Source organism: Melozone crissalis, unplaced genomic scaffold, assembly GCF_028551555.1.
Source record: "Melozone crissalis strain CALT ecotype California unplaced genomic scaffold, PUWL_Pcris_2 ptg000095l_1, whole genome shotgun sequence".
In the NCBI taxonomy this organism is placed as follows: domain Eukaryota; kingdom Metazoa; phylum Chordata; class Aves; order Passeriformes; family Passerellidae; genus Melozone; species Melozone crissalis.
The window spans coordinates 659,274-731,362 of record NW_026535872.1 but is presented as its reverse complement, the minus strand read 5'-3'; positions in this window follow the sequence as shown (position 1 = coordinate 731,362).

Sequence of the window (72,089 nt, the reverse complement as noted above, 5' to 3'; positions counted from 1 at the left end):
TGAAAGCGCAAACAAATCCCAAATGCGAATAAACAGAAAATAGAAGCAATTCTGTGGCAATTCTAAGTTTCATCAGTTCCTGCACAGCTGCAGCTCAGCATCTGGCAGGTACTAATAAAAGAAAATTGGAAATTTGGCCCAATAGAGATTACTAAAAGGAAGGGAAAGCTCTCTGTAGCTGTCTCAAAGGTGACAGGGAAAAAGAGAAAAATGATTCTCACATTTGGCAAAGAACCCAAGCCTGGGAATTCAGAAGTTATTTGGGAATTTAGCTACTTGAGCTGGGCTTCTTGTGGGACTTTTAGCCACCTTGCATTCCTCACCGTAGGGTGAATGAACCTTGTCAGTCTCACTGGTATCATTTGCTCCCTTTCCTCCAGTGATTTTAACCAACTTTTCAAGGAAGGATAAAAAAATATTTTCTTTCTACTGGCCACCCACAACAGCCATTTTCCTCATCAGTTCTCCCATAAGTCACTCAGAGGAAGCTGTGTTCAAGTTTCCAAGAGTTCCTCCAGCGAGAGCCACAACCTCCTCAGAGGAGGGAACCATGTTGTTGTCAAAGGCACTTGGGGTAAGAGGACAGTGCCCTGAACTCACTATGCCAAAATAATGTTGCAATCTGGTTAAGAAAATTGTTAGAGAGATGCCTCTGCACAAATTAAGGTGCTAACGAGACCAAATCCAAAGTGGATTTTATTGAACAGCAAATGTGAGGTAGAGAGAAAGATGGAAAGAAAGAGAAAAGGAGGGACAGCAAGGGAATGACAGGAACAGAGACCTCCCCTGCAGCAGGGCAAGTGTGACATTGTCCCCTGTGTGTGTGGCCTTCCCAGGGTGGAGGTTTTACACCTGAGCCTGTTTGGGTAAGGGGGGTGGTGTTCACCCCCTGAGCAGGGATTACCCCACTGTTTCAGGTTGCCATGCAAGATGTAACCAAATGCATGTTTTCAATCCCCATCTCCATCAACTGTTATAAACAGGTGGGGCAGTGTTCTTTATCTCTTGCATGACTCACCCCTGATAACGCCCTCCAGGGGAGATATCTTCTGTGAATGGGCCATTTTGTGTCACTGCAGGACTAATAAAATTCCATCATCCCATTGTGGGATGCTCCGCCCAGGGCGAGGATCCAAGCATTCCTGCCTGGATATAGGCTGAGGCTGGCAACACCAGGAGCAGCTTGCCTACTGGATTGCCAGAGGACAAGAGCTGCAGAACCACTACTGGACCTTCAGAGGAAGACCAGACCCTTCTACAAGATCACTGCTTCGACAGAATCACGTGCATCTCTCCAACAGGACTGCAGCCACCATTTAATGGGACTGCTGCCACCACCCTGACTAGCAGAGTGTCAGATTATATCCTGACACTGTTAGTTTAAGGCAATGTTTCTGTATCCTTGCCTTGATCTTCATTTTCTAATCAAATTGTAATTCCGGCTTAGACTCTCCTCCAGCTTTGCCTTCAACCCAGTACAAAATTTAGTGTGCTCATTCCTTGTTTTCTTCCCAAAACAGAATTTCCCATCCTAAAACCTTCGCAAGATGAAGGATGAAGCTGCGAGGAAGAGGAAGATGCCCCAGGATACCCCAGGCAGGTGAGGAGGAAGTCAGTGCCCCTTTCCCCCTCTCTCCTGCTCCATCTCCCAGCCCAGTACGGCCCCTGGCTGCAGGACAACCCTGCTGCCAACACTGTCCTGCTGGGGATGCACTGGGGGAATCTCCTTCCCCTTCCCTCTGGCACGGAGGCAAATCCCATCCTCTCCTTGTCCTTCCTCCCCCAGACAAGAAGCTGAGGATGGAGACCAGCGAGGACAAATCCCCACAGCAGAACCTCATGGAAGAGTTGCTTTTGAGTGGCTCCACGGTGCAGAATTCCAACAGGGAGGACAAGTCCCAGAGATCCTGCAGCAGGAGGGGCTCCAAGCCCAGCCCAGGGTGCTCTAAGGAGAAAAGAGTCATCCTGTGCCAGGAAGGTGGAGAGAGCTCCTTCCAGAGCTGAGAGCTGGTGGCCCAGGAGTAGCTTCACGATGGGGAGAAACCCTACAAGTGCTCAGAGTGTGAGAAGAGCTTCAGGAAGAGCCACTGCCTGATCAGCCACCAGAGGATCCACACTGGGGAATGGCCCTACAAGTGTGGGGAGAGTGGGAAGGGCTTCAGCTGCAGCTCTGCTCTCATCAACCACCAACGCATCCACACTGGGGAGAGGCCCTACGAGTGTCCCGAGTGTGGGAAGAGGTTTCAGATCAGCTCCCATCTCCTCCAGCACCAGCAGATTCACACAGAGGAGAAGCCCTTTTGCTGCCCTGAGTGTGGGAAGGGCTTCAAGAACAACTCCAACCTCATCAGGCACCAGTGCATCCACACTGGGGAGAGGCCCTACAAGTGCCCCACCTGTGGGAAGAGGTTTCAGAGCAGCTCCAATCTCCTCCTGCATGAGCGGATTCACACAGATGAGAGGCCCTTCCGCTGCCCTGAGTGCGGGAAGGGCTTCAAGAAAAACTCCCACCTTGTCACTCACCTACGCATCCACACGGAGGAGAGGCCCTAACAGTTCACCACATGTGGGAAGAGCTTCACCAACAGCTCTGACTTGACCAGACACCAATGGAGGCACCGGTAAGGGAAGCTGCAAATACCCCAGAGTCAGGAGGAGCTTCGTGCACTGCTCCAGCTTCATTCCCCATGAGAAAACCATGTTGGGAAGAGCCCGGGTGATCCATGTTCCCTGTGATCCATGCTGGGAAGACACCTGTCCCTATTCCTTCCCCTGTCAATGACACCCTCAAGGCCATGGATATGTCATTACATTCACTCCCACCTCAGGTCATTGCCAGGGGCAGGAAATGGACTCTCCCCCTGAGGAGAAGGGTGTCCTTTCCTGGTGGGCAATATATGTTGTTGGGAAGAGCCAGGAAGTTGTGTTGTAGTTTTCCCTGTCCAAGTTTTATTTTTCCCTTCTGTTATCAATATTGTTTCTGTTCCGTTTGTTCCTTATCTCGTTGCTGTTCCCAAGAAACTGTTCTTATCACAGGCCAGGATCTTTGCCTTTTGTGCTTTCCATGGGAGGTGGGAGGGCAGCGCGGTTTTAGAGGGAGCAGGAAATTGGGGAATCCCATTCCTGAACCCCGGCCCGTGGAAATCGAGCATCCCAGCGGGTCCCAGCGCTGGTGGCCATGGCAACAGCCCTGGGAGCGGGTCCCTGGCTGGGACTGTGGGAACCTCTTCCCTCTGGTTCCCAGGGACAGGAGTGGAGGGAACGGCTGCAGCTGAGTCGGGGCAGGCTCAGGTTGGATGTCAGGAAAAGGGTTTTGCCCAGAGGCTGCCCAGGCCCTGCCCAGGCTCCCCAGGGAAGGGTCCCAGCTCCAGGGCTCTCTGAGCTGCAGCAGCATTTGGACAGCACTGCCAGGCCCAGGCTGGCATTGTTGGGGTGTCCTGTGCAGGGCCAGCAGTTGGACTGGAGGATCCTGATGGGTGCCTCCCAGCTCAGCCAATTCTGTGGTTCTGGGATCCCATCAGCCTGGGGATGGGGCTGCAAATGGTTGCCATGGCAACAGGCTCTGGCTGCAGGCCTGAGCTGGTGTCTGTGGCAACCACCCCTGGCATGGGGTCTCCATGGAGCTGCCATGGAAACTGCCCATAGCAACAGGGGGCTGGTGATGGTGGTCTGATGAGGATCAGATTTGTCACAGGCCCTCAGATGGGTTCCATGAGGACTTTCCAAGAGTCTCCAGACTGTTCAAGAGCTGGAATGTCACAGGCAGAGACAGGGGCTCCTTGGACACCTCCCAGGGCTTTCTGGGGATGGTAAAGAGCCGTGTGGTCAGAGGCAGTCACAGCCATTCCATGGTGACATCCCAGGGCACCTTGGGCTGCAAAGGCACCGATCTGTCACAGGCACTCATAGGGGCTCCACGGTGACATCCCAGGAGTCCCCAGGCTGCCAAAGAGCTGGGATGTCCCAGACACTCACAGGGGTTCCTGTCATGGGCACAGTGGGAGCTTCAGGCAAAGTTTATTAGAGAAGCTCCTCTTGGGTCACAAGATGCAGAAAGGATCCCCAACAGCCCCCAGAGATCCCCAAATGTCACCGATGTGTCAGAGATGACACAGACTCAGATCAGAAGGCTAAGGGCTAAAAGCCACCCATTTATTCAATCCTCTTCTTTTATATCTTGGTTTGCTACGGGTGGACCTCACTGCTCATTTAATCAAACCATTTCGCATGATTGGCAATTAAGACAACACCCTTTAGTAAACAACTTCATGGGAAAAAAAACAACTTACTACAAACATCGTCAGGTTACCAATTATTATTGTTTGTTTTATTTTGGGCCGTTCCGGGGTTTCCCTGGATGGGGGAAACCCTCCTGTAGCAGTTCTGTGCCAGGTAAAAGGAGATACACAGGACTTTTTTGGTCTTCATCTTCTTGTTTATTATTATCGTATCTGAAGTTTTGCATGCTGTCCACACCAGGCTCCTCTTGCTGGAAAAGCACCGCAAAATGGCTCTAAAATGCACTGCTTTAAGGTCTTTTAAAGTTGTCTCACCCAATTAACTCTTAAAACGTACATTATTTCTTCTTATCGACCAATAATTCATCCTTTGACTGTCCACGTAACCTCTGCACTGTGCTTTCCTTGACCAATCACCCTGAGCCACCAACACTGCAGAAAATGGACTAGATGAAGAAGAAGACAGGGACTACATCCAAATTCCTCCATCTTGCTTCCTATCTACATCATATTAAAAATCCCAAAACCTAAATTTCTCACCCAAGGGACATGCTATACTACCCTCTAATCTATTTCAGACTTTGGTAAATTGTAATCTGTCTCAAAGTCCTGGAAGTCCTCTCCATGGGGGAAGGTTAAAGGCAGTGCTTCTCTGCGGGTAAGGACCCCTCAGAGCAGACAGAGAAATATTCCCTGTGCCCTGGATTCCCACACATTTAACCTAAATTCCTTTAATCCTTAACAAGTAAAGTTACCCAAAAATGTTCCAGGTAAGTAGGATTAGAAGGAGAAGAAATAAAAAACAACAGAAAGACAGAAGATCCATAAAAAGACACACACATGGGTAACAACAGCTCGGGTTTTAGCACCGCTAACAGAGGAACCCCAGTAGAAGGCAGGACCCAGACCCTGGGCTGGCCTCGTGCTCCGGCTTTTAACCCCCTGGGCCTTCATGGGCCCACCCCTGCGGTGGGACTGCCAGTTGCTTGTCCAATAAGAGCCAGAGTAGCACCAGCTGCTAGTGTGTGATTGATTGACAGATCAGCCAATCAGAGCTCGGTTATCACTGCCTTTTCTGTGTGATTTACAGCTCTGCCAGGCCAGGGCTCGGGGTGGGACTCTGTTCCACCACAAACCAAGGCCTGACCCAGCCCTGGCCCCACACGGGCATTCGGAGCATCCCAAGGTGTCTCTGGACATCGATCTCATCCAGCCTCTGACAACGACCATGGTGACACTACAGAACCCATGGAAGCATGGGTCATTTGTGACAATGGAGATCCAAGAAAACTATGGTGAGACTGTGGAATCCAGAAATCATGGAATCAAGGAGACCATTGTGCAAATCATGGGCCTTATGGAAGCAAGGATCAGTGATCAAACTGTGGTTTGATTGTGATTGATTTAAAATAGAAACAAGGAGCCATTGTTTCATAGTGGGGCTGTGTGGGGCAGATGGACCCTTGTGACTCTGTTGGGGCTCATGAAACCAAGAAGCCATTGTGACATTGCCAGACCTCATGGAATCAAGGAGACCACTGTGACAGTGTTAGGACCCATGAAGTCAATGGAACACAGAACAGGTCTGTCTGGTTTGGACTCCTGGGGGCTGTCTGACAGGTCCCACTGAATTTGACATACCAAGTGTCCCTCCCATCTGACTGTGAAGCACTGGGGCTCTGTGCTTTTATTCCTATGGGAAAGAACTGTTGTTCTTGTCTAGGCACCCATGGCCAAAATTAGGATTCCACCTCTAAAATTCCACATATTCAAGCGTTACTCTCCAAAAAAAAATCTGCCAATACAGTCAAGTCTGGCTAGACTTGGCCTCTGGTGACTGCCTCTCATCTGCCCCTCCACCACTGGGGCTTGGTTGTTTCCTTCCTATGGGGACCATTGTGAGACTGTGGGGGGTTGTGTAGCCAAAGGGCATTGTTACACTGTAGGAACTTGTAGAACCAAGGGGATCCTTGTGACACTGTGAGTACCATGGATCCAAGGGGCCATTGTGACACTGTGGAGTCTTGAGGAACCATGGAGACCATTCTTGAGGAACCATGGAGACCATTTGGACACTTTGGGCCTTGTGAAATGTAGGGCATCGAAGTGACACTGCAGGGTACCATAGATCCAAGAGACCATTGTGACACTATGGGGCCTCATGGAACCAAGAACATCATTGTGGCTCTGTTGGGCCGCATGGTCCCAAGGGGCCAGTGTGAAGCAGCAGGGCTTTGTGGAGCCCAGAGGCCATTGCTGCATTTCAGGGCCTCGTGGAGCCAAAGGGCTGTTGTGATCCTTCAGGGTACTGTGGATCCATGGAGAGCATTGTGGCATTGCAAGGCGCCATGGAATCATGGAGAACACTGTGACCCTGCAGGGCCTTGTGGAAGGAAGGGATCATTGTGACGCTGTGGCAAGTTGTGGAACCAAGGGGATCATTGTTGCACTACTGAGCCCCAATAGAACCAAGGGGCCATGGTAATAAAGAGGGGCTTCATGTAACCCAGAAACCATTAGGACACTCTGTGGCCTTACGGAAACATGGAGACCTTCAAGATCCTTAAGGACTCGTGTAACCAAGGGGCCATTATGACACCTGAGGGCATAATGGAAGCAAGGAGCCATTGTGACACTGCAGGGCCCTGTAGAATCAAGGGAACACCAAATAGGTATGGCTGCCTTGGTCTCCCAGGGGTCACCTGACAGGTCTGGCTGACCTTGGAATGTGGAAGGCCACTCCCATCTGAAACACTGAGGCTCTGGGCTTTCCTTTGTATGGAAAAGAACTGTCCATCTTTTCCAGGTATCCATGGCAAAAATTTGGATTTCCATCTCCAAATTTCTTTGTATCCAAGGATTTCTCCCAGACAAAAGCTGCTAGGACAGACAGGTCTGGCTGGTCTTTAACTCCTGAGTGCCAGAATTTACCTGTTTTCCAAACACTGGAAAGGGCTCTGTGCTTTTCTTTGTATGGAAAAAATCAGCCTTCTCCAGGCACAAATGTCTCAAATTAGGATTCCACATTCATAATTTCAAATAGCCAAGGGTTGCTCCAAGCAAACCTCCCAGGACAGACAGGTCAGGCTTGCCTTGGCCTCTGGTGGCTGCTGTTCATCAGCTCCTGAAACATGGGGGCTCCATGGTTTCCTTCCTTTGGAGACCAATGTGACATTGGGAGCCTTGTGAAATGAAGGGGCCATTGTGACACTGCAGAGCACCATGGATCCAAGGCACCATTGTGACACTGTGGAGCCTCGTGGAACCAAGGATATCATTGTGGCTTTGTTGGGCTGCATGCTCCCAAGGGGCCAGTGCAAAGCAGCGGTTTGAGAGTTATCCCAGCTGTAAGTCAGAGTCAGCCAGATTTTACCCCAAAAGAATTTGGCATGAGTTTCAAGCCCTGGGAATCATTTGTTTAACTTAGGGTGAGCTTGAGAGTTCTCCAATAAGCATTTAGTGTTGCTGTGCTAATTTTTCCCTTATTGGTTATTGGTTTCCCCTATATCGTTATTGTTCAGGAGTGTTTTACCCCCAAGTGTACATGTGGTTGCTTCCTCTTTGTCTCAGGTCTTTAGATCCTGCCCGTTGTACTGTGCTCGACTTCTCCATGTTTATCGTTTCTCACCCTGTTATTAAAGTTCCTTTTAAACAACTCCATTGATCCTGCTCCTTTTTATTTTCACCACCCTGGCGCTGAAGTCAGGGAACCAGAGAGGTTTCTCACAGCCACCCTCACTGTGACATTTGGCACGCGAACAGGGACCATGACATTCAGGGCTCCCTGTGTCAGTCACGTCAGCTGGGGTTAGCTGATGGCTCCCTGGGATTTTGGATTGTGCCGGGCCCGGCAGATTCATCGTTCCTTTGAGAGACCTTGCCCAGTATCTGCAGGGACAACAACGGTTTCACCTGCATAGGATTGCAGGTGGATTTGGGGAAATGCAAGACATTTATTGCCCATTTTGCCACTTTGTTTTTACAATATGCACCCACGTCCCATTATTGATTTGGGGTGTTCCGGTGGCTCTTACCCATAGGGCAAAGAAAGAGAAAAATGGGCAGCCAGATGTCCAAAGTAGAAAGGAGCATATATGTATGCTTTAATTCCAACTGATCATGACATAATATTTTCAAAAAACCAAATAAAATCAATAATGAGGTGGATCATTAAATATTTTCCCGACGCCTCTGCTGGTGAAATTCATGCCACTGAATTTTGGGAGTCAGTGGGAGTTAAGTTGTACAACCTTTCGATCAAAAGGGACCCCATTGCACCCTGCATGCTTTTCATCTTCCACACCACCCTTGACCAGCATGCAGTGTGTTGAAAACTCAATCTGTTGCTCACTCCTAACTTGGGACCTCCCCTCAAACCTGCCTTTCTCAGACCTTCCACAATGGTCCAAGATGGCAATGACCATGCTGTCTTGGAGCAACATGCCCAAAAGAGTTAAGATGGAAGTAGGCCGAATGTGGTTTGGGAGCCTGACCATCCTCCCTCCATCTTGGTTCCTCCACTTCCTGCTACCACAACCTTCTCTTCTGCCCTGAACAAACGTCCAGACTACACCCCCACAACTGCGGGTCATGCCCCACTGTCAATCATTCCACCTTCACCCTGGGGCATGCCTACAGAACTCCACCCTGGAAGTCCACCATCCTAAATCAAGGCCCTTCCTCCCAAATACGTGAAAAAATGGCAGTGCCCTTTGCCTCACCCTCCGGCAACAATAAAACCCCATGATCACAGATACTAAGCCCAACGGTCACGGTATTTCTAACCCAAATGTTCTGCTCAAAGTTATTCTTCCTCCCCAGAAGACAGTTTGGATTCCACAGAGTCACCTTGCTCCTCAACCCCAGAAGATCCTTAGGAAAGGATGCGGAAAAAGGCAGTTAAGGAAGGAGACTGGCAAATAACCTCGAAACTCCTCGTTGCCCCCGTATGTTATGAAAGAAGGGGGCAGAATCCCAGGTATCGGCCATTGGTTTACGGGGAAATCAAAGGATCTGTGTAGGGCAGCTAAAGACATAGGAAGGACTTACCTTGTTTTAATGGCATAATTAGGGCCAGGTTTACAGCATATGTCTTAACTCCCTATGATTTAAAATGTATTATGACCATGTTTCTGTCACCTACAGAACACACCCTGTGGGAAGGGGGATGGAAGTGTTCAGTAAATCAATTAATAGCAGACTATGCTACTGATGAGGCAAGGGCAGAATTGACAATCAATCATCTAGCTGCAGAAGGACAACACAGCCTACCAGATGATCAAGCAGCAGGTATCACCAGAGAAGTATTGGATGATATCAAAGAGATGGCTTTGCAAGCTTTAATCCAGGTACCAGATGGTAGCACCCCCAATTTGGACTACATTGGGTGGCTGCAGCTAAAGCTTTAAGACAATTAGAGCATCTTGGGTGCCTGTTAAATAAGCAAACCAATGCTACCTCTCTCACATTGAGGGAGGGCCTGCTCTGAGACATAAAGACCATCAGACATGCCACCTTGCAGAAATGCGATAGAGTTTTTACTCTGGGCACATGGGCATGGCTGTGTAGACTCTGAGGGCATGTGTTGCATGAACCTCTCCAGCCGCAGCGAGTAAATCCACAAGAGCACTCAGGCTCTGAGGGAAGAAAGCTTCAAGAAGCTTCACATGGAAAAAAAAGACTGGTTCAATAAACACTTCCAATCCTAGAGATTAAAGGGTTGGATAATGTCTAGCTAAAACAGGACTATTAATTCTCTTAGTGATTGTTGTTGTATTGTTAATTGTCCCATGATGGTTTCAATGATCTTAGAAAGTCTTACAAAATTCTTTCAGTTCTATCTTTGTTGTAAAATAGAAAGGGGGAAGATACCCAACACAGGATGCTCATGGACTCCTTGGAGGAGAGAACTGGAGGCCAGGATGGCACAAAAACCTCTCAGAGATGCAGTGTGGGAAGGAAAATCTTTAAAAGTACCTAAAAGTATTCTTAAATCTATAAAGTACCTTAAAAAGATTGATTATCTAAAGGCATTAATGAGCCCCACTGAGTGTCAGTACAAAGCTCTCCAGGAGCTCATTAAAGCAGATAATTGGGGCCATGATTGCACAAACCTCTCACAGAGTATGTATCAAAAGGGAAACACCAAGTACCTTAAAATAACTGAAGTACCTTGAAGTAGCAATGAGCCCCACTGAGTGTTGTTACTGACAAAGCCTCTCCAGGGACTGATTACAGCAGATAATTGGAGGCCATGATTGCACAAATCTCTCAGTGACTCCAAGGCAAAAGCCAAACCCAAAGTCCTTTGAAAAACCTGCAGTTCCTGGGAGCATTCAGGAGCCCCCAGGGCCATTCCTGAGCAAGGCTCCCCAGGGACTCCTTCCAGCAGATCCTTGAGGCCACTGGGATGTGGGCTAGCGGGGGATGCTGAGGGCAGGACAAGGGGCTGACAGTGCCCAGCCTGGCTGGGGCTGTGCCAGGAGGCCTCAGGGCCTCAGGACAAGGTGTCTCCTCCCAGCCCTTAGTGGCACAGACCCTGCTGCTGTGCCCCAGGGCACCAAGACTTGGCTTCTCTTTGTCCCCACCTGCCATCACTGCCTGCAGTTCTCTGCTCTGCCTGGGGCCTGGGGACACTCTCTCAGTGGTGTCCCTCAGTGGGACCCATTAAAAATCCAAGAAACTTTGGAGTTGGATTCTGCCTTAGAGTTCTGGAGAGGTTTCTTCAGCTCCCTCTCAGGGACTGATGTTCAGGGCCTGAGCACAAAGCCCCAGAGGCTCATTAAAGTCCTTTTGCTGTGTCTGTGCTGCTGAGCTGGGCTGAGCTCCTGGCCCAGAGGCAGCTCCTGGTAACCAAGAAGAGCTTCAAAAGCACATTTCTCTTGATGAGCAGCTTTTCTCTCAGCCCAGCAGGGCTGGGGCACTGCCTGCAGCCACTCCGGGCACAGAACAGAGGCACAGAGAGCTTCAATCAGTCAGGGCTGGGAAGGTGCTAAGAAGTGCCTGGGGCAGAATCACTGCCAGCCCTTGGCACAGGAACCTCTGGCTGCAGGACAATTCAACTGCAGCTCCTGGAGCCATCTCCTAAAGCTGGAACATCCCAATACCGACAGACCCTGTGAGTACATTCTCTGATTGTCTCTTGTGCAGAGTGGCCAGGGATGCCCAGAGCTGTCCTGCAGAGCAGGGTCCTTCAGCCCAGGGTGCTGTGCTGGGGCAGGGATTCTGCTGCCTGCCAGGGACAGCTCTCAGCCAGCCCCGGCAGCTGCTCTCAGCACTGGGGGACAAGATCTGGGTGGGAGAAGACAGCTGATAAGGCTTGGAAGTGTTCTCCATGTGTGGTGACGATGCTGCATTGTTCAGGACTGCTCCCAGCATGGCATTTAACTGCAGAACATTTCCAAGTAGATTATACAAGGTGCTTAGAGAGGTAGGGGCTGCATAATAGGGAAAATCCTGCTTTTTAATCTACTGCTCTGGGTTGCCTGGATGGAAAATTGCATGTAGATTTTCATCTCTCAGTTCAGGTCAAGAAAAATTAAAAATTTTTTTCTCTGATCTGAACAAACAGGGCAGTGATAGAAATCAGCACAGGGCCCCTTAAAGGCAGCATCAGTGTCATTTTTCCAGCCTCCTCAGGGTTTCTCTGGTTTTTCCATCAGAGCCTACAGAAGCAGAGCTGAAAGGTGTCTGCAGGGCAGAGATAAGCCCCTTGGGCTGGGCTGGGCTCTGGCAGCACTGGCAGGGCCCAGCCCTGGGCATAGGGAAGCAGCTGCTGGCAGGGAAAGCTCCAGGCAGCAGAGCCCTGGGAAGGCAGTGGGGGGAAAGTGCCCCCAGGCTGTGCTGGGATATTTAAAGTCCTCTTCAAACTCAACTATTCCATGATTACTTTCTTACAGTTCTCCATGTGCAGCCCCAGCAAATGTCCAACAGCACATCCATCAGGCACTTCCTCCTGCTAGCATTGGCAGACACGCGGCAGCTGCAGCTCCTGCACTTCTGCCTTTTGCTGGACATCTCCCTGGCTGCCCTCCTGCGCAACAGCCTCACCATCAGCGCTGTAGCCTGCAGCCACCACCTGCACACGCCCATGATCTTCTTCCTGCTCAACCTGGCCCTCACTGACCTGGGCTCCATCTACACCACTGTCCCCAAAGCCATGCACAATTCCCTCTGGGACACCAGGAGCATCTCCTACACTGGATGTGCTGCACAGTTATTTATTCTCATATTCTTCCTTGCATCAGAGTTTTATCTGCTGACCATCATGTGCTACGACCGCTACGTGTCCATCTGCAAACCCCTGCACTACGGGACCCTCCTGGGCAGCAGAGCTTGTGCCCACATGGCAGCAGCTGCCTGGGCCAGTGCCTTTCTCACTGCTGTCATGCACACAGCCAATACATTTTCTCTGCCCCTCTGCCATGGCAATGCCCTGGGCCACTTCTGTGAAATCCCCCAGATCCTCAAGCTCTCCTGCTCCAAATTCCAACCTCAGGGAATTTGGGCTTCTTGTAGTTACTGGTAGTTTAACTCTTGGTTGTTTTGTGTTCATGGTTTTCTCCTATGTGCAGATCATCAGGGCTGTGCTGAGGATGCCCTCTGAGCAGGGACAGCACAAAGCCTTTTCCACCTGCCTCCCTCACCTGGCCGTGCTCTCCCTGTTCATCAGCACTGCAGTATGTGCTTACCTGAAGCCCCCCTCCATGTCCTCCCCATCCCTGGATCTGGCCCTTTCAGTTCTGTACTCGGTGGTTCCTCCAGCCCTGAACCCCCTCATCTACAGCCTGAGGAACCAGGAGCTCAAGGCTGCCGTGTCGGCACTGATGACTGGATGCTTTCACAAACATTAAACTGCTGGCCAATTTGTGCAACTCACTTGTAATAAAAGCCATCTTTGATACTCCTTGTTGGATTCATTTTGGAGGTTTTTTACTGTTGTTTTATTTTTTTCATATTGTCCACAGAGAAATGTCACTTTTTGTGCTATTTCTCATTTTGTTTTTCTCCACCTTCCCTGTGGCCACAGACTGTGTCAATGAGGAGCTATTCCCTTGGTGGGTTTAAAGGGACTAAAGGTACTCCCAGCAAAGTTTTCTGCAAAAATAGCCTTTTGTTGCCTTCTCTGGAGCTGCAGCAGCAATGGCGGTATGCAGAGCTGGGGGCAGATCAGTGCTGGCCCAGCAGCTGTGCCCAGCAGCAGCAGCACTTGGTGTTGCCAGTGTTGCTGCCGTGGCCCTGCCCCACTGCCCTGCTGGCCCTGGTGTTGCTGTAGGGCCTGAGTGCTCTCGGGGCCGGGCACAGCCCTGGGGGTGGCAGTACCAGGGCTGCAGCAGGGACAGGCCATGGGCACTGCTGGGGCAGCTCTAACGCCTCAGGCCAGGGCCTGGGGGCTCCAGGCTCCTTGCCCAGGCTCTCTCAAGAACACGCCCAGGCCAATGCTCAGCACAGAAAAGCCCTGTGAGCAGACACCAGGCTGGCCGTGGGCAGGCTGGAGGCAAACAGCATTGCTGGGGCTCTGCAAGGGCCCTGGGGGAGACAGGAAGGAGCAGCAGAGCAGGGGCTGATCCATCCCCAGTGCGCTGCAAAGCCCAGGGCAGTGTCCCAGAGCGTCCTCATGCAACTGCCAACAACATCCCCCCTCTACAGCCCTGGCCTCTCCCCCAGCTCACACAGGTGCCCCATCCTTGCAGGCACAGACACAGCAGCACTGGCTCGGCAGCCCCTGTTTGCACTGCACACAGCAGGCAGGAGTACCCCCATGCTGTTGCTGTGGGGACATGAACCTGAGGGAGCAGAAATGCCATCAGCCCCTGGGGCCAGAAAGGGCTGGGGGACACCAGGGAAACCACTCAGCTTTCTCCTGGCCTCTGCAGTCAGCCAGAAGGTTTGTTCCCATCAGCTGGGAGTTAACTGTCCCACTGCAGATGCTGTTGCTCAGAGCCAGGGCTGCCTGGCAGCCACCCCCAAACTGCCCTGAGCAGATCCTTGGCTTAACCTTTGCTTTCATTACACTTCCTGCTGCAAATTTCTTCCCATTGTCCACCCCTGTTCCCTCCCCTGCAAACAGCCCATCTCTGTTTGCTCTTTCCTTTCTGGCCCCACTCCCCATTGCAGTTCCTGACTTGGCCCCATGGGAATGTCCCTTGGGGAGCAGGATCATCCTCCAAGTGCTGCCGGAATTGTCTGCAGGCTCCTGCAGTGCCTGGTGCTGCTCCCTTGCCAGAGGCACCCCAGGCCAGGGGGGTACATCTGGGCTGCTGTGTCTGGCTCTGGGGCTCCCTGTTCTGGGCAATGAGGAGGAGCTGCAGAGGCTCTGCAGGACTGACAGGATGGGCTTTGGGGCTGGCAGGAGAACCTGAGGGACCTGGGCTGCTGGAGCTCCTGAAGAGGAGGCCCAGGGCTCATCCTGCAACTGCTCCAAGGGTGGTTCCAGAGAATCACAGAATCAGCAAGGTTAGAAAAGCCACTGGAGATCATCAAGCCCAACCTGTGCCCTTACACTGCCTTGTCTCTCTGGGCCTCCTCTTCTCCAGGATAAACAACCTCAGCTCCCTCAGCCACTCCTCAAATCTCTTGTGTTCCAGACCCCTCCCCAGCCTTGTTGCCCTTCTCTGGACACACTCTAGCCCCTCCATGTCCTTCCTAAATTGGGGGGCCTTGAACTGGACACAGCACTTGAGGTGTGGCCCTACCAGTGCCGAGTGCAGGGGAAGAATCACTGCCCTGGTCCTGCTAGCCACACCATTCCTGATCCAGGCCAGGAGCCATTTGCCTTCTTGCCCACCTGGGCACACTGCTGGTTCATGTCCAGCCTGTTGTCCATCAGTGCCCCCAGGTCCCTTTCTGCCTGGCCGCTGTCCAGCCACTCTGTCCCCAGCCTGTAGCACTGCAGGGGTTATTGTGGGCAAAGTGCAGGACCCGGCACTTGGTGTTTTTCAACCTCACCTTGTTGGGTTTGGGCCCTGGATCCACCTGTCCCGGTCCCTCTGCAGATCCCTCCTCTCCTCCAGCAGATCCACACTCACACCCAGTTTGGTGTCACTGCAAATTTGCTGATGCTGGACTCAGTCCCCTCATGCAGACCATCAGTGCAGATATTGAAATCCACGCTGGCTGGCTCTGATCCCTCGGCCATCCTGTGGGTGCCCTGGGATGACACTCAAGGTGATCTGTTCCATAACCTTGCCAGGCATCCAGGTCAGGCTGACCGACCTGGAGTTCCCCAGCTCCTCCTTCCAGCCCTCCTCGGGATGGGCTCACATTGGCACCTCCAGTGCTCTGGGACCTCCCTGCTGAGCCAGTACTGATGGTAAATGATGGAGAGCGGCTTGGGGAGCTCATCCACAGCTCCCTCATCCCCCTAGGATGGATCCCATCTGCTCCCAGAGACACCTGTGAGCATCGGAGTGGCTCAGCAGGTCTCCAACTGCTTCTTCCTTGATTACAGGGGGGCTGTTCTGCTCCCTGTGCCCATCCACCAGCTCAGGAGAACAATTGTCCTGAGGAAAACTTCACTTATTGTTGAAAACTGAGATACACAAGGTGTTAAGCAGCTCAGCCTTTTCCTTCTCTTTAGTTACTGTATTCCCCTCTGCATCCAGTATTGAGTAGGGGTTCTCCTTATTCCTCCTTTTGCTATTAGTTTATTTATAAAAGCTTTCCTTTACTACTTTTTGCAGAAGTGTCCAGGTGAAGCTCTAATTGAGCTTTCATCTTTCTACTTTTCTTTCTGCATGACCCAACAACCTCCTTAAACACTTCCTGAGTTGCCTGACCTGTTTTTTCTGAGTTCCCACAAAATGCTCATGATCAGCCAGGACATTCATTTTCCTCTCTGGTTCAACTTTGGCACAGAGGGACAGGTTGCTCCTTCCCCCTTAAGATTACTTTCTTGAGGTGTGTCCACCCTTCCAGGACACGTTTGTTTTTAAGGACTCTTTCCCTTAAAAAATCAGTACCTGATTCAGTACTCTCCAAATCTGCATCCCAAACAGGCCAAGGTCTGCCCTGAATAATTCCAGTGATGAAGTTTTGTTGCTGCCCCTCCTTCTTTCACAGAATATTGGAAACTCCAGTATTTTATGGTCACTGTGCCCCAGGCAGCCTCCGACCACCACATCTGCCCCATGCCCTTCTCTGTTTGTGAATAGCAGCAGACAGAGCTTTCCTTGGCAGTGGGATTGTTACCAAAAATTTGGCAAAATAATAAAACTCCATAAACTAAATGTAGCATTAAGAAGCAGCATTCTTTTTTTGGCTGGATGCACGGGGGACAGCTCCTCCCAAACCTGTGCATGCTGAGTGCTGGAAGGTTTCTGTTTATATTCTGTATTTTGCATACAAATTCATTGATTATCCTTTACTAAATACATATATGATAATCATCTCTGCAGAATCATTAACATATTTCCTCTCCCCTTTACCCATGCATTCTCCTGTCCTTGAGGTCTCTCTGGTGGTCCCTGGTGCTCGTGGACCCCGGTGCTCATGGACCCCAATGTTCCAGTCAGCCTGGCTGAGCTGGCAGGATACTGAGGCTGGTGAATTTCAGTTCCCCTTCTCACACAATGGGCATTTTGTGGTTTCCATAGGCCTGGGGTTTTGGAGAACAAGCTCCAGGTGTCAGCTCACCTGGTGGAGACAATTGATCATCTGGTAACATGAGGTCACAGAGTGGGCTATGACATCACAGAGTGGGTGATGTGAGGTCACTGAGAAACTCTGGCATCATAGACTGTCTCTGTGACATCACAGAACCAGCTGTGATATCACAGGGAAGAGGTCTGACATCACAGAGCAGACTATGACATCAGAGAGTTCACTGTGACATCAGAGACCAGCTGTGTGACAGTAGAGAACAGGCTGTGACATCACAGAGAAGGCTGTGATGTCAGAGGGGGGCTGTCTGACATCACAGGGGGGCTGTATGAGGTCACTGGGTTGGTCACTCTGCCCCAGTTCCCCCTCACAGTTTCTCCCAACAAGACCAATGCTGTTCATGCCCAGCAGGGTCCCTGTCCCCGTGTATCCCCCCGGCCCACCTGGAGCCACAGCCTCCCCAAAGGATGTTACACAAGATCAACCCCAAAACCTGACACAGGGACAAGGGGCCAGGGCTGTGTGACCAGGACATCAAGGACATGGATTATCCAGGTCACTGGGGCCTGGTTTGGGTCCCCAGGGCAGGAAAGATGTCTGGCAGCTGAAGCACAATCTGGGAAGGGCCTCCAAGGTGGGGCTGGAGCCCTTGGGCTGTGAGCAGAGGCTGAGGGAGCTGGGCTTGTCCAGCCAGGAGCAGGGAAGGCTGAGGGGCTCCTCATCCCAGCCTGGCAGTGCCAGCAAGGAGCGGATGGAGAACAAAGAGCCAGGCTCTTCACTGGGGGGCTGATGGGAGAGAAAAGCCAATGGGTGGAAGGGGAAAGAGGGGAGATCAGCCAGGAGATGAAATGAGTTGGGCTGCTTTCAGAATTTCCTCAACACCAAAACCAGCCTGACCCCATTCTCCATCCACCACTGAAAGCTTTGCAAATCAGGAATTGTTCAGGCTGTTTGGCCCTCAATCCAGGATGGGCGTCCTGAGACAAGAACTTCACTGTGTTTATATCTATCACAGATCCATATTTTTCTAAAATTAATTTTATTATGGAAATCATTGTGGATGGTGGACATGTCAGACACTGCTGGGACATTGCACATAGCTCAGGGAAGAGCATGATTGTTATTGAATTGTATCCTGTTCAACCATGGACCGTTGGCCATGAAGAGAAACTTCCTGTGCCTCTGAGTCCCACCAGTTCCGGACCCCCAAAGGACACAAACCTGACGAGTTCTGGTTCCCACTCCAGTGGTGGCACATGCGCCTCCCTCCATAGCCAGAGCAGAGCTCCCTTGTCTCACAAAGTCCCTGGCAATACAGGGATGAAGGAACCAGGACAGGCTGTGGGGATCAGGGGCAGGGCACAGCCAGGAATTTGGGGTGGTTGTGAGCCCAGGGCAGGACGTGGCCCTTGGCCTTGGTGAACCTCATCCAATTGTCCTGGGCCCATGGCTCCAGCCTGGCCAGATCCCTCTGCAGAGCTGAGGCTTTTCATCTCCTAAATGTATCTCATGGCTGTCCTTTTTAGTGTCCGCTGTCTTCATGGGCTCCTCTCTCAGCTTTCTACCATTGTGAGCTTCCCTTTGCCCCTCATCTTCACATCACAGAAGGCACAGTGTCCCTAACACTTGTGCCTAATTCCAAGTCCTTGGCAGAAGTGCCAGGGCTGAAGTTCCAGGTGCTGCTCCTGCCTGGTGTGTGTGGCAGTGCCAGGCAGATGGGGCTCACCAAGCACACCCTCCATGCCCTGGTTCTGGTCTGGGTAAGAGGGACAGTGGTGTTTCCCTCCAGCTGTTGGTGAAAGGACAGGATTGGGGCTCAGGAGATGCTGGGACAGTGAGCAGACAGGGGTTCCCAGCCCCCTGCTCCAGCAGGAGGATGTGTTTGAAGGATGACAGCTCTGGTCAGGGAGACAGGACGAGTGTGTCCTGTCCTGCAGCTTGGTTTCAGCATTTCTGTACAGAATTGGGACCCCCAATTCCATTAATTGGGAGCCATCTTTTGCTCCTCAAATGCAGGTAAAACTTCTCTTCTGTCATTTCCAGAAGTGGCAGTGTCCTGGCAGCACTGATGTGGTGAGAAAGAGCCCTACAATGCTTGCTCAGGTTTAGGAGCAGAGTGGGCTTGGGGTGGGTTTTTGGTGTGTCAGGTCAGTCCTGTCCCTTACTGGCCATGATGTTACTGGTTTCAAACTTGTTACAAAAGACTTTTGCAGTGATGCTCCTTCTGCCAAAAACTAACTGTGCTTCTGAGCAGCCAGAATAAAATCTGAGCTTCTCTAACACACAGCCATGGACTAGGCTGTGGGCACTGCCAAAACAAGGGTGCAGTGCTGTGTTGTCATGAGCCAAGCCATGACTCCTCCTAGTGGTTTGTGGAGTTCTGAGCCCTGCAGGGTATTCCAGGTGGTCAGGAGTGGCCATAAACCAGGGGATGAGGTGCTGAGAGTCAAGCAGTGGTTTTAGTGCAACAGGAGGAGGTTAAGCTGCAGCTTTCAGAATAATTTTAAACTTCACTTTAATGATGCTCAGGCTGCTGGTGGTGTAATAGCAGCAGACATCAGCAGTGGGAGCCATTCCCATGGTTTAATGTACATTGTTTGGTGGGAGAAAAGTGAAAAGTGCTTTGAAAGAAGAGAGACTGTTTCCCAGGGAAGACATCTCTCATTCCTTGCTTTTATCTCCTCCCTGCCAAGCTGGGGATGCTGTGAGCCTGTGAGCTGCTGAGAGGTGCTTAAATGTGTGCTGGGTGATGAGGAATATCTTGCTCTGGTTTTTATGTGCAAGTAGGCTGGATTTTCTGCAATAGCTCCAATAACCTTCGAGTGGCTGTTTAGAAGGATGAACCTCATTAATTAAGAAGAGGTATTTAATAACAGGCCTATTTTTGTCTCTGTCTTTATCTAACAGTCTGCACATTTATTTCAAGTTTGTAACAGTGCTTTGGAAGAAAAATGTTTTCCCTCCTCTGAAATGTGTTGGCAGTGCCTCCAGCCTTGGTTATCTTGAATTTCCAGTTTGACTAGCATCCCTCCTCCTTCCAAAGCCAGCAAGCCACAGCAGGCCCACAGCTCCAACATTTTCCTTGGGAAATTTCTGGGGGAATATGCTTTCAAAACATGGGACTTGGGTCCCAGGGTCACTGAAACAGTTCTGAAGGTTTGATCAAACATAATCACAGCAACTGCCTCAGGCTTCAAATGTGTGATCTTGTGTGGGACAGGCACTGCAGGCACTGCAGTGTTTGCTGCAGGATGTGACTGACCACACACTCTGGGAGAGGCTGGCAGCTCTGGGGGCCAGGCATTTCTGAAGAGATTTTTTTTTTTCCTAAATTTGTCAATTTTATTCTGTAATTTCATAAATTAAACCCTGACCTATAGATATCTTGCAGACATTGTGTTTTCAGCCCATTCTCCTGTGTTTGCTGTCATTTGCTGGTGGTGAAGGAGGCAGCCCCAGCCCTGAGGGGATGCACCATCTTTCCAACTTCTTCCACATCTGTCCCTTTAGCATTGCCGTCTCTGTACCCAGACCCTGCCCTGACTGAAGGTTTGCTGAAGCACAAGTGCCTGAGCCTGTGGCCAGGATGACCATTTCTGAGCCCTTTTCCCAGTGTTATGTTTCCCCAATTATCCCATCATAAAAAAAAAGCCAAACAATATTAAAAGTAGTAACAACTTTAATTGAATAGTTAAAATGAAAAATATAAAATTGGACACAATATAATTCGATTAAAATAAGGGATAATTTGGTTCCAATAATAGCGCATAAGCAAGAGATACTGTGGGGTACGGAGTGCGGGGTTCAATGACCCTTGCCACTTCACATACAAGCTTGCCAAGTGTAAATCACCCCTTATATGCCATGTGTCAATGCCATCTCCTCCTGTTTTCGGTTCGTCACTTTTCTGTCTCCGCCTTTATTTCTACCTTTACCTTTACCGAGCATGCGCCACCACTCGGTTTGGTGGTTGCACAAGTTTTTGGGGGTTGTCACTGATGAAGGCCCTGTAGTCTTCTTCATTGTCCTTCAATTCACCTTTGGGTTACACATGTGAACCAAGTCAGTACAATATAAGCCAAGACTAACGTATCACTGCATCTACATATCAAGGCAATAAATCCCTTATAATTAGCATTTTCTGGGACCGAACCAGGTTCTTTGGTCATTTTTAGCAACTGTATCTTCACCTTCTTTCCTGTGGTCCTTGAAAACATATGCTGAGAAGGGGGGGTGGGTGGAGCCACTCCTTTCCCTCTCTTCTTTGGCATTACAACTTTTAAGAATTAACTATTTTATTTTTCTCAAATATTAATTACTGTATCAAAATTGATTACTGTTTCAATTATTATCAGCACGAATCATACCTATTTATCACACCAGGATACTTGTGGCCATATGCTCCAGGAGATGCTGGATTTGGGGCCCTGGGAGGTGTGTGGCAGTTATTACAAAAGAACTTGGCTCTAGGGGCTAATCCCTGGTTTGTCCTTGTCGTTCAGTCTGGATCATGTATATCCCTTAACTTTAGTTTTGCAGCATTATCTTTTTCCATAATGTTTTGCAGAGAAAAGAAGAAACCTCACAACTTTATAAAAGTTGCAAAGCTCAGTATGTTTATTTACGGCCGGACGCATGCGGAGAAAATTCTCTTCAAAAGGCATGCGTACCTCTGAAGACCTCGGGTCTTCTTTTATCCCCCTTCCAAATGCATATGCATACAGTTTCACAATAAGTTCATACATATTCATTCCGCATGACATTTAGCACCAGTTCTTCTTTATCAAAGGACTTTCTAGGTCAGAGGCAAATTGACCTCGTGGTCTTTTCTGTTTTTCTCTCTCTGTCTCCTTGTTGTCTCTGGAATGCTGGTTTTCCTTCAGCTTTGGCCTCACAGAATTTCACCTCTTCCAGAAAATTCACCTAATTCAGAATGGATCCCTACTCTGTCTCATTCTCCCCTTTCCTAGGAAATAAGCAAATTCTTTTACTTAAGGAAAACCTCCACGACAATAAGTGTCTTTTAACGCTTCACCATGTACGTTTGACAAAGAGGTTAGTACAGCTATTCGTTGTAGCATTGTACAGTTCCAAATTAACAATGTAATAGATAATCCTAAACTTATCCCAACTAATATTAGTAAAACTACAATGAGGTGGCACAACTTATTAAAGATTCCATTCGCAGTTGGTGACCACCCAAAGATCACATCCCACCAGTGATGATCCATATTTTGTTTTATTCTTTGTAGAACCCTGGTTATCTCCTTTGTATCGTGTTGGACAGTAATTAAGGTTTTCTTTCCACTTTCTTGGATTTCCTTCAGGATTTCCAATAGGTCTTGCTGCTTAATTAATTGTTTCACTAATGTAAGATTCATCCCAATAGGGGTAGGTGGTAGTCTGTGATACATCGTGTAATTAGCTTTAATCAGCTGGTGGGATGTCACTGGGACCAAGTACGAAAAATCACACCCGATAATCTTAACAAAATTACAAATACAGAAGTTAGAATGATTTCTACTAGACAGAATAACATCATTGCTATCAATTTGTACAGCAGCACAGGCAGTCCTCAGACACACACACCCTTTTCCAGTATATACGAGCACAGTTCTCTGGTCAGTGACTGGATGAACTTCAAAGTGACAAATACTCTGTTCAGTGTCCAAACACACATCCTGAGCATTAATAGTATTGCTTTCACAAATGAATCCCATCTGTTCTCTAGTAATGCAGGATTCTAAGTTTACTGTCTGCCACTTTCCATTCATCTTTCGTGCCCACACTCTATGTTCTGAAGGATAGAGTATTGTTTTTTCATGGTTTAATCCTAGGGCAATGATGGGATGGATAACATAAACAGTGGCATTACGTATGGTAAGCACAAAGGCAGTTGCCACATTAGAAACAGGATCATAGGTGAAATTCACCATAGTCCACCAAGATTGAAACTTCCTTTCAAAATCAATTGCATTATCCCACACAATCTTCCGAATTTCAGCTGGAAAATTACCTTCACCCCTTTGCCATATGATCAGAGCTGCTGTTGCTTGCATCCATAACTGTGCTTGTATACAACTGAAAGCTAAAACACATTATCTTTAACTGTACTAAGTGCTTCTACTATCAACTTGTGGTCTTGGTCCCCAGTCTTTTCATACTTCCTTACTTTGGCAGTACTTTTGAAATCTGTCACTGGCTAGTTCCTAATGTCAATAGAGATTACTATAAAGGCTGCTTCAATTTTGTTAGGCTACCTGCTGCAGTGGCCAGTTTATTAATCAGTATTTCTGAATCAATTCCATTTAAAACTCCTAATCCTGTCCCTAATATGCCAGTTAGATGTTTGTTATGGGGAACAGGAACTGCTTTCTGTCCATGACCATCCCTCCCTGCCAGAGGGATGTGCTGGGCTCACACTGCAAATTCAGACACACTTCACAAGTGTATCTGACAGAGGTTTAGGTCATACTTGAAGCAGATGTTTGTTCTGAAATGTAAAGACCTCAGGGAATCTAACCTCTTCTTCCCCCTCCTAAGCACCTGATTTCCCAGATGTGTGGCAAGCAGGAATGTCTCTCCTGGTCTACAAAACTTCACCCACCTTGCCCCTAGCTAAGATAGAGCTGTGGACTGTGTTCAGGGCAGGTCCAAACCTCAAGTAAATAATGAAGGGGAAATCTGAAAGAAGAGCCTAAATTCATTGCAGTGCCTCAGAAGAAACTGGGATCAGGTTTCTGCTACTTGAAACACTCAGCACAAAAGTGATGCTCAAAATCCTACAGCCGGCTGCTGAGCTCTGAGGGGGGGGTCTCTCTCTACCTCTTTTAAGCAGAATCCAACTGCCTCAGACTGGGACAATCACTGATCCAAATCTCAGTGGGAAAAGGGATTGCTATAAATAAAGAAAATCACCTTCCTTGCTTGGGTTAATTCACCATCTGCAGTTCAGCACCCTTTACCAGCCATTCCCTGGGTGTTCAGCCAACCAGCTTGGAAAATGACCTAAGGAAACTGATGTCTTGTTGTTCCTGGTTTTAGGCACCAGGAAAGCTGGCTCCTTCCTTTCTTGTTCTGCTCCTGAGGTATGCCTGTTTTTGTAACCATGTTGTCCAGCCCTCAAAGGAAGTTTTTAGGAAGGAGGAGCAGGCTGGTTGGATTTTTGAGATGTTAATTTGCATTATCAACTCCACATGTTTGAGAGACCATTCTGGATTGAATAATAGCTGTTCTTCAGTCACATTCTTTACTACGTTAAGTTCAAGTTTGGGTAGAGTCTGAACTAGTATGGGGTGTATAAGGCCCTGCTGTGGTAAAAAGTGCAGTGTCCACTTTGAATTCAAATGAAAGTCTGATAGCAACTCGAGCTCAAAGGCAGGTCACTTCTACAGGCTGTATCAAGGTGAAATTACACCAACAGTCTGATTCACTTAGGTTATCACAGACTTCCTGGTGTTCATATACACCAGGGGAGGTTCAGAGACTAATTACATCTGGTCTCTCATAAGCTACCCTATTGATGACCTGGAACCCTACTTTGATTTCTTCTCCTCTGATTCCTTGGAGTGTCCACAGTTCCTGTTCCTGCCATTCTTGCTCCTCACATACCCGATTCTCATGGATTACTACAGTAGATATGTTTAAATCTTTTATCTCAGAAGGTTTTCCCATGGATCCAGTATACTGATTAAATACCTGGGACCAAGGCCATTCAGCATTGCTTTGGATAGAGGTACTCTCTAGTTCTAAAATTTCAGTTATAATTCCATACAAAACAATTCTGTACACTAAAGTATGAGCTACTCCCAACCGCAATATACTCATTTTGCCCAAGTAAGTTTTAGTCTCAGTTCATTGTCTCCTGGTGTCACTCCTGAAGGGGCTTCTGGGCCTTCTTCACCTGAGAGTGATGGATCCAGGCATTCTGCTCTTTGATTTTGATTGCAGTGAAGGTGGTGAGAAGTACTTGCAGTGGTCTCTCCCACTGTGGTTCTGAAGTCTTCTCTGTAAGAGACTTAACATATACATCATCCCCAGGCTATCTAGCTCCCTGCTCCGAGTTCCAGCCACATGTTTCTCAATTACTCTGAGCTGTTTGCTTAATGCCACCATGTAGGTGGACACTCTGGACATTCCCCTTGTATTCTATATGGTCTTCTATAAGGCATTCCAAAAGGATTCAGCATTCCTTTAGCTCAAGGTTTAGTTTGAATTTGCAATAGTGCTAGTGGAAGAGCTTGGGCTAGGGTAGATTAACTTCTTGCCCCAGTCTTATGATTTGCTGCTTAATCAAATGATTCATTCTCTCCACCTGGCTGCTTGATTGGGGGCAGTGTGGGGTGTGAAGTTCCCAATCTATGCCCAGATGGCTACTAATCTGTTGCACTATTTTGGAAATGAAATGTGATTCTTTATCTGAGGATATCGTGGCTGGAACTCTGAAGCGTGGTATTATTTCTTGTAAAAATAATCTGGACGCCTCTTGAGCTTTGACAGTTCTGGTGGGGAATGTTTCTGGCCACCCTGAAAATGTTTCTATTAATACCAGTAAATACTGATACCCCCCTTTCCTTTGAAGTTCTGAAAAGTTAATTTGCCACTGCTGTACAGGCTCATGGCCTCTCTTAGTCTGACTGAGTTTTGGCCGGGGGGTATTTTGGGGTTAGTCTGGAGGCAAGGATCACATTGTCGGCTTACCTGAGTGATAGTGGCATATAAATTCCTGACAACGATACAACGATTGTTTCAATCAGATGTGTGTTCTAGAAAGCCTGTGGAATTTGCTGCTTCAAAGTCAACACTTCATTTCAATGCACTCTGTATCACTCGCAGCCTTGGTCATTTTGAGAAAGGAGCCACACTCTATAAAAGGCTTTTAAGTAGTTAGGCCCTAGTGTGTATTCTGGTGCCCTTCTTTCACTAGTAACCACAAAAATGGAAGGGATTACTAGCTCTCTTTCAATGGTAGCCCACCCCTTGCAGTTGTACGTCTCTTTTGATTAGTATTATGGTATTATGGCTTAGCTTCCTCGAAAATCTGTGCCTCACCCTTTGCTGCTTTCTTTGCCTCTCCATCCGCAAGCTCATTTCTTTCCTCCAATTTTAAGCTCACTCTCTAGTGTGCCTTAATATGCTTTTTCAGGTAGCTGAACTGCTTCCAGCAGCTGGATTGTCTCTTCTTTCCCTGTGAGGTCAGCAGTCCCCTCTCCTTCCAGATGGCTCCATGTGCATGCTCAACTCTGAATGACTTTTGCTGTTTCTAAGGCATGGGTCAATGCATTTATCTCAGCCTTCTGTGCAGAGGTACCTGTTGGTAAGGGTCCAGACTGTATTACCTCTCTGCAGGTAGTCACTGTGTACTTTGCAATGTCACTTTCCACTGGCAATGTAGCTGCTCCTGTCAGTGAACCAGGTCTCTGCATCGTCCAAAGGAGTGTCCTTTAAGTCTAGGCGGCTGGAGTAGGTAGCTGAAATGGTTTCTAGGCAATCATGGTGTACTGCTTCTCCTTGATTTCCACTGAGAAAGGAAGCTGGGTTGACAATATTAGTCACCACTATCTCTACACCATCTTGCTCTACCATGATGGCCTGGTATTTCAGAAACCTCTGTGGTGAAAGCCACTGGCCACCCTTTACTTCCAGTACTGTGGACACTGTGTGGGACACTAGCACAGTCATTTTTGTCCCAGGGTAAACTTGCGTGCCTCTTGAATATTCAGCACAACTGCTGCTACACCTCTGAGGCAACCTGGCCATCCTTTGGCTGTTGCATCTCGTTGCTTAGAGAAGTAAACAACTACCCTCTGGTATGGACCCAAGTCTTAAGCCAATATTCCCAGGGCAATTCCTTGCATGGAAAAATAGAAAGAATGGTTTACTTACATCTGGAAGTTTCAAAGCTGGAGCCGACATGAGGGCACTCTCTAGCTGGTGAAAGGCCCATGTGGCATCTCTTGTCCACTGGAGATCTCTGTTTCCATTGGCAATAGGAGCATAGAGGCGTCTGGCAAACAGTCCATAATTATAAACCCACAGCTGGCACTACCCTGACATGCCTAAGAAGGTTAGGAGTTCTTTCATTGTCTGGGGTTGCAGGGTTTGGCATAGGGCTTCCCTGCCTCTAAAGTCTGCTGCTCAGTACTCACTTCTTACCCCAGGTAGATTACCTTCTTAGATTACCTTCTGTTTCACTACCGGTGCCTTCTTCTTTGAGACTCTGCGTCCTTGGAGTCCTAGGAAATTCAAAAGGCTTACCGTGCAGGCTTCTCTTGTTTCCCTCATCCGAGTGGCTACTAGAAGATCATCCAGGCACTGCAACAGGCTCCTTTCCTCTTGTGGAGCTTCCCAGGACTCTGGGTCTTTGCAAGCTGTTCTCCAATCGAAGTGGGGAATTTTGAAGCCTTCAGGCACATGGACTATGTGAGCTTGAGTTTGAATGCAAAAATTTTCTGGCTGGCTTCATGGATAGGGAGGCAAAAGAAGGCATCTCTTAGGCTTAAAACAGTGAACCAGTTTAGCTCAGGTGTTAGACAAGTTAGCAAAGTATATGGATTTGCTACCACAGGGTACAAATTCTGTGTTATCTTATTAGTCCTTAATCCAGTACTATCAATTATTGGGCCGACTCCTTCCTTATCTTCCTTTTGAGGGTGCTACTCAACTCTCACTGGTTGTGTTCTTTCCTTAAGCTTGATTACTATGGGGGGGCATCTTTCATCCTCCCTGCTACAGCAGAGGCCCATACCCTTGAAAACACTTATTTACTTATTCTAATACCTCCTTACTAATGTCTTTAATTTCAGTGTCTGTTAATGTTAAGCCTAACCTCTTTATATCATTTGCCTCCAGAGTAACCTTTCTCATTTGAGAATGTTTAGCACATTGAGCGAATTGTACAAAAGCTTTTAGGTACACATAGTACACATGTTACTTTAAAGGTTTGCACAAGTATGCCTTCTCAGACTGGCCAGTTGTTCAGTTGTTCCCCACACTACAACATAAACATTCTCCACAGGTACTAAAGCTTGATTTAAAACTGAATATATGACCCTTGTATCGACTAAAATTCTTCCCTTTTGGGGAGGTCACCTTTATCCTTCCTCCCTTACCTTGGAAGGAGCCTTTAACAAATCATATGTACTCATTTTGCGAACTGTGATTGCTTTGCATTTCAGCATGATAATCTTTGCTTGATTTCATACATTGCTATCTTATGCTGCATGCTGAACAACATGTTTGATTTGCTTTCTCTTTGCCTTGTTTTCCTTTTCAAGGGCCAAGACCAGAGGGCGGTCTAATCTCACAGTCTCTTTGCCATTCTGGGTGATTTTTTAAAACAAAAAAACATTTCAGCATACAAAAACTCGATCCCATTTATCTTCCTATTTTAAAACAATACTAACAGCAATGAAGTATTATAAATCTTTTTATTTTCTGAGCTGCTCTTACTGGCAACCTCCTCCCAGTGAGCCCCTCCTAAAAGGGGCTAATTTAGGAACCTCTTTGGTCTGGTAAGTTCTCACTATTTATTTCTCCTTGCCCTATCTCGCTTCCACTCAAACCTTTTTACAGACCTTCACAGTAGTTTCTCAGTTTTCCTGCTATACACACAGCTCCAGGTGGCAGGTATCAGATGTGATTCCCACACACAAGCTCTAAGACCTTAGGTGCTGAATCTGCTTGACCAGAAACCTCTAATTTACACTTGGGGCATGTGCCCTGACACTTATTCGAACAGCAAAACAGCAATACCAGTGTTTCTCATAAACACCGCACTGCAATAATACCTGCAGATCCAGCTTTTGCCCACAGGTCATTCCCGTGTTCCCTGGGGAGACAGGGCAGCCAGAGCTGTCCCTGTGCCCAGGGGACAGCCACTGTCACCTCACACAGCATGCTAGCCTCTTGATGCACCAAAGGCTCCCCGAAATTGCCCGCAAAAGCAGGCTATTCTGTTTGTTACAGAGAACTTTAAATCCCTACAGCAGATTGTTTCCAGTCCAGACTTACTGCAGTACCAGCTGAAGTCTCAAAAATCTCATAAGTCTCATTAACTAATTCATCTCATTCATCTCTTCTATATAAACTCTGTTTTACAAAATATCAGTCTTTTCTACTTCTCTTCTTGCACAATCTAATTAAGCACTGTGTCTACTTACACTTGTTTTTCTGCTTTGCAAAAAGGCTGTGCTTGTCCTAGCCGACACTCTGATATGCCCACAGACACATACACACGCACACCCCCCTTTATCTCAAATTCACTAGAGCCAAGGCTTGAATTGCTGTGAGGGGGAGAATTCTTGGAATTCCTTTAACTCGCTTTATCATAGTTAAGCATAAATCACCGTGCTATAGTTCTCCTGGGTAAAATGCTACTCTTGTTGCAACAAAATCTTAAAATCTCCACAAACACTACTATACAATCTGAGAATCAAATTACCACAGTGCAGCGGAAGAAACTCACCACACAAAATCACTGGGAAAGGGCATATCTCTCAAAGTGCTCACTTTTCTCAACACAACACAGCATACTGTAATTCAGCATTTACTCACATCAATTTTTCCTGGACACAATCAAAATAACAGCACACAGTCTAGAGATCAAGTCCAAACATCCAAGGCAAAGGAACTCTCTGAGCTCATACTCACGGTTAAAATATACCAAATCTACACAAATCGCTACATTTAAACACAATAAATACCATCACTGACATTCCTCCACTCGCTTCTCCGCAGGGCACTTCTCTCCCTGCCCCCGCAGCCTGCTGCAGCCGGCACCTCTGGCCTCACTCGGCTGCTTCAAACACGGGTAGAACTCACCCCCCCGCACTGCATTAGCCATACAGAAACACAGTGTCCGGACATCACACACACACAAACAAACAAACAAAACACACGCAGGCTCAGCAGTTCTGCTCTATCAGAACAATGAACCCCCAATACACACATACATGGGTTCACCCGGCTCAGCCCCAGAGCCACTAGCGGTTCCGCTCTATCAGAATGATAAACCCCGTCTCTAATACAGCTGCTCCATCAGCTATACCCAGACATCTCTGGGTGGTTTACTCCTTTGCTCTCCTTTCCCTACCCTGGGGGCCCCTCAGTACATACCGTATCTTCCTCCGCAGCCAGTAGGTCATTGTCTGTCCTCGCAGGTGGCAAGTTGAGACGAGCGGAGCCCCTCCAGGAAAAAAAATCCTAGGGCGCGTCTTGGAGGTCCGTCTATCCCCCCTGCCCCTGCGGGGACAGAGAACTCCTGGCTGGCTTGCCATAATGTTTTGCGGAGAAAAGAAGAAACCTCACAACTTTATAAAAGTTGTAAAGCTCGGTATGTTTATTTACGGCCGGACGCATGCAGAGAAAATTCTCTTCAAAAGGCATGCGTACCTCTGAAGACCTCGGGTCTTCTTTTATCCCCCTTCCAAATGCATATGCATACAGTTTCCCAATAAGTTCATACATATTCATTTCACGTGACATTTAGCACCAGTTCTTCTTTATCAAAGGAATTTCTAGGTCAGGGGCAAATTGACCTCGTGGTCTTTTCTGTTTTTCTCTCTCTGTCTCCTTGTTGTCTCTGGAATGCGGCTTTTCCTTCAGCTTTGGCCTCACAGACTTTTCACCTCTTCCAGACACTTCACCTAATTCAGAATGGATCCCTACTCTGTCTCAATAATTAGGGAGTGTATTCCATGGTCTTGCTCAGGCCCTTCCTCCCTGCAGTTTCCCCTGTGGGTTAAGGCCTGACTTACTGAAACTTCCACAAAACTGATTCTGGGTGGGCAAGGACAAGGTCAGAGGGTTTTCAGGCAGTCAGCACAGTCAGATGGCTCCTGTGAGGAATATTTCACTTGCTCCTTCACAGCTCTTGCCTGCAAATTGTCCTCTTGCTCAGATGGGGCTCCGGTTTCTTTTTTTTCTCTTTTTTCTTTCCCAAGTTATTCAGTTTTCCATACATTTATTTTTAGGGTCACACAAGCAACAGGTCTGCTTTTTCCACAGATCCTTCCAGAGCCACGTGCTGTGCCTGCTCCATTCTGGTGCAAATCACCTTCTCCTCTGAGGAAAACTCAGAATATCCATCCAGCTGTCTTGACTGAGCAAGGCATTTTCTCAGAACCCTGCCCTCTGCTCATTTCAGAATCTGCAGGGAAATTGGGACATAAATTAAAAAGGTATTTGATGTTCCTTGAGGTCTAGAAGCTGGTTTTGCATTTGTTCTTACTTGAATGCACACTGAGACAAATGGCTCTGCTTTAATGAAGCTGCTTCCTTTGGCATCCTGAGGAAGCTTCCTAGCTAAAAAATAAATATGGCTCTGTTTTTCCAGCCCTGCTTTACCAGCAAAAGCTGGGGAAGGAAATGTAATCTCCTTGTGTCTGTCCTGATGTTTTGTAGAACTAATTCCCATTTATTGGAAGAACTCTTCCACGCCAGATTAATGTTTAATTTTTTATTATGTGTTTACATTTTGGAAGGAGTAAGGGTGGTGGTGTTGGAAATTCTAATGAGGGACAACATTTCTGATTCAAAGGACTCATTCTCCTCTCTCCTGATTTTTCTGCCTGATCCTTCAGACTGCAGGAAGTTTTGCTTGGGTCATTCACTTGCAACAGGATGTTATGTGAATACAGAATTAATGTATGCAGCCTGTCACTTGGAATTGCTGCTGTTCTGCTGCTGGAGAGCTCCCGGGGTTGCAGAGTCCTTGCAAGCAGCAATAATAGGAATGTGCCAGTGATCCTGCAAAGCCAGAGGAGGAACAGGGAGCTGCAAGTCTCCCCCATCACTGCAGGGTGTGAATAAATAGATCTAATCAACAATTTACATGTTAGCCCCGGACCAGGGTTTATTTTCAGGATGTGTCATTCAGCACAAGCAAAACCTCTGCATCTCAGGCTGGTGGTGTTTCTAAAAGCACCTCTAAGTGATCACTGAGGCAGGATTTTAAGCTGCGTTTACATTTTGATAGAATCTGCTACTTTCCTTATCTGAAACAAAGCCCACCTGATCTTCATTAATTACACTATCATTTCACCTAACCAGGGTGCTACTAATTACAGTTATCTGTCTTTTCTTCACCAGATAATACACAAAAAATTGTTACCCCTGGCTGTATCTGGACTAGCCGGAACTGTAAGGGGGTTGCACATGGTGATGGGTTTTACAGGTGGAGTGCAGGTATTTATAGGCTGTCTGAGGGAAGGCTGGAGGAGTGGCTGCTGTCCCACTGGCTGTGCTGCCATTCCAAGACACCTCCATGGCAAAACATACAGAAAACACTGCTTAAACACAGAAAAATCTGGTTACTGGAGTAGGCCAGCTCCACAAGAGAGGTGTTGGAGTCCTGGGACATCCCAGACCCACCTGAGCACAGGCCTAGGGCTGGAGGGGACACTGCTTGAGCAGGGGTTGATCCCAGAGGTGTTTCCAGGATCAGCTATCAGGGACTCTCTGGCAGTGCCGTTTTTAAGACAGAAAATCTCACGAGGGCTTCACAGAGAGCTGCAAGCCCTGGTGGTGGTGCTGACTGCTCCCCCACTAACATAGCTGCAGTCTGAGTGGAGCAAACACAGAAAGGGCTCCTCTGAAAAGAGGCAGCAGGAAATGTCTGAGCTGCTGGGGAGCTGTGGGTCCAGAGGGCTGGAGCCAGGAGCCAGAGGCTGCAGGGAAGGGGGTCCATGAGGGCAAAGCCTTTGCTGGAAGAGAAGTCAAGGGGCTTTCACTTGCCTCCTGTTTCATCATCCTTCCATACACTGATCTCTTCAGATGCTCTCTAAACCTTTGGTTTGCTTTCTGAAGGGGAAAGGACTTGTCCTGGAGGAGGAGCAGAGCCAGGCTGCTGAGGAGAGCTGGTCACTGTCAGCTGGCAAGAGGGGAGGGACACGGAGGCCAGAGGGGGGACACTGGGTGAGGAGATGTTCACACTCATCTCCATCCGCTGTGAGTGTTCTCAGGCCAAACACACCTGCACTCCTGTTTGTACTGTTTGCTGTACTTGATAAACTGATATATGTGAGTTTGGGAGTTTTTGTTACCTTTTTGTATTCTGAAGAGAACTAAAGATGGTTCACATGATTTTTTTTGTGTCTTCTGCAGTGCAGGCAATGCAGGCAGGGATGGAACAGCAGCATCTTTATATTTGTCAAGTCTCCTTCTGCACCCAAGGCTCTGCCTGAAGCTCCAAGTGATTTTCCTGCAGGCTTTGAACACTACACCAGCAGGGAGAACAAGAAGCTCAGTGGAGATTATGCTCCAGAAAAATTGTATCCATGGTCCAAAAGCTAAATATGGAACCATGGAAGTGCACACTGCAGTGGAAGTGGAGCTGGGAATGCTGAATGGTGAGCTTTCCTGTCTTTCTGGCACGAGAAACCAGGGGTCCTCTGGTTCTGCATGGTCTTCCATGAGGACCTCTGGCTCTCCATGGTCCTCCTTGAGGATCTCTGGTTCCCCATGGTCCTCCATAAGGATCTCTTCTTCTCCGTGGTTCTCCTTGAGGATCTCTGGTTCTCCATGAGGATCCCTGGTTCCCCATGGTTCCCCCCAGGGCTGTGCTGGTGCCTTGCCCAGAGCTTGCTGTGACAGCAGGCAGCAGTTTCAGGTGGGGCTGCTCTGCTGGCAGGGCCTTGGTGTTCCCAGCAGGGCAGGGCAGGGATGCTCCTGTCCCAGCAGGACACTGGGCATGCAGGTACCACCCTACAGCAGCTGCTCCTCCTCTGCATCACTTCCAGGGGCAAAACTCCTGTCCTGCTGCATGGCAGGGAGCCCTGCAGAGCCAGCATGGAGGGGACAGGCTGGGCAGCAGCTGGGCAGCACTAGTTTAATCCTTTTTGCCTGTTCCTGCCATGGAAGCTGTGTACTGGGTGAGATGTGTGTGTCTGGGGAGGGCTGGCCGGACCATTAGCTTGTCAGGGTTTGCAACACTGGCAGCTGGGGAGAAAACTGTTATTAAGTGTAACGTGGCACCTTGGAGACAGAAGCATAGGGAGACAATAAATACAGCCTTCCATAATGCCATTTTATTGTGCCACTCTTCAGAATTTCTTAAGACTTAGTTGCAGCCATGCCTGAAGCCTCCTGTGCTGGAATCCGTAAATTGTGTTCATTATGTCCAGCACTTGCTCTGACCTGCTGTGTTTTACAAGGGGGGAGACACTGGAGGCGTGGGGACATCCCAGCTGCTTTCTGCAGCCGTTCCCCTGGTGCCAATCCAGCTTTTCTGGGGTTGCTGGGACACCCCAGGCAGTGCTTCGCTGCGTGGATGGACCCCAAGTGTGATGTGATGGTTGAAGAGAACACTGAGGGACTGAGGAGCTGCCAAAATCACCACAGCTCCATGGGGAGCAGGGAAGGAGCTGGGCGAGGAGGGATCCATGGGCACCTTGGAGCACACTGGCACATTTGTCACTCCCCTGTGGGACCACCCCAGAAGTCTTGGATGTGCTGAGGATGCTGGAGGCAGAAAAGGGTTCACAGGAGCTCCCTGAACTGCACACAGGGTGATGCTACACCCCTGCTTGGTGTCCTCTTGCACCAGTGTTTTCAAATGAAAATGCAAATGAAATCGTGCTCCTTTCACCCACTTTTTGTCATGACAAATCTCAGCAGCAGCATGTTTGTGTACCTTCATCCTTATCCTCAGCATTTAGGTCCAGGATGGAGGAAAACAAGTTCAAGCCCAACCACCTGATAATTTATTATGTTCCTTATGCTTAAGGGCAAAATATAAGTTGCCAAATGCAGATGTTTGCATGCTCTTTTTTTAGCTCTCAAAGTACTTTCTGTGTGCTTGATTGATGGACGTCCCTGTTACATTAATAGCTGGGCTTTGCAGAAAGCTGTTATTACCAGGAGAATCTGGTGTGGGTTTTAGTTTTTCTTCTTGCATTGAAAATCCATTATTAATGTCTTTCTGAGGAAAAAAGAAAAGGTTTCAATTCAGGCATTTTACTTTGGTTTCTCTGGCTTCTTCTCAACTGTCTTTACAGAGGTGCTTTTAAAATCAATATTACAATTTTTCTTCATATTTTACTGAGTGGTTGAGGGTTTCTGCATCTTGCTATTGATTTCTGATTGTACTGCAGGACATGTAGGTGCACACAGGTTGTTCTGTGATGGATAACTTCACATGTGTCTTCCTAATCATCACTGAGTTGCCTTCTGCATGTTCCCTGTTGCTGGATGCGGCTGCTGAGCTTGGAAGGCACCAGGAGACCTCTGAGTGCAATCCTGAGACACCAAACTTGTGACTGCTCATTTAATTTGGGTTTGGTTTTCAATCAGACACAGGGGTCACATGAGGCTTGTGGGGTCTTCTCTTTTGTCTAGTCTTTGCAGAGTTCTTCTGCCCTGGCTTTTCAGGCAGCTTCGTGTTGTGTGTTGTAGGAGCAAAACAAGTCATTGTCCTGGCTTTGTGTGGGGTGGTCATAATGCACCTTTAGCTTCCAGCACTGACCTTGGCCCTTGGGGCAGCTCTGCAGGCAGATCTCAGCATTTCAGAGGTGCAGAGTCATTGGGTCCCAGAATGGTTTGGGTTGGAAGGGAGCCTTGAACTCATCCAATTCCAATCCCCTGCCATTGCAGGGACACCTTCCACCATCCCAGGCTGCTCCAAGCCCCAATGTCCAGCCTGGCCCTGGGCACTGCCAGGGATCCAGGGGCAGCCCCAGTTGCTCTGGGCACCTGTGCCAGGGCGTGCCCACCCTCACAGGGAAAAATTCCTAATTCCCAATATCCCATCCATCCCTGCCCTCTGGCAGTGGAAGCCATTCCCTGTGTCCTGGCACTCCAGGCCCCTGTAAAGGTTCAAGTCTCAATGAAGCAATGCAGAAGCCCAGTGTGCATTGGTAACTGCTGTAAAGCTGGAGTTGCAGACTGAGGCTCTTGGAGCATATCAGCACTGATGGCACAATCTGTGTGAGAGCTTGTTGGCACCAAAGGAACCTGTGAGGAGTGACAGGACTGTGGCCAGCACGGGTGCTCCAAAATGCGTCCATGGCTCCAGGTGGGCGTGCAGGGGAAGAGCTCTGTGTGTGGGCACAGTCCTTCCCAGCTCTGCATGCCCTGGCACAGGCTCCACATCTGCCAGGGACTGTGGCTGTGCCAACAGGCACCGTGCAGAAGGCTGGGTGTGCACAAACCTCTGCTGGCTGGACTGGGCTGTTTGCTCCTCAGGCTTATCCTGGACAGGCTCCTGCACCTTCAGACATGGAGGCTACAACTGGCTTCTGAGGAATCGGTTGTTGCAGTTTGTCTGTCCATGCTTGGGGACCAGGAAAAACACTGGCACAGGAGCTGGTCCTATGTCCCCGGGATAGCAGGGCTCGGTGGTGGCAGCGCTGGCAGGGACACGGCAGCCCAGCCCTGCCTGGCCCTGCAGAGCCGGGGAGGAGACAGGGCTGGCACGCGTAGCAATGGGAAGGTTCTGACACTGCCGCTGGAACTCACTTAGCAATTCTGTTGATGTTCTGGAAATGAAAATATAATTCAGGCCACCTTCTCCGCCATGCTGACCCTGAGAATCTGGGAGAAGAGCTACTGAATAATTAGGGGCTTTTTTTTCTCCCCCCTTTTTGCTGGAGTTACTGCTCAGTGTTGAACTGTCCTCTACAGTGTCATCAGTTCCCTTGAACTTACTGCTCCAAGTGTACTTAGCCTTAATATAATTACATAAATTGCAGTCTCATTAATCACTGGGGGCTTCAGCACATCCTTGTTGTGCTGTTTCATGGGTGGCTTGGCTGGTGGGAACCCCCTGGCCAGGGGTGGAGGCTGTGGCTGGAGCACTCTCCCTCTGCACCTGAGCCTGGTTTAGCTGAGCTTTGTGTGTCTCACCCTGGAGTGGAGGATCTGGAGTGTTTGCCAGCACTGCCATGATTGCAGCCTTGCTGCCGCAGAGGAGAAAAGAGAAAGGTGGGTTTGTCCCAAGGGAGTTTGGCTGGACCACATTCCTGCTGCTGTCCCTGTGATTTGGGTCTGTGGGGTCCTGAAATTCAGAGCCCAGCCTCGTGGCTTGGCAGTGAACACCCAGAGCCCAAGCTCTGTGCAGGGTCTGCTGCAGGGCTGTTTGCTGATGCTGTGCTTCTGTCTCTGTGGCAGAGCTCTCAGCCTTCCTGGCAAGGTAAATTCTCCTGGCTGCATGCTAAAATTACACTGAGTTATTGATTTGTCTTTGAGAGGATTTCCTTCCCGAGGGACATTTCTGGCTGCTGTAGTGATTTAGTTCTTCTGCAAGTGCAGAATCCGTGGCAGAGCAGAGCCACCCTCCTGCCTTTGAGCCTGCAGCTCAGGGTCGTGCTCCCTCAGGCTTCCTCTGCAAGCTGATTTCTGTTCCAAGGCTGGGACAAGGTTACATGGCTGTTATTTCCGTGTAACAACTGCAAATAAAAAGGCATTTTCAACTTTCCACTGCAGAAGCTGCAAGTCTGGGACAAGCCTTTGTGCCATGGCACCAGCATTCTCTTGGGCGTGTCTCAAACCCAGCTCCAAGGCTGGCACGTGGGACATGTGGAGCCATGCCAGCCTTAATATACTCGGACTCCTGGGAATATTTTAGTTCCCCAAAGTGGGGTATGGTGGGAGCAGGAGCATGCTCTCCTAAAGCTGCAGGGTACAACCTCTCTTTTCTTTGCTTTCTATTGACTCACCATGGACCGTCTCTAAAAACCAAGCAGCTGAGTTCCTGCTGGTGGTCCATAGGAAGCCAAGACAGTTTTCTTCTATCACCAGTTTTCTCCCCTTGACCCTGAAATCCCACCCCGCTAGCTGTGGCTCAGCTGGTGAGCACCATCAGTAGAAGGACCTGACCCTTCAGGACATGGCCCAATGTTTCAGATACTCTGTGGCTGGAAAATGCCCAGCTCTGTGTCCTTGGGTGCCCATTTGAAGCAGGTCCCTGTGGGTTCCTGTATCTAACCCCACTATGTAGTGGATTTGACACCAATCTCAGCTGCATACTGATAAAATGGGAGGCTGCTCGTGCATGTGGTGTTATAAAACAGCATCCACGAATTAGGTCCAGGGAGAACGTCAATTTATTTTCCTGTGAACCAAGTGTGGCACAGCTCCTTCCTTTCCCAGTGATCTATCTGTGAGATAAAACACATCTTTAGTGTCTATCTTAAATACTGCAGTGTTGACAAGTTCTCTTGACAGAAATTAGGCTAATGTCCCTTACGACTGCGTTAGCTATAGAAACAAGGCTTTAAATTGAAGCTTTGCAAAGCGCTATTCCAGCGCCCTCTCCAAGGCATCTCCTTATTCCAGCTTTTATTATCCAAATTTGTTCTCACTCTGCCTTGGCATCAGGGCTGGCAGGCAGCTCTTCCCATCCATCCTGCTGGTCTGGCAGCCAGGGGTGGGACCAGCACTTCCCGAGCTGGACTGGGCAGTGCTGGCCAAGCCCTGCGGAGCCCTCAGCCCCAGGGAGGCTCCGGGCTTGGGGGTGTCGAGGTCCACCCAAATGAACGGGTGACAGATGATTTTTTGGTGCAAAAATAACCAACAAGGCACAGGGGGTTTGCAGTAACAAATCAACAAGATGCAATTTTATTGAAATAGCCACAGCTGAATATGCGTTGGTTAGGGAATCTGGGGAAGAAAAGGCTAAGACAAGGGAAGAGGGAGGAAAGAAGGGTCAGGTAGGGTATAGCTACCGAAATGTGTTGCTGTCCTTCAGGGGTCCAGCCGTTGAAGCTCACTGGTGAACGTCTCAGGGAGATCTCAAAGGACGGTCGGATTGCACCCCAAAAATATACTGTTTTTTGTTGGGGGAAGGGTGGCCGAAATTAAGTTTCCATGGAGGGGAAAAGAAAAGGAACAGGAGGAGGGGTGTTTGTTTCTATTGTTCTCATGGCCGAATGCTCGCAGGTACGTTTACTCTGGGCAGTTTCCACCCCCCCCCCCCCCCCCGAGCTGGGAGGGGGTTCAGTCCCAGTTTCTGGAAGGAGGTTGCCAGGGGGGTACCAGGGGGGTGCCAAGAGGGTGGCAGGGGGGTTCCTTGTCTTGTCTTGGTTCCTTGATGAGGGAATTCGCATCTCTATTTGTCCGTCACAGTGGTTGAAGGCAGGCAAGAGGGGTCTTCTCTTGGAGGAGGGGAGCCACCCCAGAGCTCAGACCAGCCTGGTCAGGAGGTAGAAAGAAAATCCAGATCCATTGTCCAGAAAAGGGCAGCATGCCCCTTCGAGTTCAGCATGACATGTTCTGCAAACACCATCTGTGAAAACACTGAATAGGCATGAGACTTTCTTTCCCAACTGGCTCAACAGTTTTTAACCATTCAGTGGTCTTTTCTCATGACAATTGTGAGGCAAAAAAGAAGGATTTTTGGATAGACTCTCACAGCTGTGAACTCTGTCAAAATTCAGGATCTTCAAGTCCTCAGCTCCTGGCTAGAATCCACTTTTGTAGTCACATGTGAGGTGATCACCAATGCCACACACTCGGGGTTTAGCCAGTGTAGCAGTGCTCCTGTGGGGTGCCATCAGGGAGTAAAATTCTTCTCCAGTCACTCAGAGTCACCATCTGTGATGGTGTTCGCAGGGGTTTTCGGATTGGGGAAGAGACGAGGATCTGACTCCATGTTTCAGAAGTGTTGATTTATTATTTTATGATATATATCACAGTAAAACTATACTAAAAAATAAAAGAAAAGGTTTCATCAGAAGGCTAGCTAAAGATAGAGCAGGAAAGAATGATAACAAAGGTTTGTGGCTCGGCTCCCTGTCTGTGCCAGCTGGGCTGTGATTGGCCAATCATTCTAACCATCCAAAATGGGCCAATCAAAGATCCACCTGTTGCATTCCACAGCAGCAGATAATTATTGTTTACATTTAGTTCCTGAGGCCTCTAAGCTTCTCAGAAGGAAAAAACTCTAAGGAAAGGATTTTTCGTGAAAGATGTCTGCGACAAGGAGGAATCATCAGTAACCCAGTGGCATTGTTCTTTAATCACAGGAAAGAAGGAGGAGGAAACTGTAAGGGAGCTGGAATCGATGTTAAACAAAAAACTCCAGGAGCTCTACCAAAAAATTCAAACTCAGGAAGAAGAAGTAAAGGAATGGCCAGCGACAACAAAGCGTGAGGTCCAGATACTCAGAGGTGACCTGGAGAAGCAAGGTGAGCAGGGCCATTGGCAAGCAGACTTTGATCCATCTGAGGGCAAAAGCTGCCCTGCAGGCCAAGCACCCTGTGAGCTCCTCCTGTTCTGCTGGTCAGAGGGGATTGGGAGGGACAGCTCTTCCATGGGGAGCAGTTTCTGTGACCCATGGCACTGACAAACCTCCATGCTGAAGTGTTCTCTACAGGTGCAGGTGGTGAGAGTGCCTCTTCTGTCCCTCAGCTTTGCATGGGATGTGTGCTGGGAGTTCTCTCACTGCCTGATAATGGCTAAGGGTACCCCCTTGAAGTCCTGTCCCTCTCCCTCTCCCTTTTCCCCCTGCCCTCCTGCTGCTGCCCCACTCCTGGTCCCACTCTGGGGCACATGTGAGCTCAGCCTTTTTTCCCTCTGGATGCTCAGCAGGGAGAGGAGCTGCCCTGAGCAGAGGCTGGACGTGTCTGTGAACACAGGGCCTGTGGAGAGCAGCTGTGCCTGCAGGAGCTGGTGCTGGCAAGGGGAAGGCTCAGCTGGGGCACAGCCTCCAGTGTGGGCCTAGCTGGCCCCAGAGTGTGCCCCTGGGCCTGGGCAGGACACAGAGTGTGTTGGGAACAGCCTCTGGCCCCAGGGCAGGAGCAGGTGAGGAACAATCGGCCTTCCCTGACCTGAGTCCTGCTCTTGCTGCAGTGCAGCCAGCAAAGCCAGGGCAAGGAGGAGCCCAGGGGAGTCCAGGGAAACCGCTGCAATTGCTGCTGGCCCAAGCCATTGCGGGCTTGGAATGAAGTGTGTGGCCAACTTTTCAAAGCTGAAGCCCTTTATTCTTTGGGCTACAGAAAGCAGAAATGAGATGTTGAAAAGGGATGGGAATTTTTTCTGAGTTTCTCAGGCCCTCCCTTCTAAAAGTGTGAGGGTAAAGGGAAAAGCATTTCCAGGTTGGGCCTTCATGGCCAAATGGACTTTCTGTGATGGGAGGATTCCTAAGGGAAAATGAGGAAGGGAAAATCCACGCACAGGAAAGCCCTGAGCACAGACCCTCTGTCAGGAATATTATTGTATCAGAGGCTTTGGGCATGCTTGTGTTAGACAGCTGGTCTGCTGCTCAAGGAGGTGTGACGGTGTTCGCAGGGGTTTTCGGATTGGGGAAGAGACGAGGATCTGACTCCATGTTTCAGAAGTGTTGATTTATTATTTTATGATATATATCACAGTAAAACTATACTAAAAGAATAGAAGAAAAGGTTTCATCAGAAGGCTAGCTAAGAATAGAATAGGAAAGAATGATAACAAAGGTTTGTGGCTCGGCTCCCTGTCCGAGCCAGCTGGGCTGTGATTGGCCATTAATTCTAACCATCCAAAATGGGCCAACCAAAGATCCACCTGTTGCATTCCACAGTAGCAGATAAGCAATGTTTATATTTTATTCCCTTTGCCTCTCAATTTCTCAGGAGGAATAATCCTAAGGAAAGAATTTTTTATGAAATATGTCTGTGACATGTCACCTTTTTTTCTTTTGTTTAATGAAAAAGAGAAATGTTTTTAATTTTCTCTGCTGCAGCCGTGCAGAGGAAAGAACAAACACTTTACAGGTTATCTGCTGCCAATCAAATCCTCAATCAAACGATGTTGTGGTATGATCAGGGAAATGCCTCACATGTAGAACAGAAAAATCTACCATATCACTAAAAAGATCTTACATCACAAGACAATGCAAAACAATGCAAAGAAAATTCAAGTCCGAACAGCTGTGTTTCAGGAAATGTCCATGGACTGAAGGTGTTCCTCTTTGACATCTCTGAAAGTCCTTTTTGGTCCTGAAACAGGCTTGCACAATCCTGAAACAACAAATTACTAAAGAAAATCCATCAATAGTTATCAAAAATCTATTGACAGTCATCAAACAGTTTTGAAAAAGTTCTAGGAATGTCTTGTCCACAGCCCTTTATTGAAAGACTTGGGCTGAGGCTAATTCTTGGCTCTTCAATGCTTTTGAGCTGCCTCTAGCTCTTTCAACTCTTTTTATTTCGTTTTTTTTGTTTGTTTGTTTTTTGGGAAAGAGAAGCAGCAGCAGAGGAGCCTGAGAGGAACCCCTGGCCCTCATGGAAGGATCAGACACCCAAGACCTGGCCCACAGAATTGTGGCCCAGGTCCTGACAGAGGAAGCAAAGCCCCCAAACCCAACAGGACTACAGGCGGTGGCCCTGGCCCAGGGAACTGAGCCAAACGGCCCAGGCCCAACATATGAGGCGGGCTGTGTGTTCTCACAACCTGGCACCACACTGCCAGTGCAATGGCAGCACGAGTGACCAAATGCTTCCTTCCCCCCGAACCACTGGCCCATACCAGCAGTGGGGGAATGGAAGCTTTCCCAAAAATCGTCATCTCAGATTGGGGGATGTTTTGTCCTCACAGCAAGCAAGCAATGGTCGTTTTCCACTGTTTCCCTCGCCTCTGCAACGCAAATGCAAAAAGTGTTCCTCCCTTCTGACTCCTGGTACCACCCCCACCATCTCTGGGCTGGGGACCAGAGGCAGAACTTTTGGGAGCCACGTCCCCCACGCCTCTGGGGCGTGTGGGGGGAGTCAGCCACTTGAACCCCCAACGAGAACCTCCCGACCAAACACGCACCAGCCCACAGAAAACGCTGAGTTTGAAAGCAGGCAGCCGGGTTGCACCCGCACTCAGCTGTTGGGCCATGCCTCCTCCACAGAAGGACAGGCCGACGCCCCCTTCCCTCGTCCCAGCTTCCCCCGCAGGGGCAACCCCGGGACAGCCTGAAAAACTCGGCAGGGGGGTCACGCTGGCTGGCAGGAGGTGCTGCGGCAGCTGCCGCTGGGGGCGGCAGGACCGCCGGAGACTCTGATGAGGGTCCCACGGGCTCGGCGCCATTTTCAGCATCATCTGGAACTGGGACTGGTTCGGCAGAATGCAGGGAAGTGGGGGGGCGGCCGGTGGGGGTGGTGTCGCTTGCTGATCGCTGTTCTCAGCTGCAACTGCCTCCATTGGCGCGGCGGGCGAAGGCTCTGCTGGAGGGGTGACCGCGCGAGGGGCTGCGGGGACCGGCACGGGGTCGGCCCCTGCCGGCACCACCGGCACAGCTGTGAATGCAGCTGCTGCCTGTGATGCAGAGGGCACAAGGGCGGCAGCAGCTTCTGCCCCTGGCTCCGGGATCGGCCACGCAGGCACATTCGCTGAAACAGCTGAAACCGTGGGCAGGACCACCCGGAGAGGCGGCCACACCTGCGGGGCTGGTTGGTCGGGGCGAGATCCGTGGCTCTGTGCGGCGTGGGACCCGCGGCACTAGCTAGTACAGCGCGGTCCACGAGGCTGGAAGGGTGGGGTCCGTTGCGCTGGCCAGGGCAGCACAGCCCACTCAGTTTCCCCCTGAGGGCAATGAGAGTGGGGAAAAGTGGCTCTGTTTGAGCATGCTCCAAGGGTGCCGAAAAAAGCTCTTCTTCGGCTGCGGGCAAAACCTTGCCCCGCCGCGGCCAGTCAGGGGCGCTGGAAACCAGCAGATCCTGCAGAGGGACCTCTCCTGCTGGGCCCGGCAATGGGATCTGACCCCTGCAGTCAGCAATCCACTTAAATGAAGCTGCTTTCCGTTTCAAGACTGAGAAGAGCATTTTGAATGACGGATAGATCGGAGGTTATCCAAAACCCTGACACCGAGCCATAAAAATGAATTCCATGCATTCGCATACGTACGAATCAAGGGCATAGAGTACATTAGTGAAAAACCCATGGAAATTTGCCCATTGGAAAAATTCATAGAAATGTCTCTTCACCATAGGAACTCTGTCCTCATCACCCCATTTTTGCCAGAGCCCAATAAGTTTCTGCTGTAAGGGGGAGAAGGGAAACTCTGCCTCCGTGGGCACCCTCATCCACATGTGCAGGCACATTCTGCAAAGGGCAGCATCGTCAGGAAGGGGAAAGTTAACAGTTCCTTGTGACAGTGTCCTCCAGGCTTCAGCAGGCTGTTTGGTGCCGAGAAACTTTTCGAACATATTCTCTGGGGGCTTTTCAAAAGGTTCTCTTTCTGGTGAGTCTTGGCTGTGAACTTTGTCAAAAATTCAGGATCTTCAGGTTTTCAGTTCCTGGCTAGAATTCACTTCTGTGGTCACATGTGAGGTGACCATCAATGCCACACACTTGGGGTTTAGCCAGTGTAGCAATGCTCCTGTGGGGTGCCATCAGGGAGTAAAATTCTTCTCCAGTCACTCAGAGTCACCATCTGTGATGGTGTTCGCAGGGGTTTTCGGATTGGGGAAGAGACGAGGATCTGACTCCATGTTTCAGAAGTGTTGATTTATTATTTTATGATATATATCACAGTAAAACTATACTAAAAAATAAAAGAAAAGGTTTCATCAGAAGGCTAGCTAAAGATAGAGCAGGAAAGAATGATAACAAAGGTTTGTGGCTCGGCTCCCTGTCTGTGCCAGCTGGGCTGTGATTGGCCAATCATTCTAACCATCCAAAATGGGCCAATCAAAGATCCACCTGTTGCATTCCACAGCAGCAGATAATTATTGTTTACATTTAGTTCCTGAGGCCTCTAAGCTTCTCAGAAGGAAAAAACTCTAAGGAAAGGATTTTTCGTGAAAGATGTCTGCGACAAGGAGGAATCATCAGTAACCCAGTGGAATTGTTCTTTAATCACAGGAAAGAAGGAGGAGGAAACTGCAAGGCAGCTGGAATCAATGTTAAACAAAAAACTCCAGGAGCTCTACCAAAAACTTCAAAGTCTGGAAGGAGAAGTAAAGGAATGGCCAGCGACAACAAAGCGTGAGGTCCAGATACTCAGAGGTGACCTGGAGAAGCAAGGTGAGCAGGGCCATTGGCAAGCAGACTTTGATCTATCTGAGGGCAAAAGCTGCCCTGCAGGCCAAGCACCCTGTGAGCTCCTCCTGCTCAGCTGGTCAGATGGGATGGGGACGGACAGCCCTTCCATGGGGAGCAGTTTCTGTGACCCATGGCACTGACACACCTCCATGTTGAAGTGTTCTCTACAGGTGCAGGTGGTGAGAGTGCCTCTTCTGTCCCTCAGCTTTGCATGGGATGTGTGCTGGGAGTTCTCTCACTGCCTGATAATGGCTAAGGGTACCCCCTTGAAGTCCTGTCCCTCTCCCTCTCCCTTTTCCCCCCTGCCCTCCTGCTGCTGCCCCACTCCTGGTCCCACTCTGGGGCACACGTGAGCTCAGCCTTTTTTCCCTCTGGATGCTCAGCAGGGAGAGGAGCTGCCCTGAGCAGAGGCTGGACGTGTCTGTGAGCACAGGGCCTGTGGAGAGCAGCTGTGCCTGCAGGAGCTGGTGCTGGCAAGGGGAAGTCTCAGGTGGGGCACAGCCTCCAGTGTGGGCCTAGCTGGCCCCAGACTGTGCCCCTGGGCCTGGGCAGGACACAGAGTGTGTTTGGAACAGCCTCTGGCCCCAGGGCAGGAGCAGGTGAGGAACAATCGGCCTTCCCTGACCTGAGTCCTGCTCTTGCTGCAGTGCAGCCAGCAAAGCCAGGGCAAGGAGGAGCCCAGGGGAGTCCAGGGAAACCACTGCAATTGCTGCTGGCCCAAGCCATTGTGGGCTTGGAATGAAGAGTGTGGCCCACTTTTCAAAGCTGAAGCTCTTTATTCATTGGGCTACAGAAAGCAGAAACAAGATGTTGAAAAATGATGTCTCGGGACAGCTGTCTGTCTCTGCCCTGAGATGCGTGGGATGATCGTTCTGCGGCAGACTGCACTTTTGACGAATGAGTCTGGACTCTGCTTTTTCGGTCTTCAGGTTGTTTATTATCTCTTAAATTATCTCAAAAGATTGGGTCTGCCCAGCCGAGATCTGCTCAGCAAGGCAGACACAGGCACTCTGACCGCCCCCGAGGCAGTGTCATCTTTTTATACTACAATCTACGTATATCATATTTACTTTTAATTCCCAATACCCATCACCTATGTTAGACAGTGCACTTCTATTCTAAACCAATCCCAAAGTGCCAACATCACAGCAGAAAATGGAGAACAAGAAGAAGAAAGAAAAAGGACTAGACACGCCCTGATTCCTCCAAATTGTCCCCATAGCCCCCATACCAAAAAATCTTAAAACCTGCATTTTCACCCTGTGAACACCTTGTTTTTATACCATTGTCCATGTTCACAGCAACTTTGGGGAAGAATCCCCTGAAGGAGCTCCAGTGGGAAAAGCAGATCCAATCTGCCCCTCCCCCCAACTGGTCCGGGAGGGAAAACATACCTCCTTGGAGGTCCTTCAGGGAATAAGACTCAATATTTGCGCATGATCTTGCACCTGCTGCTTTGACTCCTGGTTTTATGTCAGGAGGCATCGAGGTTCCTTCTCCTGTATCACCATCATCATCATCATCCACTGGTCGATCAGTTTTTTCCATGCATTTCCCACTTCTAGTACTGCTAGCAACAGCCATGGATTTAGATGCTGGCTTAGGCTCATTGTCTGGTTTGGCTGCTGGCTTTGAGCCTGGGCTGTTGGCTACAGCTTGAGTGGCTGGGATAGCTGATTTATCTCCCTGCTTCCTTGCCTCTGTCTGCTGCCCTACACTATCTAACAAAGTGTGATAAGCATAAGACAGGGCCCAGCTTATTGCAATTAGCCTTTTCTCATTAGAATGGTAATGGCACTTCTCTTTTAGGTATTTCCCCACTTCTGCTGCATTCTGAATTTGGTCCCGTGGAAAATCCCAGTCTACAGGATCAGAAAATTCCTTCAGGGTTTGGCCTATATTTTCCCATTCTCCACACCACTCAGGATTTCTCACGCCTGCATCTGCTTCTGGGCCAGGGGTCTCACCAGCTCCTCTGGATATCTCAGCCCTCATTCTAGAGAAGCTGCAGACCATATAGAGGAAGCTTACCAGATTAAATACCAGAAAGATGGTCTCTTTAACATTCAGGGGAAACTGAACATTCTCAAAAAGTGACATAACCAATCCAAAGGAGAAGAAGGAAAGGGAAGGCTGGAAAGTCTCATTCTTGGCTCCTCCTCTAGCAGACTGAGTGTAATTACTAATAAATTCCCAAAACGTACTACTGGAATTGGGATGCAGGGTAGGATGAAGAAACCATAAACCATACATATCGTAAACAGACGCCAGTATCTTTGTAAAAGCTTTATAAATGATTATCACCGAGGCCAGCACAACAGCTATTCCAATCCGTACCCCTCTACCGTAAAAATTACTTGTTAAGGACAATAATCCTAGTGACCAGAAAGGTATTGAAACCTCAAAAAGGTCTAGAGCCCAGAGCCACACTAAGGCTTTCACAACCAGAGACATCAGGGGTTCAAGCAGCATGGCTACTAACTGCTTTAACAACAACAAACACACAATTAATAGAGCTTTTTCCCACATCTTCCAGCCCTGCGTTGGGCGCCAATTCATGTATTTGTCCAGGTTTAGACCAAATTTGGGGAAGAATCCCCTGAAGGAGCTCCGGTGGGAAAAAAGCAGATCCAATCGGCCCCTCCCCCCAACTGGTCCGGGAGGAAAAAATATCTCCTTGGAGAAAGGTGGAAAAAAACTGTTTATTAAACAATAAAACTAAAGCAATATCAAAACAATGAGACCCCTTGCCACTCTAAAAGAGATGACAAACTGAGAAAAGCCTGTCTCTGGGTTGAAGCTCAGCTCACTCAGTCTCTGCTCAGTCCCTCCGGTGCTGGAATTGTCGCAGGCCAGGCCAGGCCCGGTGGGCCACAGCTGCAGCTGCCGGTGCTCTCCTGGGTGTTTAGTCCAGAGCAGTTTCAAGAGGTCCAAAGAAAAAGGAAAAAAAACAGTCCAGGGAACTTCTCTGCCAAGGCTAGCTAGAACTAACTAAAAAGCAAAGGAAGAGCTCTGTCCTGCTGTCTGTCCGTCTGCAGACAACACAGTCCAGGAGCAGGAATGTGGAGGAGGAGTGCAGTGTCTGAAAACAAACTGCGCGCTTCTTCTCTCCCCCCCTTCACACTCTGGAACACTCTTAAAGGTGCAAAACTTATTATTTAATATAAACAGAATGAGATGATTTGGGATAGAAGCATCATATAGTCAACCCAGGACACACGGCCACTCCCCCTGCAGGTTTAACTTAGGCCAGACTTCCATACAATAGTGAATCATTTTTATTTTGTCTAAGCCTTTTGTGGCCTCCTGAGTGTCCCATTGATCTAGCATCTGTCCAAGAGGACTATCAGGGGGAATATTCTTCTTTTTTTTCTCATCTTCCCTTCCAAATCTTCTTCTTTTACTCAAACACTTTCCCATACTGACTCTAATTTGGTTCTTAACTGAAATCTTAAGGTGCCCCTACCCGAACGAAAACTACAGACAGGCAAAACAACACTTAATATTCTTTTACTGCTCAAGCAGTCATTCACTTTCACACTGGTAAGTATGGGGAATTTACTCACATACTCGGGAAAAGGAGGGGAACCTCACCCACACTCACGGGCTTGACCTTTCACTTCCCAGGGGTTAGGTCCCAACGAGGCTCCCTCTGGCCCCTCCCTTGTACCCCTAGGCTAGGTCTGGGGTTAGGTCCCAATGGGGCTCCCTCTGGCCCCTCCCTTGCACCCCTCCTAACCAGGAGTGGGGGTCCTACCCCTTTTGGAGGCACCTCAGCACCTCAACCACCGATTCCAATCACTTCCCCCGTTCCCGGCTGGCCCCCTCGGGGGAGTCCAGAAACGCGGTCCTAGGGGCCCTCACTGACATCGGGGGTCCGAGCTGCTGGGCCCCATCTCACTCACTCGCCACTCGCTCACCTCCAACTCCAGCCACTGGTTCTTCCCAGGTCTCGGCGCTCCTCTGTGTTGCCAGTCCCAGGCTGTCTTCCCAGGTCTGGCGTAGCCAGCTGTTCCCTGGAGGCCCAAAAGGGCGGGCGGCCGTCCTGTCCTCGGTCCTCTTCGGATGTGACTATCCCAGAGGTGTCCCCAAGCTGTGATAAATAGGGCCAGGAGAGCAGCTCCTTTAAAAAGTCCTTTATTAAAGACAGCTCTGGCTGGGGAACCCGAGGGGTCGCGCACACCGCCACTGCTCCCACTGGACAACGCTGAGGAGGAGGAGGAGTACAGCTTTGTCTCTCGGCACAGCTGGGGCTTCCGTCCTCATGAGGGTCCTTAGGAAGGCAAATATTGGCTCGCAGCCAAGGGGTATCTTCCAAGCTGGGTACTATCAAAATTATGGTGACAGGACAGAATCCGGCTCTGGCCAAGAGTGGGTGACTTAGTGTGGTTCTGATGGGCTAAAGTCAAAGTTTGTGTGCTAGTTTGTTGTTTTGAGAGGGTTCATAGAGTTCCCACAGCCTCTCATTTGAATTCAGTCCGGGTGCAAGTCCTCCTGGGAGCAGGGGAGTAGGGGAAGTGGTTCCCGAGGGGAATGGATACAAATCCCGGGTGAGACAGAAATGGGAACAGATACAGAGTATGACGGGGAAAGATACAAATACAGGGTAAAATAGCAACATCGAACAGCAGCAACTAAAGGCAAGTCTTCGAATACTAACATTCAAAGTTTAACAAAAGACTAACAAGGGGTACAAATACAGAGTATGACGAGGAGAGATACAAATACAGGGTAAAACAGTAACAGTTAGCAACGGCAACTGAAGGCAAGTCCTAGAACTCTAACCTTCAATGTTTAACAACAGAACAACACTTCAAATTAAGACCTTATCAACTTCATGAACATCAACTACCAATTACTACTCTGAAAAAGAGCTCTCATCCCGATTTCATTCCTCACAACTGCCACCACCTCTGCCCATGCGTATCCCTGAGCTGCCTTTATCTCTTTTTTGATCTTCCTCTGTCCCGTCCCAACCCATTCCCGAGTTCTTTTAGAGACCCCAGGAGCAGCCCAGCACCCTCCAGCCCCTCCTGAGTCCAACATGTCCTTTCCTCTGCCCCCGAGCCCCCTGGCCATGCCCTCTAAACAACACAGACATTGACCCACCTCTACAGGAGTAGCTGATGGCCCCTTCTTTTATTGCAATAAAGAGCTGGAGCTGACAGCCAGTGTCCGGGTGGCAGTGGCAGCAAAGCCCAGCCAGCAGCAGCACTGGCTGAGCTCCATGGCCAGGAGCAGCCATAGATGCCCATGGTGTGGGCAGGCAGGAGCCAGGCAGGGGCTGCTGTGACCAGCGGCAGGGTCCCAAGGGCTGGGGGAGCCCAGGGGGCAGGCTGCAGCATGGGGCTCCTGAGAAAAAGAAACCCCATTTGCTTAGTTTTTCAGTTTTAGAAATTAGAAATTTGTAGAAATATTTCAAAATATTTTTTCTGTAGAGAGATATCCCCAAATATTCCTTCTAAATTCCTATAGTTGTTAAAGATTTTCTAAGTAGTTTTAGAATCCAGGAAAAGTGACCTCATTTTGTCTTCACTTTTCATCTTTAGAAACATTTAGAAATATCTTTTGTAGAGAGAAATCCCCAAATGTTTCGTTCCTGTTTCCACAACACATCTGTATTTTTGAAACTAGTTTTGAGTTCTGGAAAATATTTTCCCCTTATACAGAAAAAACTAAAATTGCACTTCAGTGGTAATCTTTATTCTAGGAAGAAGTAAGACCCCTTCAGCCAGCCAGCCTGCTGCAGAGGCTCTTTTCCCACAGGATTTCTGTACCTAGTCACAACCAACACACATAAAACCTTTTCCCAGGTATTTCCTGGGAGTTTTGACAAGCTCCTGTCTCAGTCTTCTCAGACAAACTTTGAGCACAGAGGGAATCTCTCAAGTTACCATCTTTGTTTGCTTCTGGTGGAGCTCCCTCAGTTCTAGAGCAAGGCCTTCTCTCAGCTTCCTGCTGGCCCTGGGCTCTCCTCCTGGCCTGCTGGGCTTGGTTGGGTGGCACAGCCTGTGACGTTGCTCCCACATCTGACTTAGGGCACAGCTTAAAGAGAACCTATCCATCCTCTGCAAAAACATTTATCACTGAAAGACACCATTTATTGAAATAATTTGGGGGAAATCTTGGTCATGAAGCTTCTCCTCCAAGGGTGGGGCTTTCCAGGTGATATCAGCACACCTTTCAGGGTGGGCAGGTGCCTTACTGTGCAGAGAACTGTCTCCCAACCCACTGGGCCTGAGGGGCATTTACTCTACCACAATGCCAAGATTTCAGCTGGAGCAGGAGGAGGAGCTGTGCTGAGTGAGAAGCTGAATCAGAAGCTTCAGAGTGCTCAGAAAGTCCTCACAAATAGGTCCCTGTCAGTGGGGATGTGGATCATTCCTCTTGGGTTCAGGTGCAAACAGGGCATTTTGAGTAACATTTGCAGCCTGTACTGGCTCCCTCAGGCCTTACGCAGCCTAAGGCAGCAAAGGAAGACTTGAAAAAAAGCATTAATTCCATAAAAGTGGTGTTGGGAAAGCAGGAGATAGCAAAGCACTGCTGCAAGCACGCAGTGTATATGATGTAAAATTATTGTTTATTCATACACTGCAACATATTGTTCTAATGGTGGGAGGGAAAAGAAATAATGATCAGTTATCTCATTAATAATGTTCATTTTCTCTTCCAATATTGCCAGTGGGTTGAGTTAATTTTTAAGCATGACAGTTGGGCTTTAATATATCAGCTGTAGATTCCAGTCACAGCAGTCTAGTTTAATAATTGGGTTTCTTTCTCCCTCATTTTGACTAATAGCATACTTATAGCAATTAATAAAATTCATCATAGCACAAAAATAAACCATTTGAAACCTCACCAAAAATGGCAGCACAACAGAGCTCTGCTTAGGATTTAGTGGAGAATTCAGAACAGTTTCTTGGAAAACAAGGAACAGCTTCTCTGATAATTCAACAGCCACCATGTGAACGTGGACACTCAGTGAAAGCCAAGAGTGCTTCAGGTGAGCCAAGGCAATGTTGAATAGGCTGCTGTCACTAAAAATGCGCATTCAAACTTCACAGGAAATTCCCTCTGAAAAGGCAAATTCATATGTGGTTCTTTAGCTATAGGTAGTTCAGCCAAGCCATGGCAGTTTACCAGTACTGGCAGAAATTTGTTTCAACACCGCATCATCAAACTGTTCTGGAGACTTCACAGTCTGCCTTGGAATGGCTGTAGGTGCCAAGTGGACACAGCTTCTGCTGTGAGGAACTTAAAATCCTCCTTACTGCTTTTCCAGACTCTTTAAAGACAAGGTTTAACTTCCAGCATGAGCACAGCTCTGCAGAAGCTCATTGACCCCAAAACCTATAGGCATCAAGGCATCCAGCAGAAATCCTGCACATTCCCACCATGCCAGAGAGAAATGGGGCTTATTCAAGGACTGACAAATAGACAAGACTTTGAGGGGTGAGAGTGGAATGAAAATAGAAAACTTGAGAAAAGCCTGGTGTTTATAGTTTTGGGAGAAAGGGCAGCGGAACTGTAAGCTGCGTGCTCACCATCTCCTCCTCCAGGTGCACACAGGGATGGAGCAGCCCCAGTGAGTGGTTTCAGGCATTGAAACCACTGTAGACTTGAAATCAATTCACAAGTGAAAATAAAGACAGAATAATCACAGAATCCCAGACTGGTTTGGGCTGGAGGGACCTCAAAGCCCACCCAGTGCCACCCCTGCCATGGCAGGGACACCTCCCGCCGTCCCAGGCTGCTCCAAGCCCCAGTGTCCAGCCTGGCCTTGGGCACTGTCAGGGATCCAGGGGCAGCCACAGCTGCTCTGGGCACCCTGGGCCAGGGCCTGCCCACCCTCACAGGGAGGAATTTCTTCTTAACATCTGACCAAATACCTGGTTACACAGGCACCAGGAACTGTCTCACTCTGCAGCAGGCTGCAGTGAATGTCTCCTGAAATATGACGCACAGAATCCACCACAGGTTCCTCCTGCACGCATTGCCTGCACTCCTCTCAAGACACAGCTCTCAAAACCAGTCCCAGAGTGCTCATGCTGCCCAGGAGGAGATGAGAAAGGGCTGTGCCCTGGCTACAGCCTTGGCAAGAGCTCAGCAAGAGCCATCGGTGTCACCGCAGCCCAAGAGACAGAACAGGGAGAGAATTTCTATTTGCCCTTTGAAGCTGAGAAGGGACCAGTTTGTGTCTGAACAGCATTCCTTCACGCCTCCCCATATTATCTAAAAGTAGGAGACTTAGCAATTAAGCAACCCTCAGATGAATAGTTGAGGAAAACTAAAGACTGGAAAGATACCAAAGGCTTCCCTCACAGGACTGCAGAGTGATGCATTGCTTTGGAACTGCAGATAAACCAGGCCACAACCAACCTCATCCTCTGGCCACTATTTAAGAGCCAGGAGGAAAAGACTGGAAGCAAGAAAACACCAGCTTACTACAAGTTTTGCCCTGAAACTCCATTGGCACAGGAGCCCCAGGCTTTCCTGCATGATGCTTCGTGACTCCACGATGCTGTTACAGCCTCGCTCAGCTGCTGCACAGCCCATGCCTCGTTCACTTGAGCAGCCTGAGCCTAGGCACACCAGAGAGTATTATCAGAGCACAGGGAATGCGGCTCTAATTGTTGTTTGCAATGTTATGTGGATAAATGATCATTCGGGGAAAGAAACATGGTGTATGTACAGCTAATATACTTAAAATTTGTTGTAAATTAATCATATTGAATATTAAAACTATTCCCTATTCTCACATTAAAATAACTCCTCAGTATTTTAATCTGATCTTACCAGAAATTATGAAGCTGGACTTTGCTGTCCACCTCTCCCATTCTTACCTCTTGCACTGCCAGGAAAGTGCTAAATAGATGAATTGCCAGCTCCCTGCAGCAGAGAGCTGATCTTCTGGGCCCTGTGACACACAGATGAGGGAGTCAAACCACAGAGGTCTTTGGAGGCTAAAATCCTGTGTCTCTGTGGTGCTCACAGCAGCTGGTCCCAGGCAAGAGGTGAGCAGCTGCACAGGTGACCCGAGATCTGTGGGGAGTTTGAAATCCCACATATTTTGTTCATGTGTCAAATCTGGGCTCTGTTTCCTTTGCCCACCCCATAAACTCCATAGGTGAACTCACTACAAATGGCATCACAGAGATCCCTGCAGATCAGCTAAGTGCAGATATCAGGTCAAAGACTGGACTTACTTACCTTGGAGATCCTTTCCAGCTTTTGTGATGCCTGACTCTATAAACTGAAGCTGGTGTTTTGCTCATACTGCATTTTTGTCATAGCTTCTGAATCAATCTCTTCAGAATATCAGCTGAACAAGTATTGCTCTCCAGGCAGCTTCTCACACAGTAGAGGGATAGGCAATAGAAACCACACAATGTTTTTTACAAAGGTATGTTTGTTCTTTTCTAGGACAATTTTGGAATCAAGTGCTGTAGCACAAACATGTTTTTTCAGGTTTACAAGAGCCTCTCACCTTTACTGGTTCTGCAAAGCAAATTGGGTGTTGAATACCACTCACACATGAATTAGTGGCCAATTGGCCAAAACTTCTCTTTCTTGTCTCCAGCCCAGCTTTAGCCATGACTCTGCACACTCAGAAATCACAGGGCAATGGAAGATTTGTCCTCTTAACAGCAGTAATGCAAGATGACTGCAGATGAAATTTTACATTCTAATTAATACTTGGTCCCCAGTGATGCTCATGAGTGTCCTGGCTGTTCAGAGGTGTCCCAGCTCCCTCAAACACAACTGCACCAGCCAGGACATCTCATTTCATGGCTCATGGCAGCAGAAACGCACTGCTACAAGGCTCTGAGGCCAGTGGGCCGCACTACAGAGCAGATAATCTCCAGCAGGGGTTGGAGGAAGAGTTCTGCTTTGAGCTCACCTGAAGATGATCAATAGTTGCACCCACCAAATTTGTTTTGTTGTTGCCCATCAGAACTAAGGAGGAGAATTTCTCAGGAGCTCCTGCCAACCATTGCCGTGAGCTATTTGAACTCATGTCCTTGTCCCTTTCCCAGGTCTGCTGTGTGAGGAGCCACATCCACAGTGCTGTTAGACACCCTGGGGCAACCAGCCCCTCACTGGAAGGGTTCCAGCCAGGTACTTCCAGCTCTGCGCATGCTGGGGATGTCACCTCCTGCACACACACCTCGTAAACGCCCTATAAACCCCCGGCACTGGAGTGGTGCGTGTGCATTACTATCAAGCTATGTCACTGCTTCCATAATAAAATTATTTCAGTGGGTTGTAAGTCAGCTATAAAACTCTCTTTGGGCTAAAACTTGGCATGTCCACATATGCAAAGACACTCACACAGCCTGATTTCTGGGAAGGGGAGAGACTGTGCATTACTCCTGAATTCTGCACAGGGGCAGAGGATATTCTCACGGGGAGAAGCTGCAGAGCACCCGCCAGGCCAGTGGGGGAAGGCAGAGACTGCTGGAAATGGGACGGCCACAAACCCACCCATCACTGCCATTCCAGCCTCCTTTCCATCGCTCAGCTCCGGGAAAGGGGGACGGCATCTTGTCTGCTCTTGGGGACGATGAGCGGAGGGTTACATGTTTTCCCAGCTCTGTCTGAAACTCGGAGGGTACAGGGACACTTCAGAGTCCCCCTGCATAGGCTACTTCAAAGGAGAAATCCTTGGAAGCTCACTGGCACTAAACCCATCTTTTAAACAAGCTTTGCTTTGCAAGAGTTTGGATGCTCCTTGACTGTTACTGCAAACTGCAGAGGGAAAACATGTTTGCAGTGCCAGGACTGTCCTGGGATGTTGTGTTGTTTCTGTAGAAGTTGGACTTTTCTGTTCCCCCTATCATGTAATGGTTCTGCGCTGGTTATCTTCTCCTTCCCTTGTGCTGCCAGTTATCCCAACTCCTTCCCAGTTGCCTTGGAGACTAATGTATCCTTTCTCAAATCCCTCCCCGGTGCCCTGTCCGTCACTCGGCGCTCGCACCCTTCTTTCTAGAAACTTCCAGCTAGAGCGTTGAGTGATTGGTTCAGGGACCAGGGCCCCACCCTCAAGTTATCCCCATTGGGGTTCTCCCTAAGTCAATCTTTTGTATTCCGCTCCCCTCTAAAACTATTCGCCCTAGGGTCGACTCCTCCCCTGTCTCCCTCCCTCCTTGGAAGCTGTTGCAAGTGTCTCCTCCCTTCCCTGTCCGGCTGTCGGTTTCCCTGGGACCCAGTGAACCTGGATTCCCCACAGCTGGAGAGTGCTCTCTTTTTTCTGCTGGCTGCAGCCATAAGCCATGCCACATCCCACTGCAAGATGTGGCTGCTGCCACAGCACAGGGCGTTTGCCTTATGCGCTGTCCCGAGTCACGGAGTTCGGGATAGTGCTGCCCTGCTGCTAGCGGTGCTGGATAGCTGGCCGGGCCGTCCGAGAGGGACAATCCTTCCCCAGCTTGACCGCTTCACTGGGACATGGCTGCTGTTAAAGAGTGTAAATCCCCCTGCTCACAGAGGTCCCTCCTGCAGGGCCCTGCGAGCTTGGCACTATCACAGCAAGAAGAAATCTGCCACTGGAAGCTGCATCCAACAGTGCCTGCACAGTTAGTGGGAAGAGGGGAGGGATTTTTAAGAAGCATAAAGAAAAGGAGAGCATAGAGAAAAAGGGAGTCTCCTGCTGTCTCTTGAAATCTCCCCCAGCCTGAAAAAGCTCTCTTTGGGTCTAGAGACTCCCAGAAGCACAATGGGGCAGTTCCTGCTGTAAACACAGCATCCTTGTGATGTCTGGAGCTGCAGGTGTTTGTACACTTGACCTTTTGTGATAAACAGTAAGGACATTTCCTTCATAATTTGCAAGTCTAGGAAACACACCAAACTCCCGGCAGTCATTTGCTGTGATGTTTTGTTCCCTGAATAACACAAAACTCCACCTTTATGTCAGTGTTCCTCTGGTTTGCTGGGTCAAAATCCACATCTGGCCTGAGGGAGATGAGTCATTTGCCTGGGTGCTTCCACTTCTGCTGCAGCCCTGAGATGGTCCACATATAGAAAGAAGAAATATAGGGAAAGAACTATAACAACGTATTATCATGTAATCAGGTGGTAAAAAAGGGGAGTGTAATTGAAAGTAATGGTATTCTTCTTTAATTTCATGCAACTATATTTAGTGATATTAGTGGTTTGAGCATTGCTGTACATCCTCCTGTTATGTTTGCCCAATTATCCCATCATTAAAAAAAACCAAACAATATTAAAAGTAGTAAGAATTTTGATTGAATAATTAAAATTAAAAATATAAAATTGGATACAATATAATTCGATTAAAATAAGGGATAATTTGGTTCCAATAATAGCGCATAAGCAAGAGATACCGCGGGTTACGGAGTGCAGGGTTCAATGACCCTTGCCACTTCATGTACAAGCTTGCCAAGTGAAAGTCACCCCTTATATGCCATGTGTCAATTCCATCTCCTCCCATTTTCGGTTCGTCACTTTTCTGCCTCCGCCTTCATTACCACCTTTACCACGCATGCACCACCACTCGGTTTGGTGGTCGCACAAGTCTCTGGGGGTCGTCACTGATGAAGGTCCTGTAGTCTTCTTCGTTGTCCTTTAAGTCACCTTTGGGTTGCACATGCGCACCAAGCCAGTACAATGTAAGCCACGACTAATGTATCACTGCCTCTGCATATCAAAGCAATAAGTCCCTTATAATTAGCATTTTCTTGGACCCAACCAGGTTCTTGCTCATTTTTAGCTACTGTATCTTCAGCTTCTTTCCTGTGGTCCTTGAGAACATCTGCTGGGAAAAGGGGGGGTGGAGCCCCTCCTTTCCCTCTCCTCTTTGGCATTACAATTTTTAACTTATTTTATTATTTCCAGATATTAGTTACTGTATCAATATTGATTACTGCTTCAATTTTTATCAGCACGAATCGTACCTATTTACCACAAATCCCCCATTTCTCTTTTTGATCATTATGATTCGTGCTGTATTTAAAAAGCTGTGTCCTGATATCTTTTATATTTTTCAGAAGTTTGGTTTTCTTGTTGTCTCTTTTCAGCTTCAAACTTTTCCAGCATTTCTATTACTGCTTCTAGTCTTTCACATGCTCTTTCAAGTTTAGGTAGCATTTCCTGGTCTATTTCAATCTTTTTAAGTCCTTGTTCTTTAACAGGGGTCAATTTAGCTTTTAATACCATTAGAGATCTTGGTTTTCCTTTTTTTGCTGATTCTGAATCTAGAGACTTTGTTGTGATCTCCATCCTCTGAATCACTGAGTGAATTAGCCTAATAAAACACAAAATCATACAAGGCAGAAACAGAAGTCGCAAAATTGAGCATAACAACATAAACTCTAACTTTTTCCTCCAAACACTTCCAAAGAGGTTATCCCACCAATTTGTTTTCAAAATTGAATTCCACCTTTGTACCGGTACATGAGCCACCCTTTTAATTTCTTCTGCAAGTTCTGTGATAGCTTCCCCATAATCATCAATTTCTACACAGCACTCAGATTCATTAAATCTCTTACAAACTCCTCCTTCTTCTGCTAACAGATAGTCTAGGGCAATCTTGTTTTGGTACACAAATGCCCGCATTTGTATATATTGCCTGGCCAACATTTTTAAAGCATTGGAGGTGTGATTTGATACCACCTCCACTACTGCTTGGAGCCTTATTAATCGATTCAACAAATAAATTGGGGTCCTATATTTCCATGACCCATCCTGAGCCCATGTTGCTGGGTCATAATATGCTATAATTTGTTCTTCAGGCCATTTGTCCTCCTCCCATTTTTGATTGCCTCCTGCTGTTGGAAAATTTAAATTCAAATCGCCTTTATTCCACTGCAGGATTTCATACAGTGGAGTTCTTAGCACATTGCTCCTATACCTCGGTAAAACATGGAAGGAGGGCTGTATTATTCCTAAGGTACAGGTTCCTCCCCATTTTTGAGGTAACTCACTGCATGCTCGTTGCCCACAAATCCAATACATCCCATCTAGGGCTTTCCATTTCTTATCAGTTTTCTCCGGTTGTTCCCAATAAGACCTCAGGCTGTCAATGGATTGGTAGGGGTTAGCTCCTGCACTTCTGTACCAGCATAAATTAATCTGTTCATCCCATTCACAATTTATTTTTTTTATTGGTCCCCAATATCCAACGGGATTTTCAGGTCGCCAAATTTTTGAATGATTATCCATATTAACCACCAATGTGGATTTACAAGGAGTATGCCCCACTACTTTATTAAATTTTTTTTTCCTTCTCTAGTTATGCAAATGATTCCAATTACTTGATGGCTTAAAATCCATCCTTCAGGTCTCTTCAATCTTCCAGAAATTTGGGTGTGGTTCCACTTTAAAAATTGCTCTGGAGCTAAGCTCTCACCTTTCCACAGCCATCTTTTAGCCATTTTTAGACCTCCACAAATCCCACATTTGGATAATTCAAATTCTGTAGCAATCCTTTGCATCAATCCCACAAACAGATTCTTATTCAAGGCTGGCAAATCCCAATCTTTGTAACACTGTTTTAGCTGTTCATACAATTCAGCCAATTCTGTTAACTCTTTTCTCCTGTTCTTTCCTCTATTTTCCTTTGTTTCTTTTTCTTCTTTTATTTTCTTTTTCCATTTTTCTCTTAGTGCCTGGTTTCCCATGCCTAAAATTGGATCTTTTCCATTATCATTTCTTTTGAAACAAACGAATCTTTCATATTGAGAGGGCAAATTTGATCACCATGGGGATGAGGAGCTTGTCCATTATATCCCAAATTTTTCTCTACCCAATACATCTTTCCTTCCTTAATATAAACATCTATAACACTGCTGCGATTGCAGCAGGCAGAACTAACATACAGGTGTGTTACGAACACAGATTCCACCTTGTCCTTAATCCACACAGAGTGATTGCAATAATCACAAATGTCGAAATTGCGGGGACTTGGTTTTTGTCTTGTTTGCTTTTCCATTGCTGAAACTCTGTCCAGTGTGGCTCTCTGGCTTTGGCCAATCGTCCAGGGTACCATAATGATCACAGTGAAAATAATCCTCAGGAAATCTACCTTTCTACCTTTCTCAAGGCCCCTTGGGTTGCAACCAAGGGCCGAGGTGCCAGTCTTCTCGGTAGCAAAGGTAATATCCCGGGATCGAGTCATTGGTGCTTTTAGTTTCCTTGGTACTCATAGCCCCACAGAGTTTGCTTGTCTCCTTTTAAATGTCGTTTCCCAGTTCTGGATGGTTAAGAAAAAATAATTAAAATTTAAAGAACAGGGAAAAACATTAGACCAGAATACCATAAACCTGTATTTTCCAAAATTTCAGGGATGTGCCAACCACAATAAGATTTTTCTAATTATTTTCTGCTTCAAGGGCAGGGAGTTCATTAAGTCGCCGCCTCCAATAGGCAAACTCGCAGCACCAATATGCCACTGCAATGTGCCTGTTATGTGGTATATAAACTTCTTCTCCACAACAACTATCAATTTTGAGACACTGGTCTATAATATTATGAGATGCTCCTTGTCTTATTTGTGCTATAGCCAATATAGTAAGAACCAATTGATCTAAGTTCTCTATTAATCTACCCTGCTGCTGGACAGGAAGGATCCCGTCTCCCAGTCTCAAAGGTATCAAAAAAAAATCACTAGCAATGCGTTTTATAATTAGCTGGCTAAATACATAACCATAGCAAAGCAAGCTAATCAATTGTCTTTCTTTTTCTTCCCTCTTAGTTACTCTCCACCATGAGCTAAAGAAAAGTGTGCAAACAGTACATATCCATGGATGACACCCTAAGCCATGTTTACCGCACTGCCAACATTTTACTTGTCTCTGAGCTCTTTTAACAACAGGTGTTATCAATCTCAGTTTCTGGAATTGCAGTTCTGTAATCAATTCTAATTATATTGCTGGTGGGTGATCCTGGAGGAGATCTTCAATCCTTTTTAGGCTGTTCCCACCAATTCAGAAAGTCTTTTTATTCTTTTTCCACCAGCGTTCTTCTGCCTCCGAGCTCAAGGGAATTGCGGTCGGCAGCCACTTCAGGATGCCTAGTTCCTTCTTAATAAATCAGGGTTAATATAAATCAACTTAAATCCCACCACATTATCACATTCTTGGAATTACATGTTCCAATAGTATTTTAGCCACTGTTTGAGCTGTAGCCCAAGCTGCTGGAAATGTTTCAACTCACTGAGTTAATTGATCTATTATAACTAACAAATATTTTCACCAACCCACTTTAAACAAATCTACAGAATCACCTGGATCTTTTAAAAAAGCCTGTAGGCTGTTTTTTTGGGGGTTTTTTTGTCCTCCAGAGGGAGGGCTCTTTAACACTTTTTTATTTACCTTTTGACAGGTAAGACACCCCTGGGTAATTTGTTTTCCAATTTTAAATATCCTTATACACCCATAAAATTTTAAAAAGTAATCATGAAAGGCCCTTGTTCTCCAGTGTGTCCATCTATATAAGTTACCTAAGATCTAATGTGCCACTGGTTTTGGCATCATAATCGTGCCATCAGGAAAAATTCACTTTCCCTCCTTAAATGTTGCTCATAATTTCCTTATAGCTGCCAGTTCTGCTAGCAGAAGGGAAAGTGTCTCCTGCTGAATTTCTTTTTTTTTTTTTTTTTTTTTTTTTGAAAGGTTATGATTTCAGTACCTTTTTTTCTTAAGGTCGCTCTTTTTGTTTCTTTATCAGCCAAAATATTTCTCTGACTCTAATATCCCGCCCTCTCTGGTGTTCCTTGACATGAACTACTACTATTTTCTTTGAGCCTTTTAAAGCTTCAAGTATCTGAATTATCAATCCCCCGTGTATTAACCCTTTCCCTTGAGTGTTTATAAGTCCCCTTTCTTTCCAAATTTTTCTAAAAGTATGTACTACACTAAAAGCATATTTGGAGTCTGTATAAATAGTCCCTTCTTACCCTTTTAGTATTAATAATGCACAGAGTAATGCATAAAATTCACAGGCTTATGCTGACCAGGAGGGACTAAGGGGACCAGACTCCTTTACCCTCAACTTTTTCCCACTTCACCTGAATGCCAACCCGTGTCATTAATTTCTAGATTATCTTCTTCAGTTAAAGAATAAATTTTAAGTTTTCCTTCACAGGGTTTTATCTGTAAATTTAAGGCTATTATTAGATCTCTGCCTAACAAATTATTCTCGGCCTCTGGTATCAACAATAAATCATTTAGTCCAAATTTGTCATCTGTTTCAATTTGCACTCCTTTTATTACAGGAACAGGGATAGCCTCTCCTGTAATTCTGATTACTGAAACTCGCTCACGACTTATCTCACATCCCTGGGGTAATTTTGTCACTGTCAACCGAGAAACTCCTGTATTGACTAAAAATATAAGTTTTTTGCTCTGAGGACCTACTTTTAGTTGTATTATCAAGGGCTCTTTTGGTTGTAATTCGGTCCTCTTCGTTAAACAAAACTCCTGCCCTCTCTGATTCTCCTGAGAAGTTTTCTCCTCTTGCTGTTTCTTTCTGACATTTTTTTGCAGGTGCCCCTTTTTATGACAATAAAAACAGATGTGTCCCGCACCCTTCAAAGTGGGGCAAGAATTTTTTACGTTTCTTTTCTTGTGGTGGGAAAAATGCACAGGTCTTGTGTTCCTAAAAATAGATCCTGACATCCACTGTTTGTTTTTCCCCGCAGATTTTTCTGTATTCAAAGCTGCCTGCATTTCTTGAACTGCTGCCACCAAAATTCTGGCATCTGCTTTCTGCTTTTTCTCATTTCTCTTTACAAACACCCTTTGTGCTTCTCTCAGTAACTCTTGAAGTCCCCTGTCCTGCCAGTCTTCTAATTTTTCCAGCTTTTTCCTGATGTCACTGCAAGATCTGGTCACAAACTGAATTTTTAACAGAACCTGCCCTACTGCAGTATCAGTATCTATACCTGAATATAATTGCAAGTCTCTTTTTAATCTTTTTAACCATTCTGCCAGCAACTCATATTTTTTCTGATGCTCACTCTAAACTTTTCCTATATTATGTCCTTAGGCACTGCCCTCTGAATATCTTGATTTTCTTCCCTTCGGGATTCCCATTCATCCCAAAACTGTATTATCATCCCCAGTGGTCTGTCCTGAGGAATGCTCCCCCACTGAGAACCCCCCTCACGGTTCCCAGATACCTCAAACCACTGCGAATTTTTCACACAATCCACAGCCCCTGGGTCAAGGAACTTACCTTTTCCCTGACCCATTTCTGGCAGCAACAAACTAAGAAATCCCCGGTACCAGGAGAGTCTTAGTTTCCCACACTCACCTCGTGGCTCAACTTCCTCATTTACTACTCTGTCACACTGCTTTTTCAATCTACCTGTTCCACTCCTATTTCTCCCTCTTTCTCAAGCTATTAGCCCTGTCCTCTCACCATCTAATCACATACTAAATTGCCTGCTACCAACCCCTCCAAGGAAATTGAACCTAGTCATTTACTCTCTCAGTCTCCCTACTGAGTAAATTCCTCCTGTCCAAGGGCCTTCCCACAGGTGCCTGGACCAGGGATCTCCTCCTTCCCCCTGGGTCAAACCCTCCCGGGGTCCCCACTCATTCACTTTTCTTTCACTTCCCTCCTTTTCCGGCCGGTCTCCTCACGGAGAACGCGAAAACGCGGTACTGGGAGGTCCCAATCACTTCGGGGGTCCGGGACTGCCCAGCCCCCGTCTCAGACACTCCACACACACTCACACATGCATACAGCCGCCCCCCGACCCAAAAGACCGTGATACTCACAGCCTCCTTTTCTCATGAGGGTCTTCATGCACGAAGCACTTTTCTATGGGTACTCTGTCTCCTATAGGCCGGCACTCTGATGGGAGCCTCTCTTGCGCGCTCTTAAAAACTAATTTGCGTTATTGTGAAAAAGACTCCCTTTTCTCAAGAGAGGGTTGTCTAGCCTTGGGACCACTTAAAAGTCTGGTGGGGAGCTCCTTCCCAGAAGCTATCCACCTCCCCGGAGTAAAAAGAGTTCCTGGGTTTCGGCACCAAAATTGTTATGTTTGCCCAATTATCCCATCATAAAAAAAACCAAACAATATTAAAAGTAGTAGCAATTTTAATTGAATAGTTAAAATTAAAAAATATAAAATTGGATACAATATAATTCAATTAAAATAAGGGATAATTTGGTTCCAATAATATCGCAAAAGCAAAAGACACCACGGGGTACGGAGGGCAGAGTTCAATGACCCTTGCCACTTCACGTACAAGCATTGCCAAGTGGAAGTCACCCCTTATATGCCATGTGTCAATACCACCTCCTCCTTTTTTCAGTTCGTCACTTTTCTATCTCCGCCCTCATTACCACCCTTATCACGCATTTGCCACCACTTGGTTTGGTGGTCGCACAAGTCTTTGGGGGTCGTCACTGATGAAGGCCCTGTAGTCTTCTTCATTGTCCTTTAATTCACCTTTGGGTTACACATGCGCACCAAGCCAGTACAATGTAAGCCACGACTAATGTATCACTGCATCTGCATATCAAGGCAATAAATCCCTTATAATTAGCATTTGTTGGGACTGAACCCGGTTTTGCTTCCCTTTTTGCTCATTTTTAGCAACTGTATCTTCACCTTCTTTCCTGTGGTCCTTGGGAACATCTGCTAGGAAAGGGGGGGGGGGGTGGAGCCCCTCCTCTCCCTCTCTTCTTTGGCATTACAACTTTTTAACTATTTTGTTGTTCTCAAATATTAATTACTGTATCAATATTGATTACTGTTTCAATTTTTATCAGCATGAATCATGCCTATTTATCACAGAGACAAGAGAAAACTCCCATTGTTCCTGACAGCCTGAAGCAACTGCCAATTCCAGATCATTCCATCCATGTAGGAAAAGAGGCATTTGCATTAAAGCAGAAAAGAGTTATCGAAAAGGAGAGCAGGATTAAACAACAAAGTTATTTGGACTCATGCTTCTTGTGTCTGTTAAAAAGGCCAAGAAAATGCCCTCCTTGCTCTTCTGACACAGCTCTCTCTGTTCATGATGTGGGACAGCGAGTGCCGATGTGCAGGAGCTGATGCAAGGGACAGGGAGGAGGATGCAGCAGGCATAGTGCCAAGCTGACAGAGGGATGATCTCTGGCAGTGGCACTGAAGGAGAAGAGTTTGCAGGGAGGACAGAAAATGGCTCTTTGCTTCACCTCTTCTTTCAGTGCTGCTAAGAGTAGCCTGGAGCAATCTGGGAACACCAGAGCCTGAAGCCCTTTCCAGGAAGGGCTGCATCAGACACAAACCAGCAGGGGACTGAGGAGTCCCTGGGGTGGCAGTGAGCAACATCAGGCTCTGCTCATTGCTGGTGGCATTTTCTATTGAACCATCTCCAAGGACTTCTGTTGTGCTCTGTATTTCTAAGGGTTTTCCTCCTTGGTTTTTTTTGGTTGTCTCCTGCACCTTTTTTTCTCCAAATTTTCCTACCCTGTCAGCAGCAGCCCCTGTCCAGAACTGGCTCTAAAATATCAGCAAAGCAGCTAGGAACAACAATGGGTGGAATCCTGTGGCTCAGGAATTCGTATGCCAGAGCCCTGCCTGCACCTGTGCCTTATGTCAGGACCTCCTTCTCTGTGCAAAAACTAGGGATTAGTGGAGTTTTTTTGCCAAAGAGCTCCTGAGAGGCAAATGTTGTGCTAGGTTTCTCAGGAGTGTATCTGTTAAGTTCATGGCTGGCAAACAGAAAGTAAGGCCAGGGTAGCAGAGCAGCTGGGAGCTGGTCACTCCCTGCAAAGGGCTGGTGTATGATGTGGGAACACCACGTTCCAGGAGGGGCGAGCAGGGTCAGTGTGTTCAAGGTGCTGCAAAGGAGGTTTGGGTTCACTTAGAGAGTAGTCAGGAGCAGTGAGCACTGGAAGATCCAGCTGCAGTCCCCATCCATGTCCCTTTCAGTGCTGGCTTTAGGGTGTTTGCAGCCTGGATCCAGAGTGCCCTGGGGGGCTCCTGTGGCTTCCTTTGCACCCAGGGTGAGGATGCCCAGGAGCCGCTGAGGCCGGCAGTGGGGACAAGGGCTGGGGCTTGTGGCCTGGCAGGTGTGGCTCTGGGGGCTGTGACATGCCAGGGCATGGGTCACTGTCACTGCCCTCTGCAGCCCTGGCTAGCTCTGTGATGCTCCAGGGACAATGGCAAGAGTGGGGAACTGGCTAGGTTAGGGTTTTGCCTGAGCCAGAACCACTAGGCCAAATGCCGAGCAGTAGAGACCCCTGGAGGGCTGAGTGAAGGAAGCAGAGGAGGCTCTTCTGTGGTGTAAAGTGCAGCAAATTCATCAGGAGAGGAAGGGGGAAGGTTCTGCAGATGACAATTCCCAAAGGAAACAGATGTTGAAAGAACCCCCAGCACTCCTGCGCACGGGTTTTTAAAATCTTTCAAAACAGGGGGTGGACACCATATAGTAACCAATAAATGACTCTTGGGGTGTGGTTTTGAGGGCTACAACAAATCAGAACAAGGGGAAAAGAGAGCGTTGGGATAGGGATTGGAACTTAGGGTGAGGGACAGGGAACTTTCTGGAACAAAGGGTAGGGTTTGGGCTGATGGATGGGGCAAAAGGGACGGGTTGTCTTGACAGACAGGGAAAAATCCGGTGAGGAGGGAGGGGATTCCTCGAGGGACACTTGGGTAGGAGGGCATAACACAGGGGAGAAATTAACTGTAATAACTCGGGGAACACTTGAACATACAACTATATAACAGAACATTTGACTCAATAAACTAACGCACTGCAACACAGAAATTCAGGCTTTCAGGAGCTGAGAGGTGGCACTATTAGAACCCGCAGCAGCTGGTGAAAGCCATCTCTGTCCTTCTGGTTCTTGCTGTGTGGGAAGGTGCTGCGAGTTGTGGTGGCTGCACTCCCCCTTTGCTGGGAGGATGATCTGTACCAGGGCAGAGCAGAAAGCTGCCATGGCGAGCAGAACATGCTCAGAGCATTACAGTTCAGAGAATGGCACTGCCCCTGAAGGGCAAAAAGCTTGAAAGCATAAAATTATGTGCAGAACCGTTGCACAAATTTTCTCTTCTAGAACATGCCCATTTTTGTATACTGTAGATGAATACTCTGGGTTTTATAGAATACATGGGGTTTTTTCTTAAGGTTTTTGGGAGAACTCTCAAGTTTATTTCTGTCTGTATTTACATCCAGCATGCATATAGGTTTTATTTTGTTATTATTTCTCTTTAGTAAATACTTAGGGAAAAAATACCTAAGCATTTTTAATCCTTTGGGATATTGTGTTTAATATTCTTAGAAAGAAAACCTTGTTGAACAAGTGTGAAAACACAGAGAGAGGGAAAAGAGCATAAAAGTCTTTTAGAACAGGGCGTGTAATAAGGACTGCAGAACTGAGTAATTCCTCCAAGGCAGAATTAGCAAGATATATCACCAAGAGTAACTGCCAAGATACTTCCTTAAATCAAGGGAAATGTGACCTGCAGCCATACGAAGTACAGCCAAAGCAAATGAAAACCTTTGGAAAAGAGGGAATTTTGACATCAGTCTGTCTGGATAGCTGAGGGATGCCCATCAATATTGCACTACATTCTTCAATATTTGCAATGTCTTTTCTCCCAATTTCTATGAAATGAATAAGCTGCAGTTGTTTACCATTAACTTAAGCTCTTAGGGGATTTACCAAGCACCATGTATGTTTTTCTGTAGCTGAGCAGGACTTGAGTTTCCGAAATCTACTACAAAGCAGAAGGGAATCACACAGTTACTTGTGCTAATGTTAATGAAGGGTTTCATGAAAGCAGGTGAATGAGAGCATTGCATTGTAAAACTTCCACATGCAAGAAAACAGGAGTCCACTTAGAATAAAACATATAAGGCTAGCATAACATCAGAACAGGATAAAATGAAATTGCTAGACAGGAACTGATGCATCAGAAATTAGATGTATCATTTCTGATACATCTGCATGCATTTGCAAGCTAAAACAGAAAAGGAAGGGCAGAGATAATAAGGAACGAAGATTTTAAAATTGCACTGTGCAGAAGAGACACACAAACCACCAATGTGAACACAGCTGGGAGATTCAGCTTGGAGATGGAGTAGAGTGGAATCCATTCACTGAAGGTCTCTGGTGCACATGAGTGCAAAGACTGAGGGAAAAAGGAGAAACGTTTAATTTCTGAAAGCTATTTAGATTGCTGGAAGCATTGTCTAGAGATCTAAAAATCTAACGCCTCAATGAATCTGAACCTAAAACATCCCCAAATGGATTGATCAGGTATGATGTGCACATCTCTGCTGTTTTCAGAGTCAATGAAATTGACAATGAGTGGCTGGAAATTAGGAATGCCCACCCAGATTTTATCTCCATTACTTTAAGAACACCTTAATAAGGCACTTCAGGAACTGAACACTGACATTCTCACCCTGCTTTATTTACTTTACATTTGAATACAGGCTGGTAGAAGGAGAAATCGGGCTTTAATTTCTCCCCAAATTACCTGTTGCACTTTCAGGTTAGGAGTAGATGTAAAATTCAGCTAATCACTCTCTCTATCCCTGAATATTCCACTAGTGAACTGACATACAGAACATCCTTTTTCTCTTTTGTACCTTCCTAAATGGTGCCCAATGAACAGGACACTTGCATAAATCTCACAGAAAATCACCAAAATCGCTGAAATTAACACTAAATTCCATGATAAAAGTTTCTGAGAAAAGGCTTGACAGGATCACTGAACAAACTGAAACTTGGAAGAGAAATACGAATTTCAGCACTGATCAAGGGGAAAGAGAAAGAAATGCTGTAAAAGTTTCAACTGGAAGGTAAGGAGAAACACAGGAAGCAGAGAAAGAACAAGGCCCTGTCAGATGACCTGTGCAAGGTAACTTTGTGCCCCAGCACTGTTAGAGGACATTCCCTGTCATTGGTGCAAGCAGCTGGAGACATAAATGCTGATTGATTTGGGGGCCACAGTCTTGATAAGTGCAGGGATGGTTAAATAACGTGACATGAGGGAGTTCCCTCAGAGCAACTGGGGTGCCAGAAAGAAGTGAACAGCTCACCACAGCCTGGCCCACTTGGCTGCTTTTCCTTCTGACCCTCCTGGGGAGGCTCTGACATTTCCTCTTCCCTGATGGAAGTGCAGCTGCTGCCAAAGGAAACGTCCCCACACTCACTCAGTGTTCCCTTTGCTTGCCAGATGTCCCATCTGCTGTCGCTGTCCAGGAGAGCTTCTCTGCATGGGAGGAGGAGCCCGAGCGAGGGCCTGGGAACATCGGCAGCTGCAATCCCTCCTGATCTAGCGCTGTTTATGGATGTGTAGTTAGATTTGGATAGTTACAAGTATAGGGATATTTACATGCACTGACTGATATTTGCATAGAGATATTATGTATGTATATTGTTATATTGATGCGTGTATATTCATCTGTTTACATACTTGTACAGCTCTGTAGCTGTGCATTTCTACTGCTGGGGTTGTATGGATTGTTTTATTGGTCCATTGATATTTGTGTATTCATAGACAGGCTTGTTATGTTTGTATTTTATTGTCATGTTATATGTCATGAAATATGTAATGCATGTTTACATCTCTATATTGTTATGTTTATATATGTATTTACTTCTATTTATTATGTATGGAGTTGTATAGTTCTAAAATTCTATTTATTTAGTTCTGGATTTGAGATTCTTTAGAGAGGGATATTGATGTTTCTGTATTTGTATATGGGCTGTACGGTTGTAGTAATATGTAATGAATTTAATTGTTAAACTTCAATTCAGTAACTTCAATATTTGTGTACAGTGAGTTGCTGCAGAGGGTTGCAATAAAGGAATTTTTTTTTCACTGAAGTTGATATCTGTATATATTTACATAGCACAATTCTCACAATAAATTAGATTTCAATCATAAATTGATATTTCTGTGTTTCTATATTGGTAGCACAGGTGTTGTAATTTAAAATAAATTTCATATTTAAACATAATTAATGTTTGTGTATTTGTACATTAGTAGTGTGGGTGTAACTATCTGCAATAAATGCAATGTTTCAACTGAAGTAAGTGTAGATTTGTGCTACCCAAAGCCATGGGCAGATGTAAATGCTGGAGGATTTTGGCCATGCAAATCTCCGGCCATGCCCAGCACATGCCCCACCTGCACTCAGGCTGGGCAGGGGAAGCACAGATTTGGGCTGGCAGCAGAGCCCCACGTTGGCTCAGAACTCGCTGCCGAGGCAGCTGAGAAAACTCCGGGGCTCCACTGAGCACAGAATCCAAGCAGGAGCCACCCGGGGAGGACAAATCCGTCATCCCACAGGCAGCTCTTTAGGAAAGTGCTCCAAGTGTCCCCCTGAAGCTCATCCCAGAGAGCAGAAGCCAGCAGGGATCCTGAGCCAGCTCTGCTGCCTTTGGCAGCACTGTGAAAAATGAGCTGCAGCAAGGGGGAGGCAGCAGTGACTGTGACTGCTGCAAGCTGGGGATGAAGGAAGGGCCATGGACACAAGTGCTGAGATGCCCCAAAATCCAGAAGGAGGCTGGAGAGCTGGGAATCAACTTGGCATTTCAGTGCCAAGTTCTCACAGGCACTGAAATTATGAAATCCCCTTGTGTGAAGTGACCTGGAAGAACTCACAGGGAGTTGCTGCTAGGATCAGCAGTAGCAGAAAGCAAAAATGTACAAACACTAGGAGATCATATAATATCCCCCACAAGCAATGGCTTCAAAAATGATCTCATATATTCATTATATTATATTATATTATATTATATTATATTATATTATATTATATGCATGAAATTTAATGCACATGTATTTTTGGACAATTTTATTTTTTGATATATATTTCCATTTAAGATATCTATTTGAAATAGTCTTTCAGCTTGGGAGAGTGAAGATTTACAACAGTGCAAAGCCATCTGCCCACAGAGCAGTCAGCCCCCAGGTGTGTGCATGCACACCCACCCACTGTGCTTGCTCTTCTCAGCATCTCGGGGCTGCTGTTTGCACACAATTGGGATGAATTTAACTCGACAGAGCCACGAGTGGGGAGTCCAGCTTGTCATGAACACTCATGTGGCAACGAACAACACAGAGCTCTCAAATCACATGATCACAGGTCATTTCATTCCTGCTGGGCACTGTGGAACTCTTAAAGGACACAGAAAAGGGGTGGAAAACACTGACATCATACTACTGCGGGTATCCTCCTGGAGGAAAATCTGTTGGGTTTCTTACGGTGGTAGCGTTCTAAAACCTAGGAAACCTGCTCAGCAGTGGTAGCCCAATTGTGAATGGTTTTCTTGACTTGGCAAAGGCTGGGGTGTGCACAATGGACTCTGTCCTTGGTCCAAATCACCTGTCCTCACCTGCAGACAAAAGCACCACCACCAGCAGCAGCTACATCAGTCAATTTTCTCAAAAAGCTGCGTTAAAATTGGGAGAAGAAAGAAAAACACATCAGACACTGTGGATTATTGACAAGACTCTGAGGAACAGTTCCAAAGCAAAGGGCAGCAGCTTCTCTCTGGGGCACTCCTTGTGCTCCAAGGCAGCCAGGCTGCCCTGGCTGCCCAGGACCCTGCGCCCTGCAGGCTCTGCAGAGCTGCACAGCGGGGAGGCATCTTGGGGCACCTCAGCCCCTTGGCAGGAGTGGCTGCTTGCTCTGCAGGGCTGTCTGTGGGCAAAAGCAGCGTACTGGCCTTCTACTCCTGGCCCCAGCCTGGCCTTACAGGGCTAATCCTGTTCCCTGTCTCAAATGTGCTAAAGACAGACTTGTTTGTTTCCAGCTCTGCACAGGTGTGATTTGCACCACAAAATACTGAAGGACTAAGGCCTGAACCACAAACCCTGACTGAAGCCTCAACAACAGGACCTGAGCAAAAGCTGCCCTCTAGGTGACCTTCCCAACCCAATGTTCTATGTATCTGCTCTTTAACCAAGTGTTATTATCAAAAGGATTGTTGCATCCATTCACTGGTGAAACATGTCTTCACCTTTCTGCATGAGGAAAATGGACAAGGCCACACCTGGCCTTGGTTCCTCCTTGAGCCCTGGCCAGGCTTGGGGAGAAAACCAAGAGGAGAATGACACCAGCTGTGCCCCCCAGCAGAAGCTCTGGCACATTGCTTGTCCAGCACTGTCAGAGCCGGGCTACTCTCACAGCGCACTCGGGAGCCTCGTGGCCGCCAAAGGTGGAGGCACCACAAGATTTCCCAGTTCCTGGCCGTGGCTCTGCAGGGCTGGGCTGGGACAGCTTCCCCCAGCTGATGTGCAGCTCTGGATGAAGGGGAAACCATTGGGCTACCTGGTGATGGATCTTCCTTAATCACCAGAGGCACCCTTCTGTAATAATGCTG